The 72089-nt window shown below is 36.7% G+C and overlaps 1 long non-coding RNA gene and 2 pseudogenes across 3 annotated transcripts; all 3 read right to left on the bottom strand.

Moving 5' to 3' along the window:
• Positions 1-41409: 41409 nt before the first annotated feature.
• Positions 41410-43111, bottom strand: LOC149199472 (uncharacterized). Of its 3 annotated transcripts, none has more exons than XR_016253280.1 (3): positions 42734-43111; positions 42197-42622; positions 41410-41864 (listed from the first exon to the last, which is right to left on the bottom strand). It is a non-coding gene; the product is annotated as an uncharacterized LOC149199472 (long non-coding RNA). The 3 variants fall into 3 exon arrangements; XR_016253281.1 differs by having other exon boundaries at positions 41410-41830; positions 42242-42622; XR_016253282.1 differs by having other exon boundaries at positions 41410-41801; positions 42242-42622.
• A 986-nt stretch (positions 43112-44097) lies between these two features.
• Positions 44098-56628, bottom strand: LOC149199471 (serine/threonine-protein phosphatase 5-like; annotated as a pseudogene).
• Positions 56629-56781: 153 nt separating this feature from the next.
• On the bottom strand, positions 56782-57405 carry LOC149199470 (protein FLX-like 2 pseudogene; annotated as a pseudogene).
• Between the last annotated feature and the right edge of the window lie 14684 nt (positions 57406-72089).

The raw sequence follows: 72089 nt of genomic DNA, 5'->3' as shown, positions 1-72089 counted from the left end.
ACCAAGGTGTAGAGAGAACGTCTTGCCAAGCAAGGATCACTAACCAATGCAACGCCTCCACTTACCACTGCAACTACATAGCTATTGACCGTCAACCATATCAACCCAAAGGAGCTCTGAGAACTAGAGGACGAGGTAAAACCCATGCCCTCAAACCCCTGATGCTACCTCCAACAAACATCTCTCCTTAGGAAGCAAATTTTAGAACAATTAATAGCACATATCTACACTCTTCACATTAACTACACATATCCACCGCTTCATGGAAATCAACCAAGTCGTACACCAACAGTCATCCCGAAGAGAGAGACGCACCCACTTGTACACCCCCATCACACTTGTACACCCCTATCAGGGAAGGTATAATAACACATTAAAATAATAACCAAATTTCTTTTAAAATGATATTAATATAAAAATCCATATTAAAAATATAATCTTTTTAATTATTAAATTAAAATCCTTATGAAGATATAATTTCTCCATTGTTTAAATAAAATATAATTCTTCAATTTTAATTATTATTTCTCTTTAAAATAAGAATAATAATAATAATTTTTTAATTTCAAATTTTATCTCTAATTCAACACATAATTAATTAACTACATACAATCATGCTAGTGAAGGTGTTGACTATTATATTAAAAAAACGCATCACAATAAATAAACATCATATATAAGGATATTTAGTGTCAATTGAATCCAAACCATGAATGTCATTAACTTCATTATATTTTATTCATAAACAAAAACACACAAACTTATTATAATTCTAATAAAAACTTCTTATAAAAAAAAAAGGTATGAATGCCAAATATAAAATAAATACCTTATGAAGTTAATCATTTCTCATGCATTTAAATATATAATTACACTAATTTAATTACATCCTCAATATATTAGGAGGTTATTGGTTTTCCAGGGTATACTCTAATAAACAATAAAGTGGTTAACCATTCCTAGTGCATTTATGTATCTTCTCATAATTTAATTACATCTTATAAGTATTGATTTTTGCAAGAATAAAGTGGTTAGTTACTTTTCATTTTTAGTAAGTAGTTTGGTTTCATATTGAGGAAGTAAACATTCTTAGCAATGATGAGACGTTTACGAAAATTTGACAAAGGTTTGGAGGGGAAATTATATTTGTTATTGCTAGTGGTTAGCATTAATGACTTACCATTGGGAAATTTCGTAATAATCTATTTTGAGCATATTGATTTTCAGCAGAAAAGCAATCTGGTTGAAGATTGTATATGGAGGGGGGAGTTACATACTTTCAAGTAGGAATTTTAACTTTTATTTTTTGATTCAACTAATAATCTTAAATGTTGTATTGACCTTGTAGCGAAGAGGAAATTTTGACTTATATCTACCAAGTTTAAGCTGGAGTACATGCATGCATCCTGCAATTTTATGCTTGATTTTTATTTTTGGTTTTTAATTTATTTGAGTATGCATGCCCTCCATGTCGATGATCATTGGACATAAAATATTGTATGTTGTTTGTTGTGCTTGTAAATCTGTTTGCCTCGTCGTCTTAGCTGCCTACTGAATTACAAAAGTTGGTGCAAAAAAATCCTGTCAATTGAATGCAAATTGTCATAAAGAGTTTTGCTTTTGCTCAAAGGAATTTACAATTTACAGGGATTGTAGAAGAATTCCCCAACCATGTTGAATTATTCGTGTGGGAATTTCTGCAGAGTAAAAAATCCCAAATTAATAGCACTGTTACATATAAAAATAACAGGTTAAAACTCACTTTAATACTATTGAAGTTGAAATATATTTCTTAGAAGTCTAAACAATATTGAAGTTGAAATATATTTCTTAGAAACTTAATGAATGTGAGATTAAAATGAATATAGATTAATTCATTTGTTTTATATATAAATTCACTACTCTATTATTATTAAGGATAACTTCGTAATTGATCAAAGATGATAATTTTTTATTTTTTAAAATTATATCAATTAAAATCATTCAATTCAATTCATAATGAATAAATAAGTAAAAATATATTTTAAAATGAAAGAGTTAACAATTTCATTGGGCTAACTTAGCTTTCTATTCATCCATTTTTATAGCTGTCCATTGATTCAATTAAGTAATTAAGTTAAGTTTTTTTTTGGGAGGAAATTACACTATATTCTCATTTTGATTGTGCTATTTTCATATTGACACTGCCAAGTTAATCAATTAATCCGTTGGGATTGCACTTTTCATTTTTTTATTAAATAGTGTTGTATTCTCCCTTGAAAGGCTGATAATATTGGGAGGATGCTAAATTCAAATGTACATGTGTCTTTAAAATGGTCACAATTTAACAATCTTATCGGCCTCTCTTTTCACCTTTTGGGGCAATCACTAGTTTCAAAATCCAGCTTCTAACTATTCCTCAAATATTGTTACTATTAAATTATAACTTTTTATGCACTTTCCAAATCCTCCAAGTAACAAAAGGAACAAAAAAATTCGATGACAAAAAAAGAACAATTATATCAAAGGTGATGACCCCGATTAGGGTGCATGCTGGTGGTTGGAAATTCCTGCAGGAATTAATGAGGTGTACATATGAATTACGTACCATTGCCCCTAACACGCTCAAAATAATGGGTGTGGTGGCCCTTAGCATGAGTGCATGCAAGGGTGGTGGGAAAGGTGGTAGAGACGACAATGGAGAGACAGGGTTTATAAAAGCAAATGGTAGACAGGTGGGTAAGGATGGTGAGTTTGCTTGTAGAGTAAGGAGCTAGAGCAGGAAAATGGGAAGGCGTCGATACCAACAACATCAAACTTGGAGATGGTCTACAAGCGGCAACGTGTATGTTTCTTGGCTTTTCACCTCCTTTGCAATGAGGACCTAGTTTGGTTTTTGCTGGGGGGAGAGGGGGATAATTGGGAAGGGTAATTGGGGAAATGGAGGAGGTGACTGGATGTAATGGTTTGGCTATGCGTCTTTGTAATGAGCTTGCCGGGTATCGACCCTGCCTCTGGCTGTTTTGACCTTGCATTGTTTGGTAATGGGAACTTGGGTACAACACACTAAGGGCTGAGTGGGGCTGGTCGATGGGGTCTGGTAGGCAGAGGATTTGTGTCTGAGGCTGAAGGCAATGAGGGTTAGTCAATATTTCATGTAAAAGCTTGGCCCTACTGCCAAAACCACTGCAACTGCTGGGGCAATGAGAGAAATTCTCACATTAAGAGAACTTCTAGGGTCCTTGAGGGTGATGTTGGGTATGAAAATGACTGGGGTACTACTCTAGATTTCTAGGTAGAGGGGAAAGGGGTTATAATTCATGGAAGGAAACCTGTCCATCTGAGGCTATGCTCACTTGCATGGCCTTGGCTTGGGATTGCCAACCTCATGGCGTATGAGAGGCATTGGGGGTGGAGGGGTGAGATGATAGAAGGGTTATGGAGTCTAGCCCTTTCTAAGGACTGGCTCTCCGCCCATCTCGCCTCCGACATTGATAGTAAATGGAAAATGGAAATGAATGGGGAGGATGACGACATCGACAATTCAATTCAGGGAAGCAACCAGTGGTATAGTATGTCAATTTTTTTTGGTTAACAAATCTTTGTTGTGAACAAGTTTCGGGAAAATTTGACATGGCTCGGCCTGCGAGAGGTCATGGATGTGGAAGACGGGGTCGGGAGCCCAGAAAGGATAAGGACTGAGCACGTCGGAGCCCTGCAGAGGGAGGAAATCGATAGAGAATCTTATGAGTGAAGCTGCTGCAGAATATCGTGAAGGCACGGATGAAGGCATCCAGAATCTATTAGAAGAATAGGAAGAGGAAATTAAGCAGGGTAGTGAGATGGAGTAGGATATGGAAAATTGGAGGACACTCATCTCGGATCCTAGGAACACTAGAGGAAGGATAACGCAATTTAAGCAAACATTGTACCTCTACTGGCTAATGAAAATCCTGTTGGGTAAGGCCATGGAACAAATCTCGGTAGGTATGGCAGTTTCTGTCAAAGGGATGCCGAGCTACAAACAAGATTTGCAAAAAATTCAGTTCCAACTCCACAAGCATGATATTAGGTTGGACATAATCGAAAGACAAATTCCATGCATCTAGGAACTGTCAGGGATGCCTGGAGCAATTGTTAAGGATCCCGCGCCAATGGAATCGGCCTTGGAGGAGCAGAAGGGCTAGTCAGTTTACCATGTTTACTTTTGTTATATATGCAGTTAGCATTTAATTTTCACCATGCAAGTATATGTATAGATAGAAATATAGAGTCTGGTAATGAAACAGAGACATATATAGCTTGGCTAGAAATATTGAAACTTTATTGTTTTTGGATGGCTTACAATAAGGATAGGTGGCCAACAGACTTGGTTTCCCATTGGGCAAGTTGAGGCCACCTAGCCAAACTATGTGGTGTAAATTTGTTGATTATGAATAGAAAATGAAAGGTCCTTCCAAGCTTAACAAACAAAAAAATAATAACAAAGGTGATAAATCCATATCCCAAAACCCGATTGTCAACCTCCACAACTAAAGAAAAGGAAAATTCACCAAGGTGTAGAGAGAATGGCTTGCCAAGTAAGGATCACTAACTAATGTAGTGCCTCCACTTCCTAATGCAACTACATAGCTATCAACCATCCACCATGCCAACCCAGAGGAGCTCTGAGAACTAGAGGACAAGGTAAAACCCGAGCCCTCAAACCCCCGATGCCACCTACAACAAACATCTCTCCTTTGGAAGCAAAATTTCAAATAATTAATAGCACACACAGCTACAACCTTCGCATTAACTACATGTATCCACAACTTCACGGAAATCAACAAGGTGATACACCAACACTCATTCCGAAGAGAGAGACGCACCCACTTCTACACTGTTGAAGAGCTAGGGTTTTTAGGCATTTGCAGGTGTAAGAACTCCATGGAAGGGCGCAAAGGAGGGAGCTCCACTCCCTCCTATAGGTAGGCAGTGGCTAGCCGAGGTAAGAAACCAATAGAGAGTGTCAGAGGTCCTTTAGGTGAATGGATAAGGAACACGGAAGAGGAGCTAGAATTAAACAAGTCAAGGGAGAATAACAACAATATAGAAAATGAGGAAGAAGACAAGGAACAGGGAGCGAAAAACAAAGCACAAAAGGGGCCATGTAAACCCAAAGTTGAGGTCACACCCAGAGTAGTTTTAAATGATCCTGCTCTACAGGTGCACAGGGACCACATGCGGACATATGCTATCATTTGTAAATTCATGGGATTATGGCCCACTAAAAAGGCTTTACAGACATGGATTAAATACAACTGGAAACCAAAAGGAAGCATTGACCTACATCTTGGGTCAAAGGGTTTCTTCACTGTGGTCTTCACAAATATTGAGGATAAAGATAGGGTGTTTGAAGGAGGGCCCTACTTTTATGCAGCAGCAAGCCTCTACATGCGACCATGGATGATGAATTTTGTCCCTGAGTGAGAAACTTTCACTTCGGTCCTGATCTGGGTAAGACTCTACTCTATATCTCTTGATTACTGGCAAACGGAATTGTTATCTGCCATAGGAAACAAATTAGGGCATTTTGTCAAAGCTTCTTAGGCCACCAAAAGGGGAAAGTACACTTCCTTCGCACAAATATGTGTGGAGATGGATCTCTCTGGAGCTCTACCAGATGAGGTCATCTTGGAAGTTTTTGATGAAGAATGGGTGCAAACAGTAGACTATGAACATATTCCTTTCAGATGTCGGAGGTGCCATGAGCATGGGCACCTATTTAGAGACTGCCCTCATATTAAAATAGAGAACAGAAGTAAAGCGACCACAATGAAAGATATTGAGGCCTTTCACAAAGTGGCACATAGAGGAAAAGGGGGAAAGAGGGAGCCAAAGCAACATCAAACAGAAGGGAAACAAGCTAATCTGAATAGGTTCCAAGTACTCGAAGAAGAAGAAGAGATAACAAAAGAAGATCAGGTTATGGAAGGAAGCCCAGTGGAGAAGGAGAAAGAAGAAGACAAAGTACAAACACATGATATTAACAAACAGAAAGAGAGTATGCTGAGTAGTGCAGAACTGGAGTTGGACCAAGAAATGACCCAGAGTGAGATGGAAATGGAGGATCATGAACTGCAGGAGATTCTTGACAGGGAACACCTAGATCTGGAATCGTTCTTGAAATAGGGGAGGGGACCATGAGTGGGGTAGACTAATTACCTCAAGAGGAGTTCAATAGAGTACAGCAGTTGTTCCTATGGAAAACTCAGGCTAAGGGGCTGGACAGGCAAAGAAAAAATGAAAGGCAGTGCAACAAAGGTATGAAAACTATGAAAATCACACCTGGATTAGCACCCAAAACCCAGGAAAGAAAAGAGGCAGGAAAAAGCAGAATGAGTTATTGATGGAATGTGGAAAGCTAATGATAGATTCAGGTAAGATGAAAGATCTAACCAGCTACTCCTTTACGAATCTTTAATAATAAAGTTTACATCTTGGAATATCAGAGGTCTAGGTAGTAAAAGAATACAAAGAATTCTTAGTAATAGAATGAAACAAGAAGCTCCAAATATGATCTTTATCTAGGAAACTAAATGTTCCAGTCAAAAAATAAAATAAATTCACAACAAATGGCTCAATAGATTTGAGTTTCTAGAAGTCAAAGTAGATAACACAATAGGGGGCATACTTACTCTTTGGAACCCACAAAAGATTGGCATAATAGATGCTGAGGCATCTAGAAATTATTTATCAGTGGTTATATAGTCGGTGGGAGATAGGGAGACCTATCTGGTCACGAATGTTTATGGCCCTCAAAGAATGGATGATAAACTTAGGTTTCTAAATTCTCTTATGGAGCTTAGAGATAGACATGTAGATGTACCATGGATCTTGTGTGGGGACTTAAACATGATCAAATCACTTTCAGAGAAAAAAGGGGGAACCAAAACTTTAAGCAAAGACTCTTCAACATTTCAAACTTTTATAGATAATACGAAGCTTGTTGATACTGACATGACTAACGGTCTCTTTACTTGGAACAATAAAAGAGGAGGAGAGTCTCAAGTAGCCTCAAAATTAGACAGATTCATAATCTCAGAGGACCTTATGCTCACCAACAAGGAAATGATAGCGAGAATTCTCCCGTTTGGAGGCTCAGACCGTTGGCCTGTTCAACTTGAGGTTCAGGGCATTAGTACCCCCAAGAACAGACCTTTCAGATTTGAGAATATATGGCTCACCCACCCAAAATTCGTTAGCAACATCACAAAATGGTGGACATAAGATCTGCATATTCAGGGAACAAGAATGTTCCAGCTACACAAAAGACTAAAGCACATTAAGCTCAGACTTAAAGATTGGAACAAGAATGAATTTGGAAATATTTTTGCAGCGAAAAAAGCTGTTGAAGATAAAATGTGGGAACTCAATCAAACCCTTATCATGGATGGCTTTGATAAAGATAGAAATGACCAAGTCACCAAACACCATCAAGACTAGGAGAATTTATGTAAACAAGAGGAAATATTTTGGAGACAAAAATCCAGAGTTCAATGGCTGAAAGAAGGGGAGCGTAACACTAGATTTTTCCACAAATCTACCATAGCAAACAGATCTCATAATAGGATCTCTTCGATCAAGGATGAGGGTGGTCATCTTCTTAATTCCCATGAAGATATAGAAGATGTGTTAGTTCAACACTTTCATGGAATAACACAGGAAACCATTCCAGACAGAGAGAATTTTATCAGGGATCTAACAGGACATATTCCTAGACTGGTTACTAGAGAGGATAATTTCAATCTCAATAGGCCAGTGACAAAAGAGGAGGTTAGTGAGCTCATCAAAGAAATGAAGAATGGTAAAGCGCTAGGCCCTGATGGTTTCAATGTGGATTTCTTTAAAGCTTGATGGAATATTGTTAAACAGGATATTTTGAACGTAGTGGAAGATTCTAGGTTGAATAGAACTATTTTGAAGGTGCTCAATGCTTCCTTCATCTCTCTGATCCCCAAACAGGACAATGCTTCGACTCCAGACAGGTTTAGACCCATAGCCTTGTGCAATGTGGTATATAAGATGATATCCAAGGTTGTTGCTAACAGAATCAAACCACTTCTTCCTACTCTAGTTTCTATGGAGCAATCTGGTTATGTGGAGGGCAGATAGATTCTCAATAACATCATTCAAGCGCATGAGGTGGTGCACTCATTGACAATCAATAGGAAGGCTGGTATGATTATGCAATTGAACCTAGCCAAAGCTTATGATAAGTTGAATTGGACCTATATAAGGAGGGTCCTTATTGCATTTGGGTTTGATCATAACTGGGTAAGATGGGTCATGGCCCTGGTAACTTCTTCCAGATTTTCAATTTTGGTTAATGGTTCTCCTTCCAAGACTTTTACTCCTTCCAAAGGCCTCAGGTAGGGTGATCTGCTCTCTCCCTTTCTCTTCATCCTCATGATGGAAGGATTGGGTTAGTCTATCAAGCATGCGAAAGAAGTTGGTAATATCAAAGGCCTCCAACTTTCAGAGACTGGTCAGGCTTTGACCCATCAACAATTTGTTGATGATACTATGTTGCAGGGAATCCCCACGGTCAAAGAAGCTCTAGCGTACAAACATATCCTGTCTGACTTTTCCATGGCTACAGATATGGAAGCTAATCTCTCCAAATCTAAGATTTTTTTCTTTAATACCAATATTGCTATTCAGAAAAATATCTCTAGGATTCTAGGCTTTCAAAGGGATGTCCTTCCCTCCAAATATTTGGGAGTTCCTCTTACTAATAAACCTTTGCACAAGGGCATTTGGGAGCCGGTGATTAATAAGATGCAGGATAAAATTAGGAAATGGACCTTTAGATCTTTAAACTTGGCTGGTCGGTTAGTGCTTACAAAAGCTGTTCTCCAATCAATCCCCATCTTCATGCTATCAGCCCTTCCAGCTCCAAAAGGAGTTTTGCAACATTTTAGAACCATCCAAAGAGACTTTATTTGGGGGAAGGGGGAGGAAAGAAAGAAATGGGCCTTGGTAGCCTGGGAGAAGATTTTCAAACCTAAAAAATATGGGGGTCTTGGACTGGATGATCCGGAAGCACTAAGTAAAGTTTTAGGGGTGAAATTATGGTGGCGCTGGGTAAAAGACCCAAAGGCGCAGTGGGCTAGTATCTGGAAAGAAAAATATGCCATCACTTGGCAAGATAATGATCTCATAAGGATGTTTGGCATCATAAAGGGCTCACACATCTGGAATAAGGCCTGGGGGAATAGAGGATTAGTACAAAAAAACAGCTTCTGGGAGATCAGAGATGGTGATCTTGCTTTGTTTTGGGAGGATAAATGGCAACAAGAACCTACACTGTTAAGAGAGGACCTTCTGGATCTCAAGAAAGAAACTGATACCAAAAGGTTATTTAAGGTAAAAGATTTTTGGGATCAAACCAATAGTGAAGGAAAATGGAGAACCTGGAAGAATATGGATCACAGGGAAGATAGCCCACTGAAAGCCAAAGCAGAGGCACTTCTGACAATATTGGAACAAAGGAAAATTTTAGTGACAGGGGGGCATGATCAACTTAGATGGGGCAACAATAATGCAGACACCTTCAATCTTAAGGAGGCAAAACACATACTCCTTGAGCTGGATTCCACTGAACCAGACAGGGTTTGGCAGAACATATGGAGACATCAAGGATGGATGAAGATTAAACTCTTCATGTGGTTGGTTCATCATAGGAAAATTCTGACTTGGGATAACATTCAGAAGAGGGGTGTTCTAGGCCCTTCCAAATGCCAGCTCTGTGAAGCCCAAGAGGAAACAATGGAGCACCTTCTCAATAATTGCATTTTCACCTCTTGGTTGTGGGATACTTTTGCCACCATTTTCTAGCAGATAGACAGGGACAAAGGAAGCATTATCAATACCCTAATCAATTGGAGACACAACTTCTCTAATTTTGATCTTCTAGGCTCAGCCTGGGCTTTAATGCCAAGCTTCATAATATGGACTGTCTAGAAAGAAAGGAAAAACATAATCTTTAAGAATGCAAAAATTCCCCCCCAACGCCTTTTTGAGAAAATATTAAGACAACTTAAGGAGACGGTAAGTACGATAGTGTGAAATTTCCCTAAGAATCCACCTTCAGAAGTTGAAACACAGATACTTCTTAAGTTGGGTATGCAGGGGCTTATTCCATAGGGCCTGGACAGGAAGGTTTTGAAACTGGATACTAAGCAGGATTATTGGCATCCTCCCCCTCAGGGTTTTTTGAAATACAACATTGATGGGGCTTCCAAAGATAACCCGGGTATTGCTGGCTCTGGAGGGGTGTTAAGGGATGAAAAAGGTAGTCTCCTTTTTATTTTCCATTGCCATTTGGGAGGAGCCACTAACAATATGGTAGAATTAATGGATCTTGAACAATGTTTATAATTCCTGAAGTAGGATAATCTCCATAATGTTATTGTCGAAGCTGATTCAGAGTTAATCATAAACTCGGTCAAAAGAATCAGTTGTGGCATGAAGCCAGAAAAAATCTCAAAACAATGGAGGCTACTCTAGGTCTTTCAAAGGATTCAGCTTCATCTTCGAGGCTTACGTACCATGAGTTTTAACCATGTGCGAAGGACAACAAATAAATTGGTGGACATCTTGGCCAATCAAGGAGTGCTCTGTACCAAAAGCAGGGTTGCGCTGAGTTGGCCTGAAATGCCTCTGAATAGATTAAAGGTGCAATGTCATGACCAAGCAGATGAGGACATAATGGTGTTTCGAAACAAAGACACAGAGGTGGGGTTTAGTTGATTTGGACTCTTTATGCAGTGTCTTTTCCGAAGTAAGAACATTCTGGGGATGCAGGTCACTGTCGGCCTCCCCTACCCTCGACAGTACGAACACAGGAATTTCAAATGGAAGTTGCTGAGCAGACACAGTTCTGTGGATGGTCGGCTGAATAGATGGATTTTCATTTTGCACTGGTTCATGCACCCACGGAGATGGGTTGATACGTGGGGCCAGAATTCCGGCTTTCCCAGTAGCCTTAAAACTCCTGTTTTCCTTTCTGTGGCGGCAATACCGCTCGCGAGGTGGTTTTTCATCCATCGCATGCCCTTCACGCGAGAAGCAGTTTTGCGGAGTTGGGAGCGATTCCACTCACCAAGCAACACATGGCATTGTATGGGGAAGGAATACCACCCTCATCGCGCGGTAACTATCGGTGGGTTAGGCTCGTGCGATATGCTCCTCGGCCATCAGATCATGCAAGACAGATCTACGGTCAGGAACAAGCGAGCATGTTGGTGGGTCCAGGATGGCTATTGCGTGGTTAATCACCGCGCTACTAGGTATTGCGATATTATCCTCCGCCTTTGGATCTAGAGTGGAGGATCGACGGTCAAGGAAAATGGTGCTGATCCGGGGAAGAATATCTTCCGGGAAGGTTTCGCGTCACGGTGGGAATTGGTGGCTTTCGCGCGCTCTACATGCTCAAGGGTTATCCCCCCATTCGGACCCAAAATCCTTTTAGTTGGGTCCCTAATTCCTCATTGGGTCCGATTCGAAATTTTAATTGTTTGCTTGTTTCCGGCCCGATTTGAGCCTCGTCCGTTCGATCTCCCCTCAGAGATCGAATGGTCTCGACTTTGTCTGTATTTTGTGGATATTGTAGTTTCTTTTTGGGTAGCAGATGGTTTTTCTTTGGCCCACAGTTCCTTTGGGACTGTTACATTTTATGTAAGTTGTTTTGCGATTTAATGAAATAGAAGGTACGACTCTTGCTTCAGCAAAAAAAGATATTAATATAAAAATCCATATTAAAAATATAATTCTTTTAATTATTTAATTATTAAATTAAAAATATAATCCTTTTAAAGTGGTTAACAACTCCTAATGCATTTAAGTATCTTCTCATAATTTAATTACATGTTGTAAGTATTGGTTTTCCCAAGAATAAAGTGGTTCGTAGTTTTTTTTAATATGTAGTGTGATTACATATCGAGGAAGTAAACATTCTTAGCAATGATGAGATGTTTTGGAAAAATTTGGTTTTCCCAAGAATAAAGTGGTTCGTAGTTTTTTTTTTTAATAAGTACTGTGATTTCATATCGAGGAAGTAAACATTCTTAGCAATGATGAGATGTTTTGGAAAAATTGACAAAGGTTTGAAGGGGAATTGATATTTATTATTTCCAGTGGTTAACATTAGACTTGCCATTGAGAAATTTCTTAATAATTTGTTTTGAGCATGACTTGCCATTGGGAAATTTCTTAATAATATGTTTTGAGCATATTGATTGTCAGCAGAAAATCAATGTGATTGAAGCTTGTATATGGAGGGGGCAGTTACATGTTTGCAAGTAGGAATTTTAAATTTTATCTTTTGAGTTGGCTAATCATCTTAAATGGTGTATTGACCTTCTAGCTAAGAGAACATTTTGACCTATATCTACCAAGTTTAAGCCGGAGTACACGCATGCCTCCTGCCATCTATGCTAGTTTTTTTATTTTTTGAGTGTTTTTGGGGAGGGGTTTTAATTTTTATTTTATTTTATTTTTTATTTTTTTTTCCAGCATGCATGCCACCATTTGACATAAAAGATTGTATGTTGTTTCTTGTGCTTGGTAATTTGTTTGTCTTGTAAATTTGTCTGAATTACAAAAGTTAGTGCTAAAAAATCCTTTCAATTGAATGCAAATTGCCATAAAGAGTTTTGATTTAGCTCAAAGGCACTTACAATTTAGAGGGATTGTAGAAGAATTCCCCCGTCATGTTGAATTATTCATGCGAGATTTCCTGCATTGTAAAAAATGTCAAATTAATAGCACTTTGACATATAAAAATAATAGGTTAAAACTCACTTAAAATACTATTGAAGTTGAGATATAATTCATAGAAGTTTAAATAATATTGAAATTGAAATATATTTCTTAGAAACTTAATGAATGTGAGATTAAAATGAATATAGATTAATTCTTTTGTTTTATAAATAAATTCAATATTATATTATTATTATGGATAATTTCATAATTAATGAAAGATGACAATTTTTTTATATAAATTAAAATCATTCAATTAAATTCATAATGAATAAATAAGTAAAAATATATTTCAAAATGAAATAGTGAACAATTTTATTGGGTAACTTAGCTTTCTATTAAGCTTTTATTTATTTGAAGAAATTGCCCTCTATTCTCAATTTGATTGTGCTATTTTCATATTGACATGCAAAGTTAATGAATTAATAACTTGAGATTGTAGTTTTCATTTTGTTATTAAATAATGTTATATTCTCTCTTGAAAAACTAATAATATTAAAATGTTAAATTCAAATGTACATGTATCTTTGAAATGATCACAATTTAACACTCTTTACACATTTTAGAACCATAATTCATTTCAAAATCCCTATTCTAATTATTCCTCAAATATTGTTACTATTCAATTACAATTTTTCATTTTCTGAGGTGAATAATAGTTAATAATACAAATTAGAGTTATGGATGAGGTTTCCAACCTTACCCTGCTTAATGTGAAAGGTGTGTATTTCCCATTAATTTTTTCTAACTATCATGTTCCGCATGCAACACTTTTAGTTGGAAAATCTATACAACTATCAATTTGATTGACATATGTGAGGGCTCGTCCAATTGAATAGATGTGTGTCAAGCTGTAGTGCATAAGATTCACATTAGAGAATATTCTTTCGAGGTCAACCATTTTGTCGGGTTTTGCTTTTGCCACGTAGTGTGCTTTCTGGGATGATGTCGATGTCTCCTTCACGCATTGTTCATGACATGTGGAAGGTGCAGGTGAGCCCTTCATGTCCACTTAAAATAATTAACACAAATTTAAAAGTAAATAAATCATAATTTATTATCAACATTTTGGCTTTTTTCATAGTGAACTTGATTATTTGTCATTGTCTACCTATGGTATGTTTTGGAGTTTTCCAGTGGATTTTTCTTAGGATCCTAAAAGGATTGGTTTGTCACAAGTTTGAGCTATAAACTCTCCACAATATGAGTGTTCCAAGAGTTTTTCAAGATGTTGAATCTATATATGTAGTCAAAAACTCATTTTAAATAACAAAATATCATGATTTAATCAAAAACATTTTGTGGGATTCCATCCCAAAACTTCAAAAAGTATAATAGCTAGAGAATGCCTTATTATTTACTATTTATGTCCAAAACAATATTTTTGGACCACCTTTCCCGAACAAATATTATTTTAATATTTCTTTCATTCCCACTTCCAACCTATATAATATTTTAATATTCACCTTATATTGGTGCAAATATATTTTTCACAACACTTTTCACTTCCATTACTTACACTTAGACAATTTTCCAATGATAACCAATTTGCACCAACATTTTTTTTCATTGTGCAAATTACATAGTCCATACTTAGTCTATTTTCTAGCTATGCAAGTTGAGGGTGTAGGTTTTGAAGAACTTTCCCACAAAGATGTACTCCCTCATGGATCATCCAACAAAGACTTACTTTTACATGGATCATTCTACAAAGACATGCTTAGTATAATTTCTTAGGCAGAGAAGAATTATCATAGTGTTAAAACAATAATATGAATATATTTATGTTAATGAAGTAAGTAATTCTTATTACCATGAAAGGATAAAGGAAGAGCTTATCTCATAAGCATAAATTCCACAGAAACTCTTACATGATAAAACAATAAATTTATATCTAAACATGCAATGGATAACTCTTGCCCACCAAAAATATAGGAGAAAGAATAAAATTTCTATCAAATGAGGGAGAATGTCTCAAAAAATACCAATTAGAATATTTCTATGTGAAATACGTCAAATTTGATCAACCCTTCCAATTAGATAATTGATGAGAAATTAAGATTAATACTTTATTTTACATTTTATATTCATATAAGTAACTTTACTCATATCTAGGTGAACGAGAATACAAATTACACCACCAAGAATTCTAGAGACATTTAAGCATCATGTTACATCTAGTGCCTGCATACATGATAATTTTGAGGTTGAAGAATCCAAAAAAGGCTCTTACACTTTGTGACAACAAAAAACTCTTTAAGTTTTCCAACTTAAACATGTATTATGTTCCATGGTTGTACCAAAAACTACATACTATACATTAATTTTATAATAGATTTATAGGGTTCATGATTTCATTGATTATTTCTTTAATTAGTTATTCGCTTGTTTTATGAAGAATTTTCTAATCGAATCTTCAATATAATACATTGATATTTATAGGATTTCTCTTGTTTTAGGAATAAATTACATATTTATATTCAATTTCCTTCCAAATTCAACACTCAACTATTCACCTAAGATCAAATTCCAACTCAACGCTAGTTATAAAACACTAAATAACAATATCATTTCATTACAAGACAAAAGTTTATACACTTATTTGAACAAAAGTAGTATGTTGGAAACTGAAGAAGCTAGAGCCACTCTCTACACAACTGTAGGCACAACTAGACTACAAATGTCTTTCCACTAGCCACCATTGAGCTAGATTTGATGGCTTAGGAGGAAGCTTCTCTCAGAGTTCTATAGATGGAAATTAGGTTAAAGGACATGAAGGATACTCTCCTTCATACACAAAGATTCCTATGTTGTCTTTCAACCACAGAGCCAGGCCTTGTTATCTCTCATCATGTGACCACTTTGGGTCTACAGAGCATAAGGGAGCCATTTTTAGTGTTTTTTGTGCATATATTCAACAATATTTCTTAACATTTTCATTTGGAATTCTAGCTTAGGCTGAGAAATCCATCATTGACTTCCATCACTAATCCGATAGTCCATAATTTCACATATAGACGATTCTTTGTCACCCCAAGAAAAGTCACATTTTCAACCCACGTGGTTTTGGTTTTTATTCGAAAGTTCTAATGGTTCACTCGCATACACCTCTCTCTCTCTCTCTCTCTCTTGCACACATTTCGCTTACACTACTCACCACTCTCCTCTACCCTGCTCCACCCCACACATGCTCCCAACATGAAAATTTGGGGTTCCTCCTCGAGCTACGTGGTCCCTTAGAAGTCTAGTAGCTCAGTAAGACTTCCATAATTCCTTCCCACAATTGCTAGTAGTTGGGTGGTTAAAATATCAAACTAGAATTTTAGTACATTGAATTTAGGTAAAGTAGTCCGCTTCCCAGAGCCCCCTTACAACTGATCCCTCAAGCATTGAGAGTCATGCTAGGTGGTCTCTTCTTTAGTTTTAGCAATATATTTAATAAAAAATAATATATACATCAAATGAATTTTGTTAAAATACCCACACTGACCATTCTAGCATTATTTATCTTAATTGCATATCACAAAACATGGGTTTTAAAAAGGGGTGTTATTTATGTGCTCATCCTTAACTGCATCTTTTTCAACTATGAGTTTTATTTCCATTTTTATAAGTTCTAGATTTATTATATGTCTAGACTATATTATCATATCTTATCTTAAGACAAACCTAGTGTCCTACAAGGCAAAGTCTTAGTCACTTTTTCCTACAAGGCAGATTCATCTAGTTGCTTTGTTGAACTTGATTTGTTACTCTATGTCTTAAATGCTTTGTATGTCCTAGTTTCCCAACTAACAAGTAATATTACTATTTTTCTAAGCTTTTTAATTAAGGAGGTGTTTTGAACTCATCTCTCAACACTCATTGGTCTGGTTTTCTCAACGAGGTAAATTAACCATGTAGCCTCTATAGTTTTATTCTAATTGTGTATTTTATGTTTCAAAATAAAATAGAAATGAAGCCCTTAAAGAAAAAAAAATAAAATAATTCATTTAAGTGCAGTTTGTGTGCTCTTACTATGAAGGCATATAGTTACTGCCCTAGTATTTTTTGTTAATTTTGCATCATAATAATTTATGTTAAACTTAAATCTATTAGAGTTATGATAATTGGTATTATGAATTACTATTAACTTTAGAAGAATATGAAAAGTCTCAACTAAATATGAATAGTCATCTAGATTTTAAGAGACCTCTTAAAAGATAAATTTAAATGCCATAATTCATGTACTTACATGTGTATTTATATGAATTATTTTAGGGTGGTTGAGTTTAAATTCTCTTGAGGCATTTATTTGTGATTGTTAGCTTAGAAATTGAAAAATTTTAGGGATGAAAAATTATCTTAAATGTAAAAGCCTTGACAAAATTTACTAATTTTTAATATACAAACTTTAAAATACTTAAAATTATTTTAATAAAAATATTTAATAATTTTAATAATTTTAATAATTTTTATAAAAAGAATTACTATTTTAAAATTAAAATAATTTCAAAATCTCTATTCTAACTATTTCTCAAATATGGTTACTATTAAATTATAACTTTTGATATTTTGTTCTCACATGAATAATAATTTAATAATACAAAATAACATAACCCTAATGGGTTAGGATTTCAATATTTCACGAGGTGTATTTCCCACTAATTTCTTCGATACTTAATGTGAAAGTTTCCGATTAATTTTTTCTAAGCAACCTATTCAATGCAACACTTTTTAATTGGAAAATTTGTAATGATATTAATTTGGTTGTCCATAAGATTCATAGCGGAGAACATGCTTTCGAGGTCACCGGTTGGAAAATCGTCCGGCTCCGGCTGCCGGCAATCCCTCCGCCCTCCGCCACCTTCCCCTCGCTCCGCTACCCTCCTTCGCCGCCCAGCCTTCCCTCGCGATTTGACAGAGCCTGACAATGGAAATTGAGTATCTGTAAATCCTGACATCCCCTGACAGAGGATGTGACGAGCTCGAATGTCGGGCACAGAGAGGAATGGCTCCAATTCGAATTGAGGAGGTCCCACGGTTGCTCCCTCACGCAATTTCCTTGCCGCCGCTCTGTAATTGCCCTGACCTTCGCAAGTCCGCAAGTCCGCTCTGCAATTCCCCGGAGCTCTGCAACTCCTTTCTTTTCCGCGTATTAATGTATAATGTGTTGACCAGCAATGTCTGGAAGAAATTTCAAAGCTTGGAGGTTGGAGGGGCAGCGTTGTTGCTGATCCGAACTCAACTGTCTTAGGGTTTCGAACTCTTCAACGACATGGATACCAGGTGTTTCAGGTATAGAACCACATCTTATTAACAAGTCACTACCTGTAGATATTGATTGTTAATATTTAATATCAGAGGTGTTGGAATACTTCAAAAACCAGAAGGTGCAGTTTCCCCGATTTTCCATTCAAAGAGTTGGGGAGAGTCCCCAATTTAGTTCGAACGTCCTTCGTTCAAGTGAGGAAGTTATGGAAGAGGCTGAAATCCTCTCCACCATATATTTAAAAGAAGCCGTCCAAAAGATTCCGCCTCCAATTTTGTAGCGCAGGTGAGGCAGAGGGCTTGATATGAAGCACTTAAAACAGATCTTTAAATAAAATCCGTCCAAGTTCAGGTACGCTCTGTTATTTTACATCTGTTTACATCTACATCTGAAGTTTTTAAAGATTGCTTTAAAGAACCCTCAAACATTGAAAATTTTCACTAAAGGGTTTTGGATTTACAGAAATGGCCGTGACCCCTAGAGCCTTCTGCCTCGCCTTGTTATCTTTTGAACAGCAGCAACCAGATTGCCGTGTGTAGCAAAGGTTTTCGGATATAAGGTATTAACGAGCCAGAACTTTAGCCAGATGCTGTGCTCAGGTTTGGCAGGGTTGTTCTGTGGGAGATCCGAAAGTTTCCAGATTGTGATGGAGACGATTGCCAATTGTCTGATAAAATGCCTAATCAGCAGTTGACAATGACAATGAAGGCAGCTCGGAAGTCCGCCCCGGCAAAGGATGGATGAAGAACCCCATAGGCTCAGATCTGACATGATTGTTCTGCGCGAGGTCCGAAAGCTTTCATATTGTGATGGAAATGATTGCCAAGACAAAAGGGCTGCAGCGTAAGAATTTGATGAATTATCTGACTGCTAAGTCTTTGATGGCTGGTAATTGTTTGTAATATTGCATTTGAAGTGTTTCAAGAAATTCTTGTTCAGCAATTATTTGAGCAGATCCTGATGCCAAGTAAGGATTTCAGTCTATAAGATAAAGATGATATACGGAAATCCTTCTGCATAGGATTTCAGGCTATGATAATGATGATATACGGACATCCTTATGCATGCGGGGGAATTTAACATGATGTGGTTGATTTATGAATTTTTTTTTAAAGTTATTTTATTAATTTATAATAGAATTGGTGTATCATTTTAGGATATATTTTGATTGTAAATGGAATGGGCCTCATTAACAGTCTTCACCTCCTTGGATGGCTAAGTTTAATCATGTTTTTTCGGAGCTCAATGAACCAGATATCTTTTCAGCATATCCCCTGTTCCAGGAATGTCCAGGCTGATCTCCTCTCTAAGGATGGTCTTGGCATGCAGCCAGGTCTATGCTCTTTATCAGTGATGCATGATGGAATCTCCTTTCTTATTCAGGATTTCAGTATCAACAGAATGCGACTCCTCTCCATAGTAAGGCAAGCGAGTTCTCTGAGCTTCAGTTCTATACGAATGTGACTTATCAAGTTTTCCTTAGTGTCTTTTTACTTCTTCTGCTGAATGTACTGAATCTAATCTGTTAAGAAGATATGGGTAATGTTTTTGCTTCAGGGTTCTGTGAATTGGATAAATCTGTTCCACTATATAGTATCTGGTTTTGGGCATCTCATAGCCCCAAAAAAATGTAATGTATTGCAGACCTTTATATTTCCTTAATATAAATCCATGATGTTTTTTTTTTCTCTGAAAAAATATGGAATTTGGTGATATAATTTTGGGTAAGAATGTGATTCTTTTATTTAAAATGTGTTTTTAGTGAATAATTTCTTTATCTAATGTGTTTCTGAATGTATAATAAGTGTTTCTATAAGGTTAAATGATGGAAGGATATATTTTGGTTCTATGATTATTATATAGGCATAATCTGGAATTTGGTGATAAAGTTTGGGCAAGAATGTGATTTCTTTATTTAAAATGTGTTTTTGAATGAATAATTTTTATTATTTAAAATGTGAGCTTGAATGCATAATGGATTCAATGCCATGAAAAGTCCATAGAGCATAAGGATTTTGCAAACAACTCAACATTATGGTTTTAAGAAATCCTTGCCAAAATATAGACTACACTTTATCATATAGGTAAAAATCCAACTCTTATATTGGCATCCTAATGTGGTGGGCATTGCAGTACCTTTTAGGATGCAATGGCTCATGCTTTGAAGCTTTCACTTATTTCTAGTGTCTATATGGTAAAACAAAATGAAGAGGTGCTAATGATGGAGATCACAGCATTATAGGTTACTTATCCACATTCTTTATATAACAAGATGTTACACTAAAAAATGTCACCATGGCTATTTACAGTCGGTATGGCTCAATCAACAGTCATACTACCCTTTTGAGCAAGTCTTATGCCTCTACTATTCATATCAAACTCCAAGAAAGAGAGAAAGTCTTTATAAAACATGTTTATCTCTAGGTACGCAGGTTCTCTCAAGCCTTGCCTGCGGGTACGCACCTTTTGTTCATAAGGTTTGCGTCCAAGGACGCTCTGTATCTAAAGGGGCAGGTGCGTCCCTCTGAAAAGGTTAAAATGCGCAAGTTTTATCTTCAAAAACTTACTTGTGGTCATTTCTAGAGCATTCTAGAAGATTCTTGGATGAGTATTGAGCGCCTCCAGATGGTTCATGCACTCTTATCAAAGAGGAACTTATCCCATCAATAAGGGAGTGATCCCATCCCAAGAGGGGACTATCCCATTGATGGTGGACCTGATTAACTTCCTCTTGAGCACTATAAAAAGAGGCATTGAGCCAGAAGGAAGAAGGTTGAAAGCTATAGATTTCTAAGGGTAAATGCTGCAGGAATTAGGACTCCCATTTAGAAGCTTGTGAGGAGAGATTGTCATCTTTACTTGTTCTATTTGGAAGTGGGTGAGCTTTGTCAAAGTAGAGGAAGACTCTTGTGGACCCTGGAAGGAGCTTGCACAACACCAAGGCTCAGGTTGTAATGGTTCCTTTTGATTACCTTTAATGCAAATTGGTCCATTCTTCTCAATAGCTTGTTGTTAATGGGTTATTTCATGTACTCCTTGGTCTATGTGTTGAATATGCTTTGTTTTATGTTATAATCAGGTGCTATTTAATTGTTTGACTGTTGGTGATTGCAGGTTTTGGAGAAAGGGAGGAGCTCATCCGGATCAACAAAGCTTGGACTTCTACAACAACGTTTGGACAAAGGTAAGAATGAAACACTTGATTTCTCATATCATAATGTATGTTTAGAGAAGGATAGCTCCAGTTTGTTTTGTTTGTCATTAGAATGTCTTAGACTTCTAGGAAGGTCAGCTGTGTCCGCACCCTTGACTGATTCCGTGTGACAAATTGGCTTTAGAGAAGAATCTTTTCTTTTGTTTGAACTTTGCTTTGAGAAAATTGATTTATTTTTCTGGTTTTGGCTCTGTGATCTTGTCTCTGGGTGGGTTAGCTTAGGATTAGTTTTATTTTTGGTTTTCTTGAGTTTTTCAGTAGGACGCACCCTCTGAGTGCTACACAGTGCGTCCCTGGACGCACTTTTGCTGTGTGCACAGAGCGGGCCCGCACCTGTGCTAACGGGTTGCCTGCGTCCCCTGCCAAAATTTGAGAAAATTCCACTTTTTGCCTTTTTTGCTCTTAGATTTTTTTTTTCCTTAGTTTTTTCTGCCCAGATTCATCAGTTCCTCGTCCAGAATCTTCACCTGAACTGGTTTCATTAGCATTAAGTGTTTTAGTGGATTTCGTCGAAGTGTAAGCCCTAGGGTTTGATTTTGAGTAGGTCTTGTAGTGACTTTAGCGGTAGGAATTGTCAAAGCCTTAGATCTCTCTGGTTTTGTCAACTTTCTAAGAAGTCAGACCTGTTCTAAAAGTCTACCTGTAGAAGTAACTTACCATCAAGTTGTCTTTTGGGCTATTTTTGAAATACTTGTTGTTTAAAGTCTTGAATTCCATTTTACGAAAAGAACAAAAAGATTCGAGTTTTCTTTTGGCTAGTCTTTTGATTCTGCATTAGCTAGTCCTTGGTTTGATTTTGATCAAGTAAAACATCCTAGAATCGTCTTTGAGAGCTTTCGCCTTGTTAGGTTTACTTAGAGTAATCTCTCTTTTGATTTGCTTATGAGTCAAGTTTTCATAGTTTTGTAGCTTTTGAGATTGTTTTTTGTTAAAGGTAGGTTTACATGCTTTATTGAAAAAGAAAATACAAAAATATCTCCTTTGAAAAGTTTTGTTTCAAGTAGCTTTAAAAGTTTTTGAAAGAAAAAGAGTTTTTCGTGCAAGTAAAGAGTGGTTATGTTTGTGTGCTCGAAAAGAAAAAGAGAATTGTTTCTTTGATTGTCTTTTCTAAAGAAGTTGTTTTCTCTAAAAAATTGCATTCTCTCAACTCTTTTAGTTAAAGATTTTCATTGAAAAAGCAAAAGTAGTATAGATCATCTTAGGTGCATCTTTATAGTGGTTGGAGTCGAGTCTATACACCATTGGTTTCACTTCCATCACCTTGTGACTTTAAAGAACAACCTTAAAAGTAACGCTTAAAGTAAAATTGAACTAGTAACTTTTATTTTCTAGGGCTCTAAAGCACCAACATAGCTTAGGCTAGTGTCTTGGAATAGGTGAGTACTTAACTCTCCAAGGCAGTAAAACAAACAAGTAGTCGATCTTGTGATAGAATCAAATCCAATTGTTACATTTACACTCTGGGAAAGCTCCTCTTAAAGGAGAAGCACGAGCTTGTGTCCGAACCAGTGAGGGGATCATTCCCCCCTCGTTGGGAACGACGCCAGACAGTACGTATTACAAATGGTAAACCTCGGATTAACCATTGTCGAGGAGCCAGGGGTCACTTATCGGTAAACCTTGGATTACTGTCAAGGAGCCGGTAAGGGGATTGAGCTTGTTACTCTGCCCTTGCGTGCTGTCGGAGTTTAGACTGTTCCCCCAGGTGTACTTGTGGTCGTTGGTAACCTTAGTGACCATAATCTCTAGGATTCTACCCAAGGTGACGGTGGAGGGAAGGTCCCACTGTACCTGGAGCAGACGTCGGCTATACTCACTTGGATTTTCTGGGGGTTCACTTCACTCGAGACGGTTAAAGTGGAGGAACTTGGTCCAGTCTATTCATTAAGCAGGTTGTCGGCGTAACTGTTCCACCCGCCATTTCTGTACTGAATCCTGCGAGGTTGGACCTAATCACCAACTAGCGCTTTTGGTCCGGAAGATACTGTTTGTGTTTGGTTTGGTGCCCTAGATTCTTTAGGCGTGTGATTCAATTTGTTTGGTTCTTTAGAGGCTTTAGGTGGTTTGATTTGAAATTTTATTTTGTTTTCGTTTGTAGTAGTTAAAAGTTTTTAGCTGTGGCGGAATTACCGAGACAGTCCTGTAGAATTCGGGGCCAGTCTCCTGAAGTTGTTTCTGTGGCCGAATTGTTGAGACAATCCCGTAGACTTAGGGGTGAACCTCCTCGAGACGACCCCAGTAATTTAGAAGGTTTAAAGGTCCTTGTAACTCCTCCTAGTGGCAGTAGAGTAGGTTCACCTGAAGAAGGAGAATCTTCCTTGGTAGTCCATCCAGATTACCAAAGTTTAGAGACAGGTTATAATCCCGAAGCTGTTACAGTTTCTGAGCTTGTTGGTAGTTTTTCGTCTGCTAGCGATACAGGCGAAGAACCAGAAATATCCGAACCTGTTACTCCAACTCCTAGTGTTCCTGATTCACCGAGAATAGAAAGAATTATTACCGAAAATCTTCCTGTTGGTTTGATTGCTATAGAAGAACTTGTTCCAGAGGAAGAAATAGGCGTCTCTGATCCTGAAGATCAAATTACCCTTGATCTAAGGGAGCGTGAATCCATCTTTTACAGTCCTCCTAGAAGTACTACTTGGTACCTTTCGTTAACCAATTATTTAGACAACTTTGGTTTTTCCACACCTCGAACTCCTTTTCCACCTAGAGGAATTCATACTCCTGTAAATATGTCTGGTCAGTCATCTGTGTTTACACAAAGTCCTGAATCTTTTTTACATGGCGGTCCTTCTGTTCCTACTGGGTATCAATCTCTTTCTGGTACCTTTGCGGGAGCATCTCCTCAACCCATTGATCATGGGTTATTAGTTGGAAACAGTGGTAATGTACCATTGAGTGTAGGAGACATTTACATGATGTCAGGTTCAGTTCCCGTTACCCAACCTCAAGGTGGCCAATTACCGCCTAGGGGGCAGCCTTCGTTAATGCCTGGGGGGCAACCTCAAGGTACTTCATTCGTGTCTGGGGGGCAACCTCAAGGTCAGTACGCTCCTATGGGGCAATACATACCTCAAGGTCAACCCCAGCCTCAATATGTACCCCAAAGTCAACCTCAGTATCAATATCAACCTCAAGGATGGCAACCTCAAGGATGGCAACCCCAAGCGTATCAACCCCAAGGGTATCAACCTCAAGGATACCAACCTCAAGGTCAAGGTCAACCCCAATACCCGTATTTACCTCAAGGTTATCAACCTCAGGGTCAATACTTAGGTCAAAGTTATCAACCACCTCAAGGGCAATCATATGGGACTGCACCTTACAATTATCAATCCTATCCTCAATCCGGCTATGGATCTCAGTACCCTCAACCTGTTATGGGTCAATACCCTGGAATGTTAGTGTGGGATCCGTCACAGGGTCAACAGATGTTGCAGCCAAGTATACAATCGGTACCTCAAGCAGGACAACCTGTAGTTCCTGGTCCACCCCAGCAACCGCAACCTGTCCAGTCAAGTGTTCAGACCCCTGTAACTTCGGTAGTTACTCAGCCGCCAATTGCACCTAAAGAAGAAGGCTAAAGCAGACAAGGCTCCAAAGGAGAAAACTGAAAAGTCGGAAACCAATGACGAAAAGCGCAAACCTCGATATCCTTGTCTTATTTGTGAAGAGGATAATTTTACGAGAGATTGCCCTCATCGGGCCGAGGTAGTGAAAATAGTCAAAGGTTCTCCCACTCCTGCTGTGTTAAAAAATCCATTTCCGGAGCAGGAGAATAAGATGATAGGTTCTTCCTCGAATGCCAGTGAAGAACCCATTTTGATGATGTCTCATGTGAGGATTGTGACTCGATCGCAAGATTATGGTAGTAAGAATCCTATTGATGGCAAAGAAGCAGAATCTTCTCACTCTAACCCATCAACCTCAGCTCCTGGTTCCGATCCACTACAGATCGAGAAACCTAACCCAGACTTAGTAATTAAACCGTCCGCCAAGGGTGTACTTCGAAGGTCTGCTTTCAATCCACATACGAGAGCGGCCCAGAATTACAACATTGTTGAGGACTTAGCTGTTTCACCCTCCGCAATGTCGGCGTTAGAAGTGCTGCAATCATGTCCAGCACAACGAAAATTGCTTTTGTCGGCTATAGGAGCTGTTGACGTTCAGGATCCGAATCTAATGATCTTCGATCTCGAAAATAGTACACCACGACTCCCCCATCAAATGGCTTTCCAAATTCCAGTGATAGTAAAAAACAGGCCTATTCATCGAACTATGATTGATGAGGGAGATTCTACGTGTATTATGTCCATTCAATGTTGGAGATCCCTTGGTTCTCCTTCGTTGAACCAATCCCCCACCATCCTTAAGGCCTTTGATGGCCGTGGGTTCCGTCCGTTTGGTATTCTACAGGAATTGCCTATAAGGGTAGAAGGTAAAACCGTTAGTCTGGATGTGGAAGTGGTTGATGCCCCTCTAGACTACAACCTTCTTTTGGGTCGAAGTTGGTCATATGCTATGACAGCGGTCGTTTCATCGGTCTTCAGAGTAATTAAGTTTCCACACAACGGTAAGATCATGACTATTGATCAGTTGACATACTTTTCATCCGACCCAGCCTCTTCAAAGAGTATCCAGCATGTCGGTAAGATGACAATCCCTTATAAGGACGTTGGTGTAGGTTTAGTTAAGGATTCCGGTTTACTGGGAACTTTTCCTCTCCCTCCACTCAGCGTAGAACCTTCGTTTGCAACGATTCATATGATTACGTCAGAAAACATTATTTATGATGATCCTTGGTATGTTCCATCTGACTCTGAGATAGACTCATTCGGTAATGCTATGCCTTTGAGTCCATATGAAATTGCTTATGAAGCTCTTATGTCTTTTACCGACTTTCATTCAACCGAAGTCGACCAAATGAATGTGGTCAGTGAAGAATCACTTTTCACCTCAACCTTAGAACGGATAGCGTTTCCCAAAGTCGTGTCATCTGATGAACAACTTCGCGAAATCCTAAGTGTAGACGATCTACCATGGGAAGATCTCCATCACAGATCTTCGTTTTTACCTAAGGATGATGCATTTGAAAATGATTTTTCATCTATCTTTACCACTGAATATGTCAAAGACGCTCAGGATCCAACGAAACATTCTGATTCAGAGTTGAATTTAGGGAATATTTCTCGTACTATTCCCATTGATATTTCAGTGAAGCCCAGAATTGAGGAGAACATTCATATAGGTGCCTCATGTACAGAAGAAGAAATCCAAACTTACAAGGCCCTATTCCAAGAATTCCGCGATGTGTTTGCATGGTCTTACGAGGAGATGCCGGGAATCGATCCTGCCATTGTTGTTCATGAAATCAAAACCTACCCGGATGCTAAACCCATTCGGCAACGGTTGCGTCAGATTCACCCTCGAAAAGCGGCTGCGATTAAAGCCGAAGTCGAAAAGCTGTTGAAAGCAGGTTTCATTTATCCAATCCCGTTAACGGATTGGGTATCGAATATTGTTCCAGTCAACAAGAAACAAGGAACAATAAGAATCTGTATCGACTATAGGGATATCAATCGAGCTTGTCCAAAAGACAACTATCCTACGCCTTATATCGATCAAATTATTGATGATTGTGCCGGAAGTGAAATGTTTTCCTTCATGGATGGTTTTTCGGGCTATAATCAAATCAATATTCTACCTGCCGACCAACCAAAAACGGCATTCATTTGTCCATGGGGAACATTTGCTTATTGCAAATTACCTTTTGGGCTTAAGAATGCCGGAGCCACTTTTCAACGGGCAATGTCTTACGCATTTCACGACATCAAGCACATTGTGCAACCGTATCTCGATGATTTGCCTGCTCATTCTTTACGACGAGCTGATCACCTTGACCACCTACGAGCAATCTTTATGAGGTGTAGGCATTATCGAATTCGTTTGAATCCCCACAAGTGTGTTTTCTGTATAGAAACAGGTCGATTGCTGGGATTTGTTGTTTCAAAAGCCGGCATTCGCGTCGATCCCTCGAAAGTCGAAGCGATCATCAAATTGCCTCCTCCTTCGAGTTTGCGCCAACTCCAAAGTTTGCAAGGGAAAGCGAACTTTTTACGTCGATTCATCCCAAACTATGCCGAGGTCACTAAAGGTTTTACACGGTTGTTGAAACAGAACGTTCAATTCTTTTGGGACGAGATTGCCCAACAATCTTTTGATGCACTTAAACACGCGTTGACCCATGCACCGTTGTTGCATCCTCCCAACTACAACCAGGACTACTTCTTATACCTTGCAGCTTCATATTCCACTATTGGAATGGTGTTAGTTCAAGAAGATGAATTCGGAGCAGAACATGTGATATATTATCTTAGTTGAACCTTAAATCCCACTGAGTTAAAATATTCGCATGTGGAGAAATTGGCCCTGGCAGCCGTTCAAGCTGTCCAACGTTTTCGTCACTACATTCTTCTCCGTAAAACTACAGTTATTTCGGATTGCAACCCTATGATTTACATTTTGACAAAACAATTGCTAGGGGGCAAGTACTCTAAATGGATCGTTATCCTGCAAGAGTTCGACTTGGAGTTCGAGAAGTCCAAGTCTAAGAAATCCTTAGTCTTTGCGGAATTGATGTGTGATTTCCCGCGTACTGACACAGAAACTGTGGCGAAAGAGTCCATTGCGGACGAATCTTTGTTTCTTATCAGTACTTTAGATCCGTGGTTCGGGGATATAATCATCTATCTCCAAACCCAAACCTTTCGGCCTGAAGCTTCCAAAGAGGAACGACGAAAAATTAGGTTTCAATCCCAGCAATATAAAATTATTGGAGATACACTTTATCGCCGAGGGGCAGACTTAGTTTTTCGACGTTGTCTAACTCACGAAGAGGCTGAGAGAGTTTTGAATGATTGTCACTCTGGAGCATGTGGCGGTCATATGTCTGGGTATGCCACAGCTCAGAAGGTGTTGCGCGCTGGTTACTTCTGGCCATCTATGTTTAAAGATTGTATCATTGCAGTCCGGAAGTGCCACAACTGCCAAGTGTTTGATCGAAAGATGCGCGCACCACCTGCTCCTCTCCACCCTATAATTGCCGTTGGTCCATTCGCCAAATGGGGTATCGACTTTATTACTTGTAACCCTCACTCGGCCGGGGGGCATGCGTATATCATCCTCGCGGTTGATTATTTCACTAAATGGGCCGAGGCGATGCCTACATTCGACGCAAGCAGCAAAACAGCTGCAGTTTTCATATTCAATCATATAATAACTAGGTTTGGTGTCCCACAAGCAATTATTACTGACCATGGAAGCCATTTTCGAAACACCATGATGACTGAATTTACAAGCCAGCTTGGTTTGCGCCATGACAGCTCTACTCCTTATTATCCGCAAGCCAACGGTTTGGTTGAGTCTATCAACAAAGTTCTGGTTATCATGATCCGACGAACCATTGGTATTCATCGGTCGAATTGGCACAACATGTTATTTTCGGCGCTATGGGCATATCGAACCTCAGTGAAAACCTCAACAGGGTTCACTCCTTTCCAGCTAGTTTATGGCTTAGAAGCAGTGTTACCCATTGAATGTGAAATCCCATCACTTCAAATGGCTGTCGAATTACTTCCAGCTACTTCCGAAGAGGAGAAACGTTTATTGTACTTAGCTAAATTAGATGAGACTCGACGTGACGCTACATTGGCAATCGAGACTCACGCGAAGCGAATGAAAGCTCAGTATGATAGAAATGTGACCCCTCGAAATTTTTCGGAGGGAGACCTAGTGCTCTTATATGATCAAGCTAACGATAAACTAGGTGCTGGAAAATTCGTTCCTATGTGGCATGGACCCTATATTGTAAAGCGAAAGCTAGCAAAAGGGGCTTATGAGCTAGTAGATTTTGATGGGGACTCTTTGGATAAACCCAGAAATGGGCTTTACCTAAAGAGGTATTATGCTTAAATGGTGGGTATGGAGATTTTTTAGTTAGGTTAGGTTTTCTTTCTAGCTAGTTTGATTGTTAGTTAGTCAGTGTGCTTAGCTTAGTGAGTGTGTTTTTCGTCGTTATTCTGGCTTATCTTGGTTTTGCTCTTAATATTGTAGATGTCGACGCCCCTCCAAACATACATTGGATTTGCTGATGGTGCTTGTCGTAATACACGGAATATCTCTTCCGCAGCCTGGGTTATCTATTCACCCTCTGACGAGTTAGTTTCTATGCATGGGGTAAGCCTCGGTCAAACAACGAATAACATTGCAGAATACAGTGCAGTGGTTGAATTATTATCCGAATCTATTTCATTTGGAATTCGACGTTTGATAGTGAGGTTAGATTCTGAACTTGTTGTATTACAGCTTAATAGAGTTTATGCCATTAGAAATCCTGTGTTATTAAGGTTGTTTTTGAGAGTGCGTCTCTTGGAATGTGAATTTGATTACATTGAATATCAGCATATTCCAAGGTCCTTAAATACATTAGCAGATGCAATTGCTTCTCGAGTGTTGGACAGACATTTACGATAATCATGCAAGTAAATTTAAAAAACATTTCATCATACATGTTAAACAAGATAAGCCGGTAATAGTGATATATATATAGATAGGAGTGTGTCAAAAAATATACATCGTCTTCGATCATAGGTTGAAAAACACCTTATGATCGGCAAAATGATAAGTACAAAAAGACAAAAATGTCACATGTGTCTACAAAGTGACTAGCCAATCACTGGTGGTGCTCCCTGTACGACACCACTGCACGAGCTACTTTGCGCAAAAATCTCCTCAACGGTCCAGGGACCGCGACTACGTAGCGCTGAAGTCTGATAGGAATATCATCCATAGATGTCTCCGGTATATCCGCCGTCAGACGCTGTAGATCATGCTCCAACTCAGTCAGTACCTTCGCAGCCGCCGCGTCCTGTGGGGCCGGTAGCGGTGCAACTGGATGTCGCCTCTCGAAAAGCCGGAGGTTGGCTGGACGCTGTGGAACAACATCTGCATTTTGAAAATTTTACTGTCAGTTTGAGACGATATATATAAAAAACAAAAAAATACATAATTTGAAAACTTGTGAAAAATAAAGTACCTCTGTCATCCCATTGTTCTCCCTGTGGAAGAACCATGTCCGGATCACCTCGAAAATCTATTCCGGCATACGGAAAATCCTGGATCGCGAATACCTGGTCCTCTAACCAGTGAAAATAACTGTCAGTGAATCGAACAACTGTCGCACCCTCGTCCGGATGCCGGGCCATCACAGCAACCCATCGTACCAGCTTTGGCTCCTGAGGACTCGAAATATCAACAGTGAGATGCTGAGGGATCAGCATTGGTATCCTCTCTAAGGCAAAGCTCACGACTATAGGCCCATATCCAAAGGTCTTTAGTCTGCCGGTCTTTGCCTTGGTCAGTTGGACTTTCAAGTTAGCCAACAGTGCATCACACCAGTTGAAAATGGTGCCTTGGAGACAATCAATTGCCATCCGAAATTGAGACCCAGTAGCAATATGTAAAGTGGCTGAGCCACAAATTCTGGTCACAGTGAAAGCCAAGACCATGAGTTCACGTTGAGAGACATATTTGATCTCTATGCCTTTCTTGTGCTCTCGATCAGGTAGGCACCAATCTGCTCGAAGACTATCAAGGGATTGGCCACCCGGCCTAGTCCCAGCCAGATTGAGTTGCTCACCTCTGTTCGGCAAGCCAGTAAGAAAGTAAATGTCAGCAGGCTCTATCCCGAGTTTTTGCCCGCCGATATAAAAGCATTGTTCCTGAACGTTCCATCTCTCGACCAGCCACTCCAAGAACCTTACCTGAGCTCTCATACCGGGAATGGACCAGTATTTGTATAAACCACATCCTCTTAGGGCATCGAGGGAGGGTTGATGATTGATTGCAGCTTCATCAACCTCCTCATGCTCTCTTTCTCTCCAATCCAGCATGATAAGTGCCCTACACATGAATAAACAGGCATTAAAATTAGTTTTGAGGAATTTCAATGGTTGGTTTGGGAGTTTGGGGTTTCAAAACCCGCGTTTTGCGGAGGACGCACCCCGCGTTTGGCACACAGTGCGCCAGGACGCCGGTGGCCTGAAGGCAACCTGCGTCCCCCGACCTTTTTCCTGTGTAGGAAAAAGTCGGGGGACGCAGGCCAGCCTTTAGGAGAGCTGCGTCCCCCGCAGGGTGGTTTCCAAAACCCAAAACCCCCTAAAAATAAAAAATGAAACTTAAAACAAAATTCTAAACGGATGAAATTGACAAGGAGGATGTTGTGAAATACCTGGAAGAGACGGCGTTTGATTCTAACGGTCGGATTTTCCGCAGCGACCACGGGAAGTTTCTTGTCAAAAGCTCCTTTTTCAACCTCAACAGTCAAACGGTAAAAATGACATGGTAAAAAGTCTTTTTATAGGTTTTTTGGATGAATTTGTTCATTTTTCACCATGAAAAGATGTTTTTCGATGAATTTTTGCCTATCTTAAACAGGTATGAGTAATGTGTCGCTTTTGTGTAGGACAAAGGGACTTAGAGGGAAAAATGTCATTTTTCACAAACAAAATATCAGAGTCATCTTTTAAGCCCTTTTCTGACTCCTAAAACATGAAAAGATTGCCGAGCGTTTCTTTTACACTCGTTAAAACGGAATTAAAAGACGGTCCCCTTATAGCTCTTTTCTGACCGTAAAATCAGGAAAAGATTGCCGTGTTTTTGTCGTTTCAAACTCGATACGGAAATAAAACGACGTGTCCTTGATCACTTTTTACTTTTCAGGTCAATGACACTAACTATGAAAGTACTCCTTGGTCGCAAGATCAAGCGGTTCCCCCAGGTATTATTTTATACTTTTTCGGGCTTGAGGGACACAAATTTACGAAAAAGTTCAACTTGGAGTTTCCTTAAGTTTTTCAGACTCTCTAAAAATTGAAAAACGCCGAGTTTCTCCTATACTGAACTCGTTAAACATTTCACAGTAAAGGACCTGTTCAATTACAAACAGGAACGAACCACTCCTTCCTAGGGTTCGAATCAAAACTGGGTTGGACTCGTCCGAAGGATGAGCTTATAATCAAGCATATGTTATCCTCCTCAAGCTTGTTAAAAATAAAGAGGTACTTGCCAGAAATGGTGGGGGAAAAGAGAGAAGAATGAGCCTATTTGTTACCTTTTGTCTAAAAGAAACTTTATTACCACTCTTGGACACGACACTTTTCATTCACCTGGGTTGGGAAATCTTTTACCTCACAGTCAATCAAACCACTTTTGAAAGTCTTTAACCGGGTTCCGGGGATTAACTTTGAGTTATTTAGCACCAAGCCATCTGTCGTGTCGTTATGTGTTCAAGAGGTCTGCAAACAAAACTTTCATCTGCAAAATACTTGTCATCCATTTGAACATCCCTGAGTCAGTCCTTACAGCAATATTTCTTCAACTTGAACAATGATTTCGTGTTGTGGGCTTGCCTGCAACGAGTCTCTTTCTATCGACATCAGCACATTATCTAGAGAGATGACTTAGAAATCGTCAGTGCCTTGAAGTCTGCATGCATCAATGGCAGGTTTCTCGCCTTTGACGTCAGTTTACATCATTGACTTTCGATCGAAGGATTCCGTGAAATGTTCGACACCAACTCATTCATTCACATCTCATGGATTGTACTGGGTACTTTGAGAACCATTGACATTACTGGTGGTCTCTCTCACGCTTGTTAACAGTTCACATCATCGACTGGTAATCAAGTGGTTTCTACCATGTTCGACATCGACTCATTTATTCGCATGGCTAGAATCGTACCAATTCGAGAAGTAGGAATGAATACCCTGAATCAAATCTTTACCGTCTAGGTTGCGAGGAGTTTTGTATTCATTATCTAAGTAGACTAATGATAAACAGATGGCTGCGCCCATACTGTGTCTACAAAAGTCTATGATTATGATGTACTACAAGATCATTTCTGTATCAGAGTAGTTTAGTCTGTTAGTTAAAGTTTTTATCTGAGTATGGGAATGCCTACCTCAGTGATGATATAATCTTATCCATGTATTTTGTGTTGAAAATTGTAGGTTCCAACCGGGTTCTCCACGAGATAATCCTCGAAATGATAAAGCGCTTCACCCTTCCTAGATAATACAAAACCCTAATCTATTCCAGGCTTCGCACTTTAGGGGGAAATATGTTACACTAAAAAATGTCACCATGGCTATTTACAGTCGGTATGGCTCAATCAACAGTCATACTACCCTTTTGAGCAAGTCTTATGCCTCTACTATTCATATCAAACTCCAAGAAAGAGAGAAAGTCTTTATAAAACATGTTTATCTCTGGGTACGCAGGTTCTCTCAAGCCTTGCCTACGGGTACGCACCTTTTGTTCATAAGGTTTGCGTCCAAGGACGCTCTGTATCTAAAGGGGCAGGTGCGCCCCTCTGAAAAGGTTAAAATGCGCAAGTTTTATCTTCAAAAACTTACTTGTGGTCATTTCTAGAGCATTCTAGAAGATTCTTGGATGAGTATTGAGCGCCTCCAGATGGTTCATGCACTCCTATCAAAGAGGAACTTATCCCATCAATAAGGGAGTGATCCCATCCCAAGAGGGGACTATCCCATTGATGGTGGACCTGATTAACTTCCTCTTGAGCACTATAAAAAGAGGCATTGAGCCAGAAGGAAGAAGGTTGAAAGCTATAGATTTCTAAGGGTAAATGCTGCAGGAATTAGGACTCCCATTTAGAAGCTTGTGAGGAGAGATTGTCATCTTTACTTGTTCTATTTGGAAGTGGGTGAGCTTTGTCAAAGTAGAGGATGACTCTTGTGGACCCTGGAAGGAGCTTGCACAACACCAAGGCTCAGGTTGTAATGGTTCCTTTTGATTACCTTTAATGCAAATTGGTCCATTCTTCTCAATAGCTTGTTGTTAATGGGTTATTTCATGTACTCCTTGGTCTATGTGTTGAATATGCTTTGTTTTATGTTATAATCAGGTGCTATTTAATTGTTTGACTGTTGGTGATTGCAGGTTTTGGAGAAAGGGAGGAGCTCATCCGGATCAACAAAGCTTGGACTTCTACAATAGCGTTTGGACAAAGGTAAGAACGAAACACTTGATTTCTCATATCATAATGTATGTTTAGAGAAGGATAGCTCCAGTTTGTTTTGTTTGTCATTAGAATGTCTTAGAATTCTAGGAAGGTCGGCTGTGTCCGCACCCTTGACTGATTCCGTGTGACACAAGATTGCTGCTATTTAATGGGTTTTGGCTTTTCAATATTATGTTATATAAGTGGATTCATTCATCTTGGACAAAGATTTATGAAATTTTTCTTTATTCAATTTTATTTTTTTATTTTTTTTTATTTTTTATCATGTTGATTATTAGAGTTTTTGAGAATGGTCCTTGGTTTTGGGGAAACACTAGGCTTTTTATATCTCAGTTTCCAGATTTAGATCCTCTATGTTTGTTACTACAATCCTAGTTTAGGTTCATCTTTCTACTTTACCATCACATTTATGACATTTATCCATGTTTAAGGATATTGTGAACTCGTTAGGCACTTAAAATCAAATCATATCTTGAGAGAACTTTGATGCAACTATGTACATATGTTTATGTTTATATTTGTGTGAAGATAAACCTTGAAAAGGCCTTTTATATAGAATGCTTATGAAATTATGATTATGAGAACACAACATTGCATTATTGAATATGTCATTTCTTAGGCCTTCTACAAGCTACATGTCCCTAAGCTCAAGTTCATCATCTTGGAAAAGAATGACAAAAAATGAAATGGATGGAATTTTCTAAAAATTGAAGAAATCACAGGGATCAATTAAGGGATTCAGATGAAAAAAAATGAAATAGATAGATTTTTCTAATAAATGAAGGTGATTAGGATAAAGATCAAAAACCCAAAATGTCAATTGGGGAATCCATTGCATTGGTAAGGCCAATATTGAAGACATTGATACTAATCTTTCTTCCTCAAAGGAATTAAGTGTTCTTAAAACATTTTTTAGTGGAATAAAGAAATTTCATGATATTGATCTCTTCCATTCTAACAAAGAATCAAATATCATTTATAAATCTTGATATACCACTTAACTTATAGTTAGTTTATATAGACTTTTTTAATGGGAATGCCAAATGATAAAACAAAAAAGGAAAAATTTATATTTTTTTTAAGAATATAATTGATATACAATGAAAATTTCATTTGTATCTACTACACAAATCATTAATAAATATATAATAATAAAAATAATATGTATTATTTAATTATTAATTATTAATAATAAGAAATAATAATAACTATTATTACTATTAATTACTAATTATTATGTTTATAATAATATTAATTAATAATAATAATAATAATTATTATTATATTTATATGAACCCCAAGAGTTAGTTCAACCAGTCAAATCAGTGCCAAGCCAATTCGGAGGTCACAGGGTCAATTCCTGAAAGCTCTTGGGGTTAGGTCTAGATATAGGCCGAGGGGTGTCATCCATTCTTACTGTGGATGTAGCGGCTACCTAGTGACCATGGGTATCCATGAACCACACGTGACCAAAAAAAAATAAAAATAAAAAATAAATAAATATATATATATATATATATATATATATATATATATATATATATATATATATATATATATATAGATATATGTATTAATTATTATTATTATTATTATTATTATTATTATTATATTTAATAATTATTAATCCTTGATCTTAAATTTTGTGATCCATATTGATTATGAGACTGTCTTTTGGATTAATCACATCATTAAGTTATGGTCTACGTTTCGAACCATCTAATGTGGTTTATCCTAAGGACAATGGATGAACCACATTAAATGGTTTGAAACGTGGACCATAACTTAAAGATATGATTAATCCAAAAAACAATCTCATAATTATTACTAATAAGTATTAATTAATTACTAATTAAATCAAATAATCTAAAATTATTAAATAATTAAATAATATTGAATAATTAAATAATAATACTAACAATAATATTGTTACTAAAAATATTAATAATAAATAATGAATATTATAAACCTTATAATAAGCATGATTGACCACAGTTGATTTTCATACTGAGAAAATCTTTCTCACAATGCGACGTCGGACCATTGTTGAGCATGGATGACCATTGTTGTCACAATGTGACATTGGACCAAGGGATTGACAATATAAACCCAAGGTATATAAACCCTAAGATAAATATTATAAACCCAAAGGAATAATAAACTCAAGAGATTAATATTAAAAACCCAAGGGATAAATATTATAAACCCAAGGTTTATAAACCCTAAGACACAATATTTGTCACAATGCGACATTGGACAATGGTTCGCCATGGTTGACCATGGTTGATTTTCATATTAGGACAATCTTTGTCACAATGCGATGTTAGACCATGGTTGAGCCTTGACCATGGTTGCCACAATGTGATGTTGGACCAAGAGATAATATTTTTCACAATGTGACCATGGTTGACTAACTATGATTGATTGTAATATTGAGACAACCTTTGTCACAATGCGATGTTGGACCATGGTTAATTTTCATATTGAGACAACCTTTGTCACAATGCGACATTAGACCATGATTGACCATGGTCGAACATGATTGATTTTAATATTGAGAAAAACCTATTATAAACCCAAGGTATATAAACCCTAAGATAAATATCATAAACCACAAAATAAACATGGTTGACCACGAATGATTTTCATATTGACAAAATCTGTCACAATACGACGTTGGACTATCGCTGACCATACTTGACTTTCATATTGAGACAACCTTTGACACAATGCGGCATTGGACAATGGCTAGTCATGGTTGACCATGGTTGATTTTTATATTGAGACAATTTTTGTCACAATACGACATTGGACTATGATTGACCATGACTGACCATGGTTGTCACAATGCAACGTTGGACCATGAGACAATGTTTTTCACAATGTGACCATAAACCCTATAATAAACATGGTTGACCATGGTTGATTTTCATATTGAGACAATCTTTTTCACAATGCGATGTTGGACCATGGTTGACCATGGTTGTCATAATGTGATGTTACACAAAGGGATTGATAAACCCAAGGGATTAATTATAAAACCCCTACAGGTATTATAAACCCAAGGGATTAATATTAATAACCCAAGGGAATAATATTAAACCTAAGGTATATAAACTCTAAGATAAATATTATAAAGGTATTGGACCATGGTTGATCATGGTTAATTTTCATATTGAGACAATCTTTGTCACAATGCGATATTGGACCATGGTTGTCCTTGATTAACCATGATGGGAAACCGAAGTACTATGATCAAAATATATTTTCCTGGCATCTGTAACTTGCACCAACCACAAATTACAAAAAATATATTACAACAATTGCGTTGAAACAATATATGTACAATGATTTTAGAAATTGTAATGGGACCAAAGAACTTACCGCTTCTTTGAGCATAATTGAAACACGAAACAGTGGTTCTAGTTCAACATGACAGAGATTCAATACAATTTGTACATGTTGTGTTGTATAACAAACAAATTATTTTCTAGTCACAACAAAAGAAATCCAGAAAACTAAAGGGATGAATAGCCTCCAAAAATAACATGCGAAAACATACTAAGACATCTAAGGGCATAACTAATTCAGAGCTAACACTACTAACTGGGAAGGCTTTCATTGGAGAAATGCAGAGTTCCTCATGGACAACTTTTTCTGGTGACTTTGTATCAGATTTTGAAACATCATCCGACACCCAAAATTTTATTTGATTCCCCTTCTCCATCTGTGAATTGATCGTTAACATCACAATAAATTCCCTGCAAAACTAAATCACAAAATGTCACCTACTCCTTGAAAATGAAAGAATAAATGAGAGAAAACAAACTTGGGTTGCATCATCCATCACTAAATCGGGCCAACTGATTTGTCTGTGCTAATATTTACACAAAAATTAATGAAGAGACACACTAATTTTAGAGCCCTACCCCTCAGAAGCCCCACACAGTCATTGTCCTGGCCTCGCTTGTTCAAAGAATTGTAACCACAGTGCCCCACACAATCATGATCACTCATTTAGAGAATTATCACCACAATAATCAGTGATCAAGGTGTTCATAATTTGCGAAAAATAGAGACCTCACATGGCAGAGTGAGAGGACCCATGAAGTTGAAACAATTCCTTTTCCACCTCCTCTAACCAAAATTCTATAATCGTTAGGCGCAAACGATAATCAAAATTTTTCACACAATCACCATGATGCACGAGAATGGAAATGCTTCACCTCTCGTGTTTCCATTAATTTTTATACCTTTAAAATATTTTTATGTCATCACTCCATGCTCCCTCACGGTAAATTCATAGATATAGGACTAAGATGAAGGATATACTAGGCATGTTCGCCTCAGAGTTAATCTTAGCCATCCAATTATCTTTAAAAAAAAATTCAACTACCTTACCTCCACCGAAATTTTAAATAGAAAGCCTTCTACTAAATATAAAAACTAACATGAAGAAAAGTGTAATGTTATACTATATATGTTATAGTCGTGATTGAAGTGATATTTATATCATATATGTTATACACTTAATGTATATGTGAGGTGTTATGGTAAATGGAAATGTAAAAAATTAATATATCATTTAACCTTTCTCTGTAATACAAGAAATATATTAATTAAATATTTAATTATGTCAAATTTTATAAATGTGTTATATTTTTTTTTGTAAGCTTGGGAGGACTACATCTTCATCATGTTCAATATCTCACTCTGATTGGAGCGAGGAATTGAACCAGTGACTTCACATCAAAAGTGCCTTAACAAAGCACCCAATCACCATCTATCCAAGACCCCGTGGACAAATATATTATATTTATTATTTAAATTTTGAATTGAAGATTTTTTATAAATATATTATATTTATTATTTAAATTTTAATTTGAAATGAATTAAAATAGAATATACTATATTTATTATTTGAATTTTGAATTGATATGAATATTTAAAAGTAACATATTTTTTAGTATATTTTTTAATTATTATTATAGTTAATTATGGGTTTTTACCTACTACTTATAATATGATAAATAAATATTTTTAAATTAATCAATATTAATTTATTATATATTTAATTCTTGTAAAGTTGATTTTGATAATAATTTTTTTTTGAGACTTATTTTAAATTTCAAAATTCACCTCACGCAAAATTTATGAATTAATATTACATAAAATAAATTAGAAAATGGTGAATTTAAAAGGTAAATGTGTATGATACACCATTAATAATACAAAAATGGAAATATGACATTGTATTAATGTGTGTTCATTTAATGATAATCCACCTTAAAAAAAATCATATAACTTAATAAATAAAGAAATATATTAAAATAAAATTATTACTAAAAAAAATCTACTCTAAGTCTAGGGGCAGCGTAATTAGTTGAATCGAAGTTTGTGAAATTGTGGAAACTAACGATATCAATAAATAAGGCCAAATTTAAATATGTAAAAATACACTTACAATGGTAACAAAAAAACATAGCTAGTGCATAAATATTTTCTTATTCTTAAAAAAAATATAAATTTTTCCTTTTTTGTTTTATCATTTGGCATTCCCATTAAAAAAGTCTATATAAACTAACTATAAGTTAAGTGGTATATCAAGATTTATAAATGATATTTGATTCTTTGTTAGAATGGAAGAGATCAATATCATGAAATTTCTTTATTCCACTAAAAAATGTTTTAAGAACACTTAATTCCTTTGAGGAAGAAAGATTAGTATCAATGTCTTCAATATTGGCCTTACCAATGCAATGGATTCCCCAATTGACATTTGGGGTTTTTGATCTTTACCCTAATCACCTTCATTTATTAGAAAATTCTATCTATTTCATTTTTTTTCATCTGAATCCCTTAATTGATACCTGTGATTTCTTCAATTTTTAGAAAATTCCATCCATTTCATTTTTTGTCATTCTTTTCCAAGATGATGAACTTGAGCTTAGGGACATGTAGCTTGTAGAAGGCCTAAGAAATGACATATTCAATAATGCAATGTTGTGTTCTCATAATCATAATTTCATAAGCATTCTATATAAAAGGCCTTTTCAAGGTTTATCTTCACACAAATATAAACATAAACATATGTACATAGTTGCATCAAAGTTCTCTCAAGATATGATTTGATTTTAAGTGCCTAAGGAGTTCACAATATCCTTAAACATGGATAAATGTCATAAATGTGATGGTAAAGTAGAAAGATGAACCTAAACTAGGATTGTAGTAACAAACATAGAGGATCTAAATCTGGAAACTGAGATATAAAAAGCCTAGTGTTTCCCCAAAACCAAGGACCATTCTCAAAAACTCTAATAATCAACATGATAAAAAATAAAAAAAAATAAAAAAAAAAATTGAAGAAAGAAAAATTTCATAAATCTTTGTCCAAGATGAATGAATCCACTTATATAACATAATATTGAAAAGCCAAAACCCATTAAATAGCAGCAATCTTGTTATATAAAGAATGTGGATAAGTAACCTATAATGCTGTGATCTCCATCATTAGCACCTCTTCATTTTGTTTTACCATATAGACACTAGAAATAAGTGAAAGCTTCAAAGCATGAGCCATTGCATCCTAAAAGGTACTGCAATGCCCACCACATTAGGATGCCAATATAAGAGTTGGATTTTTACCTATATGATAAAGTGTAGTCTATATTTTGGCAAGGATTTCTTAAAATCATAATGTTGAGTTGTTTGCAAAATCCTTATGCTCTATGGACTTTTCATGGCATTGAATCCATTATGCATTCAAACTCACATTTTAAATAAAAAAAATTATTCATTCAAAAACACATTTTAAATAAAGAAATCACATTCTTGCCCAAACTTTATCACCAAATTCCAGATTATGCCTATATAATAATCATAGAACCAAAATATATCCTTCCATCATTTAACCTTATAGAAAACACTTATTATACATTCAGAAACACATTTTAAATAAAGAAATTATTCACTAAAAACACATTTTAAATAAAAGAATCACATTCTTACCCAAAATTATATCACCAAATTCCAGATTTTTTCAGAGAAAAAAAAACATCATGGATTTATATTAAGGAAATATAAAGATCTGCAATACATTACATTTTTTTGGGGCTATGAGATGCCCAAAACCAGATACTATATAGTGGAACAGATTTATCCAATTCACAGAACCCTGAAGCAAAAACCTTACCCATATCTTCTTAACAGATTAGATTCAGTACATTCAGCAGCAGAAGTAAAAAGACACTAAGGAAAACTTGATAAGTCACATTCGTATAGAACTGAAGCTCAGAGAACTCGCTTGCCTTACTATGGAGAGGAGTCGCATTCTGTTGATACTGAAATCCTGAATAAGAAAGGAGATTCCATCATGCATCACTGATAAAGAGCATAGACCTGGCTGCATGCCAAGACCATCCTTAGAGAGGAGATCAGCCTGGACATTCCTGGAACAGGGGATATGCTGAAAAGATATCTGGTTCATTGAGCTCCGAAAAAACATGATTCAGCTTAGCCATCCAAGGAGGTGAAGACTGTTAATGAGGCCCATTCCATTTACAATCAAAATATATCCTAAAATGATACACCAATTCTATTATAAATTAATAAAATAACTTTAAAAGAAAATTCATAAATCAACCACATCATGTTAAATTCCCCCGCATGCATAAGGATGTCCGTATATCATCATTATCATAGCCTGAAATCCTATGAAGAAGGATTTCCGTATATCCTCTTTATCTTATAGACTGAAATCCTTACTTGGCATCAAGATCTGCTCAAATAATTGCTGAACAAGAATTTTTTGAAACACTTCAAATGCAATATTACAAACAATTACCAGCCATCAAAGACTTAGCAGTCAGATAATTCATCAAATTCTTACGCTGCAGCCCTTTTGTCTTGGCAATCATTTCCATCACAATATGAAAGCTTTCGGACCTCGCGCAGAACAATCATGTCAGATCTGAGCCTATGGGGTTCTTCATCCATCCTTTGCCGGGGCGGACTTCCGAGCTGCCTTCATTGTCATTGTCAACTGCTGATTAGGCATTTTATCAGACACTTGGCAATCGTCTCCATCACAATCTGGAAACTTTCGGATCTCCCACAGAACAACCCTGCCAAACCTGAGCACAGCATCTGGCTAAAGTTCTGGCTCGTTAATACCTTATATCCGACAACCTTTGCTACACACGGCAATCTGGTTGCTGCTGTTCAAAAGATAACAAGGCGAGGCAGAAGGCTCTAGGGGTCACGGCCATTTCTGTAAATCCAAAACCCTTTAGTGAAAATTTTCAATGTTTGAGGGTTCTTTAAAGCAATCTTTAAAAACTTCAGATGTAGATGTAAACATATGTAAAATAACAGAGCGTACCTGAACTTGGACGGATTTTATTTAAAGATCTGTTTTAAGTGCTTCATATCAAGCCCTCTGCCTCACCTGCGCTACAAAATTGGAGGCGGAATCTTTTGGACGGCTTCTTTTAAATATATGGTGGAGAGGATTTCAGCCTCTTCCATAACTTCCTCACTTGAACGAAGGACGTCCGAACTAAATTGGGGACTCTCCCCAACTCTTTGAATGGAAAATCGGGGAAACTGCACCTTCTGGTTTTTGAAGTATTCCAACACCTCTGATATTAAATATTAACAATCAATATCTACAGGTAGTGACTTGTTAATAAGATGTGGTTCTATACCTGAAACACCTGGTATCCATGTCGTTGAAGAGTTCGAAACTCTAAGACAGTTGAGTTCGGATCAGCAACAACGCTACCCCTCCAACCTCCAAGCTTTGAAATTTCTTCCAGACATTGCTGGTCAACACATTATACATTAATACTCGGAAAAGAAAGGAGTTGTAGAGCTCCGGGAATTGCCGAGCAGACTTGCGAAGGTCAGGGCAATTACAGAGCGCCGGCAAGGAAATTGCGTGAGGGAGCAACCGCGGGACCTCCTCAATTCGAATTGGAGCCATTCCTCTCTGTTCCCGACATTCGAGCTCGTTACATCCTCTGTCAGGGGATGTCAGGATTTACAGATACGCAATTTCCATTGTTAGGCTCTGTCAAATCGCGAGGGAAGGCTGGGCGGCGAAGGAGGGTGGCGGAGCGAGGGGAAGGTGGCAGAGGGGGGAGGGATTGCCGACAGACGGAGCAGGACGATTTTCGGCCGGTGCCAGAAAACGGGCCATTCTTCGGCCCAGCTAGACTACTCCATTTTCTGGGATGATGCACAAGTCTGGTATATGTATGCTGCTCAAGTTACACTGCAAGATGGAAAAGTAAAATGAAATGTGGAGGAATTGCCCAGACAGTAAAAAGTGGCTGGAATCTGGATCAAAAATTTTTAAAAACATCTTGTAGATACAATGTTTGAATCGTGTTTTTGATGATAGAAATAAATCCAACGCCATCATAAAAAAATAGTCTATAATACGATTTTTTGGAGATTCCAGTCATCCAAAAAATGCATTATTTCGACCATGCCCCTCTCCGCTACTCCGTCACCTTCGTCTCTGTCATGGCGCAAGAACACTCTTCTGTTACCTCCGTCTCCATCGCCAGACGCCAGCTCACAGCATTAACTAGAGCCGGTCACCGCACCAACTCCCAACGTTAACTTCACACTATCACGGTGTCAACTCCACTAATACATCAACCGCGCCAACTCCATTTGAATTTTTCTCTGCGGCGCTGCATCCCCTTCGACTCTGGCCGCAATTGCTTCATTTCCATCTTATCTATTATAACCACTTGGAACCAAGAATGATCCCTTGAATTCCTTCCTCATTAGAAATAGACTTTTCTTTGTTGCAACAGATTCAATTGAATTTACCAGCCTGGGTTCTGCATAGTGGGCATACAGGATGTTGTATTTATTCAACGCCCCGTCCATGTATAGCCCAAGTCCCTCAGGATCTGAATCGCTGGATTCTGAAAAATTTGTAAATGGTGAGGGTCGTATTCCCACTCGCTCTGCTCCAATTTCATCTACCACTGCTTCAACAACCTCCAAAGGAAACCTGCGGAAAATGTGTTAATGAAAATGTGTTTACGCTGAGAAGATCCCAGTAACAATCCATAGCCACACAGTCACCCATCTAAACAAGCAGAAAATTGCTTGGCTTTCTTGGCTAAATGTCATGCTCTCTCGAAGCCAAGAAAACCCATTTTTGGTTCTTCAATTTTATATAAGATATCTAAGAAAATTGTAGCTTTTTTCTATTTAGAAAGATAGACAAGCTAACAAATCTCACTGTAAGCATTCAGCTGGGCTCTGTAAATTCCAATCTGTAGATTTAATATCGTTTATGTATTAAAATTTTCCAAAAACAGAAAAAAAATATCCAGTAATTATCAATAATACAAGCCAATAGCCAAAAAGTACTTAAAATAGCTACAACGTTAAACTTGAATATATAGGATAATGAAAACGATTAGAATAAAAGGAAAGCAATTTATAGTTATTTAAAAGATCCAGTGTTTAGAAGGATTGATGTACCAGTTTTTTAATCATTTTTTTACAGTGTTGGACGTTTAAAAATCTGCATAAACTCTTTCTCATTTTAGTTTAAATTGTTTTTTAATCAATTTCTTTTACTATTTGGATGTTTAAAAAGATGGATAAACTCTTCCTTACTTTATTTGAAAGTGTCAACCATAGAAACTCTTGCTAACTTTAGTTTAAAGCGTCACCCACAGAAGAAAATCTTCATCACTTTAGTTTAAAGTGTCACCCACAGAAGTAACAAGACGATTCCATATCTTTCACCTTGCATCTCTGGTTATAATAAAAACTATGCTAACAGAACTTATACTTTCTTGCTCGTCTCCTTTTATGATAAATGTATTCCAAAAGAGGTGATACTTGGTGCAGTGAAATTACACCAAAAAAATTGTCCCAAATTAAATGACATTGCTTCACTGAAATAAAATTTACCCAAATAAGGTGACCTTGCTTCTCTAGGTGCAATAAATTTCATTCCAAATAGGTGAATTTGAGATCACATCCATGAAAAATTGTTAGTGTTTAGCTTACATTTTCATCACGTTCATATACAATGTGAAAGGAAGCCATTTTAGTTGAAGGCAGCCAAATCTTATCTTGTCCTTGCGGCTTTGAGAAGAAGTAAAATAAGGTGAACAAAATCAGAGGAATGGCTTAGCTTATTAATTGCTTCACCAATAACAAATAAATGAAAAATCAGAGGAATAGCTTAACTTATTAATTGCTTTACTAATAACAAATAAATGGAAAATCAGAGGAATGGCTTAACTTATTAATTGCTTCACCAATAACAAATAAATGGTTGGTTGATTCATTGCACAAATTCAATTAAATTACTTTTTCATGAAACAATTGAACTAGAGACTTCGCATTTCCAATTTCTTTAAACTTAACAGTTCAGGTATATAACTTTTGGGTTGCAACAAGATGATATCTGACAGCAGAAAATAAGGTGAAAAAAATCAGGAGAATGGTTTAAATTATTAATTGCTTTACCAACAATAAATAAATGGCTGATTCATTCATTGCATGAATCAAGCTCATTTTTTTTCCATGAAACAGTTGAACTAGAGACTTTTCATTTCCAGTTTCTTTAAACTTAACAATTCAGGTATATAACTTGTGAGTTGCAATGAGAAAATATCTGACACCCAAAATTGGATCTTAACTTTATAGCCAGTTACTCCCACCAGGAGTCTCCTATAAAATCACCTTAACAAGTGACAAACTCCTTTTGTTAGTTGAATTCAAATAACTATAAATTGCTTTCCTTTTATTCTAATCGTTTTCATTATCCTATAGATTGAAGTTTAACATTGTAGCTATTTTAAGTACTTTTTGGCTTTTGGCTTGTATTATTGATAATTACTGGATTTTTTTTTTTCTGTTTTTGGAAAATTTTAATACATAAACGATATTAAATCTATAGATTGAAATTTACAGAGCCAACCTGAATGCTTACAGTGAGATTTGTTAGCTTGTCTATCTTTCTAGATAGAAAAAAGCTACAATTTTTTTTAGATATCTTATATAAAATTGAAGAACCAAAAATGGGTTTTCTAGGCTTCGAGAGAGCATGACGTTTAGCCAAGAAAGCCAAACAATTTTCTACTTGTTTAGATGGGTGACTGTGTGGCTATGGATTGTTAGTGGGATCTTCTCAGCGTAAACACATTTTCATTAACACATTTTGTGCAGGTTTCCTTTGGAGGTTGTTGAAGCAGTGGTAGATGAAATTGGAGCAGAGCCAGTGGGAATACGACTCTCACCATTTACAAATTTTTCAGAATCCAGCGATTCAGATCCTGAGGGACTTGGGCTAGGGACTTGGGCTATACATGGACGAGGCGTTGAATAAATACAACATCCTGAATGCGCACTATGTAGAACCCAGGCTGGTAAATTCAATTGAATCTGTTGCAACAAAGAAGAGTCTGTTTCTAATGAGGAAGGAATTCAATGGATCATTCTTGGTTCCAAGCGGTTATAATAGATAAGATGGAAATGAAGCAATTGCGTAGAGTCGAAGGGGATGCAGCGCTGCAGAGAAAAATTCAAATGGAGTTGGCGCGGTTGATGTATTAGTGGAGTTGACACCGTGACAGGGTGAAGTTACTGTTGGGAGTTGGTGCGATGATGAGTGAAGTTAATGTTCGGAGCTGGCGTCTGGGGACTCAGACGGACGTAACGGAGGAGTGTTCTTGCGTCATGACGGAGACGGAGGTGATGGAGTAACTGAGGGTGGATGGCCAGAATAATGTACTTTTTGGATGATGGGAATCTCCAAAAAGTCACATTATAGATTACTCCCATCACAAATGTCTAGGTCACAAATGTCTAGATCACTTAAAATTTTGAAGTTTAACAACCGTAAATTGGATTTACAAAAATCTTTGCCAGATTTTCTCTAAATATAATCGGAATTTCCATAACTTTTCAGTCAATTCCTCTGATTAATTAGACCAATACAAAATGAAAAAGCCCAGAGCATTATAAGTCCTACACTATAAGTACTCCAACCTGTCTATGATTAGCAATGTGGACTCCACACGCACATTGACGCGGTTCACGGCTTTGCAAATCAAATATTTTCCTTTATGTAAGCTCTGAACTCTCAAGGGACATTTATGTAATCTCTGAACTCTCCACTTTCTTGCCGTTGCAATTTATCCCCACATCTGCACCTCCTAAAGTCGTCATTTCCCTCTGCATTGACCATCCAGAGCTTTGCAGCACCCAATTTATTATTCTCTTTCCGTTCGTATAATCGTCGAACAATTGCCAATGGCATACCCAACACCTGCATCCTCGAAGAAATTGAAATGGAAAATCAGAGATCTTCGGATGCGTTTATCAACCATCGTGGGGAAGTGAAGAAGAACTTTGCCAGCCATCTCTACTGTGCTCTTCATTTACGTGGATTGAGACCCTTTTTAGATCAACAGGATTTGCAGGAAGGACTACCTTTTCCTTCTCAATTAAAACTGTAATTAGAAACGCCTCCATCCATGTTGCCGTCTTTTCACCAAAATATGCAGAATCCCATTGATGTTTACATGAACTCCTCCTCATGCGAGAGTCTGGGGCTCCGATTATCCCTGTTTTTTTACCATGTCAATCCGGCTGATCTTAGGTGAACAGGTTATGGTCTCAGCTTGCGCCAGGTCGAAACGAAGACAACGTTCGACTCTCGAACACAAGAAGAGTATAATAATTTACTTGAATGTAAATTATCACAAAGAGTTTTGGTTTTGCTCAAAGACACTTATAATTTAGAAGGAGTGTAGAAGAATTCCCCAGTCATTTTGAACTATTCTTGCCGGAATAAATTAATAGCACTGTGACATATAAAAATAATGGTTAAAATTTATTTTAAATACAATTGAAGTTGAAATATATTTCTTAGATGTTTAAATAATATTAAAGTTGAAATATATTTTTTAGAAACTTAATGAATGTGAAATTAAAATGAATATAAATTAATTCATTTGTTTTATAAATAAATTCACTATTCTATTATTATTATGGATAATTTCATAATTGATTAAAGATAACATTTTTTTAATTTTTTAAATTATATCAATTAAAATCATTCAATTCAATTCATAATGAATAAATAAGTAAAAATATATTTTAAAACGAAACAGTTAACAATTTCATTGGGCTAACTTAGGTTTCCATTCATCCATTTTTATAGTTATTCATTGATTCAATTAAGTAATTAAGATAAGTTTTTTTTTTTTTTTTTTTATTTGAGGAAATTACGCTATATTCTCACTTTGATTGTGTTATTTTCATATTGACACTCCTAAGTTAATCAATTAATAGGTTGAGATTGCACTTTTCATTTTTTTTATTAAATGGTGTTGTATTCTCTCTTGAAAGGCTGATAACATTTGGATATTAAATTCAAATGTACATGTGCCTTTGAAATTATCACAATTTAACAATCATATAGGCCTAGCTTTTCACCTTTTGGGGCAATCACTAGTTTCAAAATCCTTATTCTAACTATTTCTCAAGTATTGTTACTATTAAATTGTAACTTTTCATCCACTTTCCAAATCCTCCAAGTAACAAAAGGAACAAAAAAACTCAACAAAAGAAAAGGAACAATTATAACCAAGGTGATAAAGCCATATCCCAAAACCCCACTATCAACCTCCACAACCAAAGTAAAAGATAATTCACCAAGGTGTAGAGAGAACGGCTTGCCAAGTAAGGATCACTAACCAATGCAACGCCTCCACTTACCAGTGCAACTACATAGCTATCGACCATTAACCATGACAGCCCAAAGGAGCCCTGAGAACTAGAGGATGAGATAAAACCCACGCCCTCAAATCCCCAATACCACCTCCAACAAAAATCTCTCCTCTGAAAGAAAATTTTAAAACAATTAATAACACACATAGCGACAACCTTTGCATTAACTACATGTATCCATTGCTCTTTCCGAAAGGAGAGACTCACCGAATTCTACACCCCATCATGAAGGATATAGTAACACATTAAAATAATAACCAAGTTTCTTTTAAAATGATATTAATATAAAAATCCAAATTAATAATATAATTATTTTAATTAATAAATTAAAAACATAATCATTTTAAATTGGTTAACCATTCCTAATGCATTTAAGTATCTTCACATAATTTAATTACATCCTATAAGTATTGGTTTTCCCATGAATAATATGGTTGCATTTTTTTTTAATAAGTAGTCTAATTTCATATTGAGAAAGTAAACATTCTTAGCAATGATGAGATGTTTCGGAAAATTGACAAAAGTTTGAAGGGGAATTGATATTTGTTATTTTCAGTAGTTAGCATTAATGACTTTTTTTCCAAGGAAAAAAAACGGTAACCTTTTATTAAAAAATTAATGAAAAGTTACACTAGCAGATGCAATGAAGCATTCAGTAATTGCCACATGGGCTCAAGTGCTTTCGCACCCCACGCAACGTTAGAAGACTAACGTGCACAAAGAATAAGAAAGGAAAAGAGAAAAGAGAAAGAAAAAGGGTTAAAAAACCTGAATTCCGGCTGTGAGTAAAACTCACGCTTCAAGTTTTTCTCCCCTTTTTCTTTTCGACCTTGCGCCACTCTCCTTGAGTGGGCTCGATCGAAGCAATGACTAACTGTGTTGTTGCATTCAGAGGCCCTGTTTCGTTTTCTGAGTCTGAAGTATCTGAGTGATGATGCTGTTTGATGCCTCCCATGCTTTGATCCACGCTTGTCATCTCTGCCTGATTTTGCTGTGTTTCTGCCTGATTTGAGTGGGACTGTGAGGCCTTGTTGTCTGCTATATTTTCCTTCTGGTTTTCTATTTCAACTTCCTCAATGGTGGTATCATCCTCTTCTGCTTCTGTTTCTTCATCTTCTGTTACCGAAGGGGCTTTCTTTTCCGCGGCTCTCTTCTTTACAACATCATCTATGTTCTGCCATCCTTTGGGCTTCCTTTGTTGTGGCTTGCTCTTGTTGAGGCTTTTGCATGCATTGAACAGATGACCTGTTTGTTGACATCCCCTGCATCTGAATGTTGTATTCTCATAGTACAAAGGTTGTTTCCACTGAGAATTGTTGAAATTCAGAATGATGCTTTCAGGTAATCCTTGGCTAAGGTCTACCTCGACACATATCCTAGCAAAAGTGAAGATTCCTTTTATGTGTCTCTCTGAATCAATCTTTAACATTCTTCCAAGGGTATTCCCTATGGCTGATAAGGTCTTGTAGTGCCAAAAATGTATCGGAAAATTATGCAACCTTACCCATACTGGCATCCTTGATACCACCATAGTATTTGCATCAAACTCCGGGAACCATGGGGTAATAAACAATCCCGCACTGCCCCAGAACCATGGTCCTTCATTGAGAATTTTTTCCCTTTCTCCTTCTACGAGGAAGATTACTATGAAGAAACCCTTCGAGCATAGGTGGATCTGGCAATTTTTTGTCCAGACCGTGTGGATCCATTGGTACAAAGCATCCGTTCTAGGCCAGAAACCGTTAAATCTTCAAATAACTGCATTTTTTTGTAGATCTGAGAATATGCACTTTACCTCTGGAGTATCCAGCAAGATGGAGGGACTCTCTGGCACTTGATCCACGATATACTGCCCTGGAGGTATATAAATAGCTGTGGATTCTTTCCCCTTTGGAGGTTCTTTCCCCTTGGCTGCATCGCGATAGTTGCCTGTAGGTTTTGAGGTAGATCCCTTAGATCCACCTCGCAATCAGTGATTGAGGATAATAGTTGAGTCCTTTGCAACCTTGTAATGCTGGAGTGTGTGTTGATCCTGCAAACATATCCCAGAAAATATTAGGATTTGAAGTGCAACTGGAATTCCCAGTTTGTCCTGGATCTCTTTTTTAAGCTCCAAAACACTCATCCGTTCCCAGATCTGCACACAAACATGTCTGCCTTCTGTTGATCTGATGAAAATTTGTTTCAGATCCGCTGTGTCTGCCTTGATCAGATCCCGTTTTTCGGATTTGTATTCTGGATCTGGCGAAATTTCATTTTGCTTCTGCCTAGATCTGGCCTGATCTAGTAGATCCACCCCGAATCTACAATGTTTGGCACTAACTAATGATCCGTCTCCCAGATCGGGCCTCCTGTTAAGTCTATCTCTCATCTGGAGATCCCCAAACCCTACCTGCGCAGGGAAGATCTCACGCTTCAGGGCTAAGATCCCATGTCTAAATCTCAGCTCCTTGCCACGGATCAGGAAAAAAAAAGCCCGATATGGGCAGATAGACGCGTTTTCAACAAGATCTGCGACAAATAAAACCGGATTCGGATCCTGATGTGCAAAATTTTTGAGTTTTCGTTTCCTTTCCTCTGGGGTCTTGTCGCCATGGGTTTCTTTTCCCCGGATCTGTATCAGCGTACCGCTGCATGTCAAAATAATGTGATTAATGAAGCCCCTAGATACCAGATCCATTCGAAAACTCGCATTGCCCCGGAAACCCTCTTCCACCTGCGGAGCGATATGCAAAACCAAATTCCTGTGCTTGACCGACGCCGATCCCGCAACCTCAGACTCGGATCTCGCCCATTTTTTCCCTGCATTCGCCATCACCGAAAACCCTCCAACCTTTCTTCTACTTACCCTTTGCTTAAGTTAGCATTAATGACTTGCCATTGGGAAATTTCTTAATAATCTGTTTTGAGCATGACTTGCCATTGGGGAATTTCTTAATAATATGTTTTTAGGATATTGATTCTCAGTAGAAAATCAATGTGATTGAAGCTTGTATATGGAGGGGGGAGTTACATGCTTGCAAGTAGGAATTTTAAGTTTTATCTTTTGAGTCTGCCAATCATCTTAAATGGTGTATTGACCTTATAGATAAGAGAACATTTTGACCTATATCTACCAAGTTTAAGCTCGAGTACATGAATGCCTCCTACAATTTTATGTTTTTGTTTTTTGAGTGTTTTTTCTTTTTTTGGGGCGGGGACGTTTCATGCCGATGATCATTTGACATAAAATATGTATGTTGTTTGTTGTGCTTGGTAATTTGTCTGCCTTGTAAATTTGTTTACCCACTGAATTACAAAAGTTAGTGCTAAAAAATTCATTGAATGCAAATAGTCATAAAGAGTTTTGATTTAGCTCAAAGGCACTTACAATTTAGAAGGATTGTAGAAGAATTCCCCAGTCATGTTGAATTATTCTTGGGAGAATTTCTGCATAGTAAAAAATGTCAAATTAATAGCACTTTGACATATAACAATAATAGGTTAAAACTCACTTTAAATACTATTGAAGTTGAAATATATTTCATAGAAGTTTAAATAATATTGAAGTTGAAATATATTTCTTAGAAACTTAATGAATGTGAGATTAAAATGAACATAGATTAATTCATTTGTTTAATAAATAAATTCAATATTATATTATTATTATGGATAATTTCATAATTAATGAAAGATAACAATTTTTTTATATAAATTAAAATCATTCAATTCAATTCATAATGAATAAATAAGTAAAAATATATTTCAAAATGAAACAGTGAACAATTTTATTGGATAACTTAGCTTTCTATTTAAGTAATTAAGTTAAGCTTTTATTTATTTGAAGAAATTGCCCTCTATTCTCAATTTGATTGTGCTATTTTCATATTGACATGCAAAGTTAATGAATTAATGACTTGAGATTGTAGTTTTCATTTTTTTTATTAAATAGTGTTATATTCTCTCTTGAAAAACTAATAATATTAAAATATTAAATTCAAATGTACATATGTCTTTGAAATTATCACAATTTAACAATCTTATCTGCGTCTCTTTACACATTTTAGAACCATAATTAATTTCAAAATCCTTATTCTAATTATTCCTCAAATATTGTTACTATTCAATTATAACTTTTCATTTTCTCAGGTGAATAATAGTTAATAATACAAATTAGAGTTATGGATGAGGTTTCCAACCTTACCCTGCTTAATGTGAAAGGTGTGTATTTCCCATTAATTTTTTCTAACTATCCTGTTCCGTATGCAACACTTTTAGTTGGAAAATTTGTACAGACATCAATTTGACTGACATGTGTGAGGGCTCGTCCAATTGAATAGATGCGTGTCAAGTTGTAGTCCATAAGATTCACATTAGACAATATGCTTTCGAGGTCAACCATTTTGTTGGGTTCTGCTTTTTCCATGTAGTGTGCTTTTTGGGATGATGCTGACGTCTCCTTCACGCATTGTTCACGACATGTGGAAGGTGTAGGTGAGCCCTCTGAGCTACACAAGAAGATGGAAAAGCAAGCATTGTGGGTTCCACATGCAAACTGATCAAGATTTGATCTGGTAGACCATCAACAATGTCGACCCCTCACGCAAAGGTTCATGACCTGAAGGAGAAAACATTTTTGCTTTAATTTATTAACCGGTGCCTCTACGGATGGTTTATGTAATCGCTGCACTCCCCATTGCCCACTTTAAATTTTTTCTTTCTCGTAATCACTTCAGACCTCATTTCTTAGGTCTCCATTGTTTGTGTTTATCAAGAGTTTTCTTAGTGATATGCAATTTGTATCATTTTAAGAATGAGACATTAAGATATGCTTTTTAGAAGATTTTTACACTATTGCTATATCAATATGTTTATATATATGAAAAATAGTAGATGATTTGGAAACCAATGCCACATTGATGCCAAGCTTATGGCTTGGTACCTTAGGATCGAAACAGGTGTATCTGATACTCATTCGCTGCTACAGTTGTCACTTCTAATTCGGTCTTGTATCTAATTTCAACCCTGCATACATATCAGCTCCTCATCAAATAAACCCTCAGCCCTACTACAATCAATGTTTCATTGATCTCACACCCTAGTGATACAGTATCGGCCTTTGCAAATACGCCTAGGTTTCCTCTCAGCTTGGCAGAGTTTGGACAAGCATGCTTGGCCTAGAGGTTGGCCAAGAAACCCCAAATGCGAGCCTGAGTACCTCGGTTTCAAAAATTGCTCTCAGCATGACCTCAAACATCCTATCAATTTGTGCCCTGATCTAATAATTCAAGTCCTTTTCCAGATTGCAACAATCACTTTGATTCCTCAGATGGATTCAGAGGTCCATGGAATTCCTCTGTCTCGCTTTGCGGAAAGCGCTCCATCCAACTATGTACCCCCAAATGAGGGCCACCATAGTGACCAACAATACAATATCGGCCACTCTCTAGTCTATTTTCAGGTTTTCCAATAGCCCCGCTTTACAGGAATTGCAACTCTAGCACAACTGTGTCTGGTCATTATTCCAGAGAAAGCAATCAAATATGCGCCTTGGTTTGTGGGGCTTATCCAATATGTTGGATTCACAAATGTATATCCACATTCTGTTGGCGGTTTACAGCATCCAGACTTCAACCACAACATAATATCGAAACACACTAATACGTTGGAAATTAATTTATGTGCATATATATAAATCGATACATAATTACAAAATGAGACTCGTTGTGTCTACTCGACCTGATATTCTAATTTAATGGCCTTTGATCCATCATATTCCCTAGGCTTACAAAACAATAACTAAAATCTAATCTCTCCCCCCCTCTATGACATTCTTCAAATATATCTTCTATACCCAAGATTCTGAACCAGTTATGATTCAGTTCCACCTTTTCCTCAACTAGATCTTGATATCCCCAATGACCCACAAACCTATAACTAACACCTAAATTAGGATTTCTTATCCCTACAAAATCTCACGAGACTAGATCTAATCAGGTTTTCAAACAATTGAGAACACTTACAATTCAAACCTATTAATAAATTATAAAAAATACATTTAATCGACCCTAGGAAACCAACTTCCTAGTAATACCAACAACCCCCTAAGCTAACATAGATATAATTTGGTACTTGAGCCAATGCTCCTGCATCAGACTCCCACACTTGAAAACATTCATGATCTCCTGATCATGTGCTTTCAAAAAGAAAAATTTTCCTCCTAGATCCCAGACTTTGTTCTGGAGTTGTCCATATGCTCTGCTCCTCCATTTTTGTTGCATGTCAGCTACTTCCTGCTTCATCTTCCTTCTCTGGTCACAATAGTTTGGAGCTGAGAAAACCGTAATAAGTTTTCCATCATGTTCAATTTCATAACCTTCCTCTTTAACTTCATGAGACCTGACCACCAGCTCAAGATTGTTTTCTTGGAGAAACCTTTTGGTCACATCTTCTCCAAAAGACAAACCAACATCTCGTTTGCTGGGCCCACACCCTTTACGAGGCTGTGGATCACTCCAAAGTATTGCACACATTAGACCCTCTTCAGGTGGCTCTCAGAATCGATCAATTTCTTTGATATCATCCAGCTTTATACCATCAACATTAAAAAGCCCACCATGGACAACAAAAATCTTGTCATTGAGGACATGAGCCAAAAGCAAGCAGAAAAACACTTCAACGAAAAGCTCAACCATGATTTCACTGTACTTGGACTTGACTTCACCCTCAAAACCATAAATCTTGTTCATACTCCTGCTTTCATGATTTCCTCTTGCAAGATAGAGTCCAGTTGGACACATACACTTGAATGTGAATAGCACAAGTATGACTTCAACTGAAAATGATCCTCGATCAAAAAAATCACCATTAAAAAGATAAGGATTGTCCTCCGAAGGAAGCCCATTAATCTCAAAGATGTTCAAAAGGTCATAATTCTGACCATGGATGTCACCATAAACAGTGAATTGCTTTCCATTTGGAATATTGATGTCAACCAGCAATGGCATCGCCTCCAACAAATCCTTTACTTGCAATAATATTTGAAATGCATACCTTCTGTGTATATTTTTCTGATTCTTGAAGTCATCCATCATTTTCTTTATAAATTCCAATGTTACATTTTCTCCTTCTATTCTAGCACCAGCATACTGGGGCTCTACCTATATTGAACGAAAATCAATGGGATCCAAAACAAAATGATTATCAAGATCATTCAATGAGATGGCCTCAATAAGTATAAGTTTTTGGACTATTGTCTCGATCTCTTTAAGCTTCTTGGTGGAATCAGGATCATTTGGACAAATTCTCTTAACCTGCTAAAAATATTTTAGTACTTCACTGATCACCTTTTCTGATGTTGCCAACCTTTGCCTTCTGGTCTACTTCAACATCAGCTTCCTTATGTTCTCAATCTCTGTTTCCAGTAGATCTTCTTGCTGGTATTCTTAATTAATTCTTCCTTCTTGCTTTAGTTGGTTGCTGCTGTCCAGCTGCATCTTCCTTTGTTTCACACATTCAGACTGTGTGTCTCCTTTCAACAGTATTTCAACTTGTTGTTCTGGACTTTCTTCTTTCATCAACACTTCAGTGTGTTGATTTAACTCCTTCAAAGAGTTTTCAAGCTTTTCCTCCACATCATCTATTCTAATAATGCTTCCTTGCCCTGGTTCACAGTTGTGAACTTCTTCCTCTGCTTCTGCTTCCTTTACTGCTTGCAGCCTTTTCATACTCGAATGTAGCCCTTCCACATTGAAGCTCCTGCCTTAAGCTCTCTACTTTTGTATGCATAGCAGGAATCTATTGAACTTCTGCATGGGCTCGCTGCAATTCTTGATTTAGCTGTTGCACTTGCTCATTTAAATCTTGTCTAGCTGATTGAAGACTCTGTGCACTAGAACGAGCTTGTTGCAACTCTGCCTTGATAGATTCACTAGCCCGGAGATCTGCCTCCATATTTGCAATTTTGTCCAAAAAACTTCTAATTTGCTGATCCTTATCATTCTGCATAGCTGCAATATGCGAATGCAATCGCTCCAGTTCATGTTGAGACATAACAAGATCTTGTCTCAAAGCTCCATGTGTTGCAGCTAACCTTTGATTTTCTATTGCAAGCCTTTGCATCTCCACTCTTTGTGTTGTAAGCTTATGTTCCAACACTTCTGGCGGTGGTAACATATCCAAAGGATGATGACCTGCAGGAGGTCCCATGGTTGGACCATATATCTCAAGCCCCATGCATGGGCCTTGAAGGTGTCTAGCAAAAGGGGGTGGCATGTGACCTCTACTAGCCATCTCTTTGTCTCTACAAATTCCTCTCCCAGTCGATTGTGACAAGGACTGAGGAAGAAATGTGGAAGATATCTTGCACTCTTCATCGGGTACTGGTGCTTATAGCCATTTCTCTAGTAACTCTAGCTCCTTCTCCCATACATTAGCTTCTTGATGAGAGCTTCTTTCTTCTTCTCCTTGATCCTGTTGTTGAATTCTTGTCATTGTCAGCTCTTCTTCCTTTTTTTCGCCTTTTGCTAGGTGAATTTCTGCTTCATGTCTTCTTCCTTGAGGTATCTTTTTCAGGTTGATCAACTCAACATCTCCCATGGTTGACTCAATCATGCCTATCATCATGACAACATGATGATCTTTTACTATGTTTTCAGATAACATAGTCTCTTCTTCATGAACTTCTTTGACAATCTTCATTGGTTGTCCTTTTTCACCTGCATAATTGACATTAACACTTGAATTAGTATTACAAATATGAGACTTCAGTGTCTCAGACAACATTTCAGTATGTTGTGTTGAGTGTTCCTTCAATTCTTCTGTCACCGGTTCAACCTGTTTCTCTGAATTTCCTTCTAGTCTTCCCGTCACCATTTCAGAATATCTCCTTGAGCTTTCCTCAAGGTTTCCTGTTAACATTTCAGTATGTTGATCCAAGTTCTCTTCTAAACTTTCGAGACCCTCATACAATCTCACCTCTTCCTCATCATCATCCAGAGATATTCCTTCCTCTGGCTTGCAAATAACTTCATCTGCTTCTCCTGCTTCTTCAAGCATTTTCCTCTGAACAATTTTGCCTGTGACATCTTCAATTCTTATCCTTGACTCAAAGAATTTGAGTTCCTTTGTCCATAAGGCAATCTCCTTTTTCTTCCACCTCATCTGTAATGAGTGCCAAATCACCTTCTTTCCTTTTGGTGGAAAGGTCCATCCTCTTTTCTGGTCTTCTGGTTCTTGTAGTAGCTCTGTCAATATCTCCAATATTGATTTCATGTCAGCAAGTTACATGTCAAGCTCCTCTTGACTCATCCTCTTCATGCCTTTTGTCTTGGCATCCTTTCCTCTATAGTGGCTTTCTTCAGAACCTCTGCAATGATCTTCCATCATCTTTGTCTTCATCTTCTCTTCATGAGCTCCTCACTCCACTGCAACAAGCCTCCGCAACAGCAAGTCCTCCTTACTGCAATCTTACCTCACTAAGCTCTCCTCACTCAGTCATTTGGTAAGCATGGTCCTCTATCTGGAACCTTCTCTTGAGCAACATCTTTGCTCCTTCTAGGCTTTCGCAAGCTCTCACTCTCCCTTGAGAACACTTTAGTTGTCCTCTCTGTCCAATCTCTTGTTGGATTCTTCAGGTTCACTGCCACTTCAGAGTGCTTTCTTTGCTCTACTTTTCCCTTTGCCTGCTACTGAAAACCTTCAATCACAGTTTATCAACTCAGTTAAAACAAAATATCATCATATATATATTTTTTATGATCCCTGCAGGATCATGTCCATCTGCATTTTGCATGGACTATCTCAAATTATTTTCTTTCTGCAAATTCTTTCTTTGAGAGTAAAACTCTTCTCCTCTCTGTTCTGCTATGTGTTCGGATTTAAAATCTCCCTTGAGAATGAAATTCTCAGCTCTCTCTGCTATCTTTCATCTCTGTTATCTTTGATCTCTATTGTCCTTGGCCATTTTCCCTCTGCAACTTTTCCTTGGGAGTATTAATCACATCCCATCTTTGCTATCTTACCTCCTTGCTACTGTCAGCTTCTGCCTTTTTCCAAGACCTGCTTTCTCCCTGTGCAACCTTTGAACCCTTGCACACAAAACACGCTTTTTTGTCTTTTTGTCCGCCAGTATTTCTGATCACCAACTCTGTCACCTTGGCTGGTCACACTCTTCTTTCTTCCCACGCAAAAATTCCTTTCTGCAGGAAATATTTTCCCGCTTTGATACCAAAAATGATGCCAAGCCTATGGCTTGGTACTTTAGGATCGAAACAGGTGTATCTGATACTCATTTGCTGTTATAGCCGTCACTTCGAATTCAGTCTTGTATCTAATTTCAACCCTACATACATATCAGCTCCTCATCAAATAAACCCTCGGCCCTACTACAATCAATGTTTCACTAATCCCACACACTAGTGATACAGTATCGGCCTTTGCGAATACGCCCAGGTTTCCTCTCAGCTTGGCAGAGTTTGGACAAGCATTCTTGGCCTAGAGGTTGGTCAAGAAACCCCAAATGCGAGCCTGAGTACCTCGGTTTCAAAATTTTCTCTTAGCACGACCTCAAACAACCTACCAATTTGTGCCCTGGTCTAATAATTCGACTCCTTTTCCAGACTGCGACAACTGCTTTGATTCCTCAGATGGATTCAAAGGTCCATGGCATTCCTCTGTCTCGCTTTGCGGAAGGCACTGCATCCAACTATGTACCCCCAAATGAGGGCCACCATAGTGACCAACAATATAATATCGGCCACTCTCTAGTCTATTTTCAGGTTTTCCAACAGCCCCACTTTACAGGAATTGCAACTATAGCACAACTATGTCTGGTCGTTATTCCAGAGCAAGCAATCAAAATCTGCACCTTGGTTTATGGGGCTTATCCAATATGTTGGATTCACAAATGTATATCCACATTCTGTTGGCGGTTTACAGCATCCAGACTACAACCACAAGACAATATCAAAACACACTAATACGTTGGAAATTAATTTCTGTGCATATATATAAATTGATACATAATTACAAAATGAGACTCGCTGTGTCTACTCAACCTGATCTTCTAATTTAATGGCCTCTGATCCATCATATGCCCTAGGATTACAAAACAATAACTAAAATCTAATCTCTCCCCCCTTCTGTTACATTCTTCGAATATATCTTCTATACCCAGAATTCTGAACCGGTTATGATTCAGTTCCACCTTTTCCTCAACTAGATCTTGATATCCCCAATGACCCACAAACCTATAACTAACACCTAAATTAGGATTTCTTATCCCTACAAAATCTCACCAGACTAGATCTAATCAAGTTCTCAAACATTCGAGAACACTTACAATTCAAATCTATTAATAACTTATAAAAAATACATTTAATCGACCCTAGGAAACCAACTTCCTAGTAATACCAGCGACCACCTTAGCTAACATAGATATAATTTGGTACTTGAGCCAATGCTCCTGCATCACACATGTCATTTCAAGCGCGTGACCTGTTATCACTAGAGTCTTTTGGCCATGTCCTTCTTTACTTTTTTTCATGAATTACTTTATTTTTTTATATTTAGGATTGTTTACATTTCTCTCTTAACATTATTATTTTATTACTTCATGTCCATTTAAAATAATCAACATAAATTTCAAAGTAAATAAATGATAATTTATTATCAATTTCTTGGATTTCTTCATCGTGAACTTGATTATTTGTCATTGTCTACCCATATTGTGTTTTGGAGTTTTCTAGTGGATTTTTCTTAGAATCCTACAAGGATTGTTTTGAATCACAAGTTTGAGTTGTAAACTCTCCACAATATGAGTGTTCAAAGAGTTTTTCAAGATGTTGAATCCATATATGTAGTAAAAAACTCATGTTAAATAACAAAATATCATGATTTAATCAAAAACATTTTGTGGGATTCCATCCCAAAACTTAAAAAAGTATAATAGTTAGAGCATGTCTTATTATTTACTATTTATTTCCAAAACAATATGTTTGGACCACCTTTCCCGAACAAATATTATTTTAATATTTCTTTCACTCCCACTTCCAAACTATATAATATTTTAATATTCACTTTATGTTGGTGCAAATATCTTTTTCACAACACTTTTCACTGCCATTACTTACACTTCCACAATTTTCCAGTGATAACCAATTTGCACCAACATTTTTTTGCATTGCGCAAATTACATAGTCCATACTTAGTCTATTTTCTAACTATGCAAGTTGAGGGTGTAGGTTTTGAAGAACTTTCCCACAAAGATGTACTCCCTCATGGATCATCCAACAAAGACTTACCTTTACATGGATCATTCTACAAAGACATACTTAGTATAATTTCTAAGGTGGAGGAGACTTATCATAGTATTAAAACAATAATATGGTTATCTTTATGTTAATGAAGTAAGTAATTATTATTGCAATGAAAGGATAAAGTAAGAGCTTATCTCATAAGCATAAATTCCACAGAAACTCTTACATGATAAAACAATACATTTATATCTAAACATAATTCCTTCTTTCAGGCAATGGATAACTCTTGCCCACCAAAAATATACGAGAAACAATAAAATTTCTATCAAATGAGGGAGAATGTCTCAACAAATACCTATTAGAATATTTCTATGCGAAATATGTCAAATTTGATCAACTCTTCCAATTAGATAATTGATGAGAAATTAAGGCTAATACTTTATTTTACATTTTATATTCATCTATGTAACTTTACTCCTATCTAGGTGAAAGAGAATACAAATTACACCACCAAGAATTCTAGAGACATTTAAGCATCATTTTACATCTAGTGCCTGCATACATGATAATTTTGAGGTTGGAGAATCCAAAAAAAGGCTCTTACACTTTGTGACAACTAAAAACTCTTTAAGTTTTCCAACTTAAACATGTATTATGTTCCATGGTTGTACCAACAACTACATACTATACATTAATTTTATAATAGATTTATAGGCTTCATGATTTCATTGATTATTTCTTTAATGAGTTATTCAGATGTTCTATGAAGACTTTTCTAATCGAATCTTCAATATGATACATTGATATTTCTAGGATTTCTCTTGTTTTAAGAATAAATTACATATTTATATTCAATTTCCTTCCAAATTCAATATTCAACTATTCACCTAAGAACAAATTCCAACTGAGCACTAGTTATAAAACACTGAATAGCAATATCATTTCATTAATACACAAAGTTTTATACACTTATTTGAACAAAAGTAGTATGTTGGAAACTGAAGAAGCTAGAGCCACTCTCTACACAAGTGTAGGCACAACTAGACTACAAATTTCTTTCCACTAGCCACCATTGAGCTAGATTTGATGGCTTAGGAGGAAGCTTCTCTCAGAGTTCTACAGATGGAAATTAGGTTAAAGGACATGAAGGATACTCTCCTTCATACACAAAGATTCCTAGATCGTCTTTCAACCACAGAGCCAGGTCTTGTTATCTCTCATCATGTGACCACTTTGGGTCTATAGAGCATAAGGGAGTGATTTTTAGTGTTTTTTATGCATATACTAAACAATATTTCTTAACATTTTCGTTTGGAATTCTAGCTTAGGATGATAAATTCATCATCGAATTCCATCACTAATCAGGTAGTCCATAATTTCACATAGGTTTGTGTGACTTAGATGATTCTTTGTCACCCCCAAGCAAAGTCACATTTTTAACCCACATGTGTTTCTGGTTTTTATTCAAAAGTTCTAATGGTTCACTGGCATACCTGTCTCTCTCTCTCTCTCTCTCTCTCTCGCACACATTTCACTTACACTACTCACCACTATCCTCTACCCTGCTCTGCACCACACATGCTCCCAACATGAGAATTTGGGGTTCCTCCTTGAGCTATGTGGTCCCTTAGAAGTCTCCACATTGGGTATGGAGTTCCTACTCCTAGAGTAGCTCAGTAAGACTTCCATAATTCCTTCCCACAATTGCTAGTAGTTGGGTGGTTCAAATATCAAACCATAATTTTAGTACATTGAATTCAGGTAAGGTAGAAAACTTCCTAGATCCCCCTTACAACTGTTGACTCGAGCATTAAGAGTCATGCTAGGTGGTCTCTTCTTTAGTTTTAGCAATATATTTAACAAAAATTAATATTTACATCAAATAAATTTTGCTAAAATACCCACACTGACCATTCTAGGATTATCTATCTTAATTACATATCACAAAACATGGGTTTTAAAAAGGGGTTTATATGTGCTCACCCTTAACTCCATCTTTTTCAATTATGAGTTTTATTTCCATTTTTATAAGTTTTAGATTTATTATATGTCTACACTATATTATCATATCTTATCTTAAGACAAACCTAGTGTCCTACAAGGCAAAGTCCTAGTTAATTTTTCCTACAAGGCAGATTCATCTAGTTACTTTGTTGAACTTGATTTGTTACTCTATGTCTTAAATGCTTTGTATGTTCTAGTTTGCCAACTAACAGGTAAGATTACTATTTTTCTGAGCTCTTTAATTAAGGGGGTGTTATGAACTCATCTCTCAACACTCATTGGTCTGGTTTTCTCAATGAAGTAAATCAACCATATAGCCTCTATAGTTTTGTTCTAATTATATATTTTATGTTTCAAAATAAAATAGAAATGAAGCTCTTAAAGAAATAATAATAATAATAATTCATTTAAGTGCAGTTTGTGTGCTCATGTTACTATGAAAGCATATAGTTACTACCTAGCATTTTTTTGTGAAATTTACATCATAATAACTTTCATTTATTTATTTATTTATTTTATGTTGGTGTTTTTTGGGTGAATATCTAGTGACGAGGTGCGCATGATAGATAATATCATTAAAACGTATGGCTAAAATGATTGGAAAACCAAGGTTGTATGTGGCCACACATCCCACTGGCTAAAAAGAATGAGTTCGAAGTACAATACATCTTATTTTTTAGCAGATGTTAAAGAAAAGGCATTACATTTGGTGCAAAGGGAGCTTATGAGGGGCCTGACTGAAACAGAAGTGGATATAAATAGCGAATATGAAGGTAGAGGGAAGTTTGAAAAGCATCTCAAATCTGCTCATGTCTTGTTAATTTTAGATGACATAGATCATGATGATCAGCTAGAGGCACTTCTACCGGTTAAAGATGTCTTAAGTCCAGATAGCTTTATTTTAATTACATCTCGGTATAAAGATGTGCTGGAAAGGTCAGGAGTGGAACAGTTGTGCATTTATAAGTTAACAGGCCTTCCTAGACAACACTCGCAACTGCTTTTTTGTTCATACGCCTTTTGTCAAACCAATCCACTCCATGGATTTTGAAAATCTTGTAGATCAGTTTCTTTGGAAAACCTGAATCATATTCACCTGATATAAAGAACAGATTAAAAATCAGTTACGACGTACTCAGCGAAGAGGAACAAGTGCCATCGCCTTTTTTTAGATATCGCCTTTTTTTTCATATGAAAAAGCAAAACAAGTGCCATAACAGTTTGGAACGAATCAGGCTGGAACGGATTGCTGGGGCTTAAAAATTTAGAGGGCAAATGATTAGTTGAAGTGGATGACAAAAATGTGATACATATGCACGATCAACTGCGAGACTTGGGAAGACAGATTGCAGAGGAAGAAACGCCGCGCCGTCTTTGGCGTCCCACCGGGGTTATTGATGAATGGTTGCACAAATACTCCTCTGTACGTCCTCAATCATTCAAACTTTTTAAATAGTTAACCTTTTTCAATTTCTCCATCGTTTTTCACCTTCAAAATAATTAAATTTAACCATACCAAGCTGTATACAGTTTCTTGATTCTCCATCCGAATGAACAGGTTTTAACCGAAGCACGCGAAATTTGGCTGCTCCCTGAGGGGCATAGCACCAAACGAGTGGGGAACCACGTGATATTGAAGCTTTGCAATTGGCTGGAAAATAAATGTTATCGTTTTCTTGGTCGTGATGTCATGAATTTTCAACTTGTTGAGACTGAAGGACATCTGCTAGATCGTATTTTGCAGGTGCATTCGCCAAATCTGTCATGGCTTTCTTGGCGTCAATGTCCCTACCCTTGTCTACCTTCCTGGATTACATTTAAGAATTTAAGGGTTTTGAAAGTGTTGGGGGCTGTATTGAAAACATTATGGCAAGGCATATCGCAGGTAAATCTAAACTTTTTGAGTTCAAGTGTGTTCATTGGCTATCGATATTGCATAAAAGGGCGTCCAATTATTTCTCACGGTTTTCCCATCTTTCTTACACTCGAAATGCCTGATCTTGCAGGCACCTTTGCAGTTGCAGGAATTAGAGATCACAAATGCGAGCTGGCCCCGGAGCATTCCAAAGTCCATAGGGCAGGTGAAGCACTTAGAAAGGATCGTCATTGGTTCTTCCTCTCTTGCCAAATTCCCTGAAGAATTCGGTCATGTGAACTCGTTGAAGTCCTTGGTGTTACGTGCTAAGAGATTTAAATCATTACCAAACTCTTTTGTTAAATTGAGAAACCTCCAACACATGGATTCTGGGTGCTATGAATTTAAAAAATTTAAAAAATATTTAAATTTAAAAAGTATTAAAAAAACAAATATGAAATTAGTGTTATAATAATAATAATAATAATAATAATCATGAGTGTAACAAAAGGTCCTTGAACCTTATAATCTTCCGTTTGAAAGAGGGCCTTGAACCTTATAATCTTCGGTTTGAAAGAGGAGGTAGACCAGGATACTTTAGTCATAGTCGAGACAAAATTACATAACAAATTACAAATTGAAACAATATGTCTCACAGAAGCAACAAGGTTGGGGAAAGTAATTGAGAATAAAGGATCGGTGATCCGAATAAAGGTGAGCTCTACTGACCATAAGTATGACATACTTCGTAAAACATCAAGTCTAAAAAGAACGAGAATATTTATAAATGAAGATTTCATTCCAAAAGATCAAGCAGAATTGAGAAAGGAGGTTCAAAAGGTAAATGAAGCTAGGAAGGAAGGAAAATGGGCAATAATGAGAAATAGAAAAGCCGTTATTCGAGATAGAAACCAAAAAGATAATAATAAATAGCAATTCAACATGCTTCAGAACTGTTGGGGCTTTCCATGGAACAAAGACCCCAAGCTAAGTTGGATCTTGAATGATGTTGATATTATTTTGCTTGTTGAAACTTGGGAGCACGAAGAATCTAGGGTCCCTAACATAGATGACTTTACATTATGGGCTATCTGGAATAAGTGATCCTCCCGTAGAGTCATTAGGGGTATAGCTTGTTACATTAAGAAGAACATCTCTCCCCATGCTAGGATTTATAAAAATGACCCTTACAACCAATATAGTTGGATAGAAATTACTGACATTTATGATAAAAAGACCTACATAGCAATCTATTATTCCCCCCCCCCCCCCCATCAATTCTAACTTTTATAAGAAAAATAATCTAGATAAAAATAGTCCTTACAATGGTTTAGAGAATGATATTTCTAGCCTAAGGAATGAAGGCAATATCCTTTTAATGGGTGACTTTAATGCTCGAACTTCAAGTAACCAAGCTATTCTTCTAAGCAATCATTCCAACCCTAATCCTCTTTGGTTAGACAAAGACCTTCTGCTCGCTAGCCACTACAAAAGGAGCTCTGAAGACCTCAGGGAGAATTTGTTTGGGTCTGAGCTAGTCAAGCTCTGCAGTGCTCAGAATCTCATAATTTGCAATGGTCTAAAGAAGTGGCCCAATTCTAGCCAGATGACCCGCATCCATGGGTTTGGTAGTAGCGTGGTAGATTATGTTATCTCTGATCTCCCTCTATACAATGAAATAACAAATTTTGACATCTTAAACGACCATGAGCCTAACTATGATCATAGGCCTTATAACTTTCAATTTTGTCATGCATAGAGATCCCATATAAGATAATCCTTATAGCCAAAAGAAGTTACTCTTTGATAGAAATAAAAAAGATCTCTTTCTAAATGAATTAAAAACTAATTTGCTTCCTTTATCTAGTATAGACAACATAGAAGATCTCTATCATAATTTTACTACAACCCTCTCATATTCCGTTAACAAGTTCTCAATTGAAGTTTCAAGTAATAAAAGAAATAGAAAAACTAACTCATGGTATGACAAAGATTGTAAAAGTGCGAGGAGAGCAATTAAGGAAGTTGTTGATGAATCTCTTAATTTTGCAAGATAAAAATATACAAAGCCCTAACTAAAAGAAAAAAAAAAAAAGACAATATATTCGTAAAAGACAAGAGAATCTCTTACACCTCTCTAAGGTAGCTCCTAAGAAATTCTGGAGGCAGATTCTTACTAGGAAAACTAAAGATAATAATAAAATTGCTTTACACGACTGAAATTCCTATTTTAAAAAGCTTTATGAATCTCCAAATATCATGGATAACTTTGAAACCCTGCTCACTACGAAAGAATTTTTCTCATTAGAAGACATTAATTTTGGGGTTAATCGCTTGGCTAATGGGAAAGCTAAGGACTTTGAAGGTTATCAGGCGGAAATCTTAAAAATTGGAGGTCCTATCCTCATCCCCCACATTCACAAGCTTTTCAATCAAGCGGTCAAGCAAGGCTTCCCTAAACCATGGACTCAAAGCCTCATTATCTATATTTTTAAAAGTGGGGATACAAATAACCCCTCTAATTATCGGAAAATTATGATCAGCCCTCTCCTAGCCAAGTTATATGGTATTATTTTGGAAAGGAAGTTGAGCATATGGCTTGAAAGTGAAGGTAAGTGGGCTAAAGGCCAAGTGGGTTTTAGAACGCAACACTCAACAACAGACAACCTCGTTATGCTTAGGATCATTATGGAGGAATGTCGCAATGATAAATCCAATCTCTTTTGTTGCTTTGTGGACTTTAGAAAGGCTTTTGATATAGTTCCTAGAAACAACCTTTGGAACAAATTAGAAGAGCTAAAGGTTACTTTTGAGTTGAGAGCTATTGCTATAAGGTTATACGGGAATTTAATTGCCAAGTTAAAGAGCAATGAGGAGTGGTCGAAAGATATTAAGTGTAATATCGAAGTTAAACAAGGTTGCCCCCTGTCCCTTACCCTATTTGGTATTTAAATCGACAAGCTAGAGGGTTGTTTAGAGGAAGCAGGATGTGTTGGCACGATCTTAGCTGGGATAGTCATCATCCTTCTTCTCTACGCTGACGATATTGTTCTTCTCACAAGGTGCCTATCTGATCTTGATAAGCAACTTATACTTCTTAAGGATTTCTGCTCTACCATGGGTATGATTGTTAACACTGACAAAACAAAAGTTATGATTATCAAATCCAAGAAGGACACTTATGCTAATTTTATGTATGACAATAGTAACTTGGAGGAAGTGTCTTCCTACAAGTACCTAGGAATTGATATTCATCATAAGCTCAACTAGAGCTATAGCATTGAGAAAAGGATTAATGGGGGATGGAAAGCTTATTTTGGTCTTGAAAATAATTGTAAAACGACAAACCTCGTAATGTGGGATAGAAAGAAGTTCCTCCTTGAAACTTTTGTCACTCTGGTTATCTTATATGGATGTGAGGTTTGGGGTTGTAGCATCTCCAGAAAATCCTAAAGAAAGATTGAGCAAATCCAAAACCGTTTTATAACGTATAACTTCAAAATTAAAAGCAACACACCCTATCCTATTCTCCTTATAGAAGTGGGTCTTTCCCCTATCGAGAGCTCATCTATGACTAGGCTTCTGTTGTACAAGAACAAACTCAATAACATAGGAGACCATAAACTTCTTAAGCTAGCTTTAAATTCCAGTCAAAACCACCTAAGGCTCAAATGAGGTTGGTATAAAGACATCAGGGCCTGGTTAAACCATTGGGAGATTGACAAGAATGTTGCATTGCAAAACATTAATAACATTAAAAATATTGTTACTTCTAAGTTCAAAGAAAAAATGTGGTGTGAGAAAGATTTAGCAGCTAAAAGAAAGTTAAGATATTATAAGGAGGTCATCAACCCCACCTTAGAATATCAAAAGTATCTCTCTATTTTAACTAGCTCAAAGAAGAAAATTAATATAGCCAAGATTAGAACGAATTCTCATGAGCTCCATAGTGAAACAGGTTGTTGGGCAGTTCCTAAAACACCATGGATGGAAAGGTTCTGTCATCTCTGTGAGAATTCGAACATCGAGGATGAAAATCACTTCCTCTTAGAGTGTCCCACGTACAACCACATTAGATCTCAGTTTCAAAATCTTTGTTGCAATAGTGACCTTCCTAGCCTTTTACGTTGTCAAAATTACGGTGAGCTCGGGAGGTTTCTCTCCAACCTTTTTGAGCATAGGAATAAAATCTTAAGTCAAACTAAATAATTTGTTTCTTTATGTCTCATAGACCAAAGTTTGGTTTCAATGGACGTTAACCACCACCATCATCATCAATAATAATAATTATATATAATTACTAATTATATATAACTATAAATATTTATTTTTAACAAATATTATAATTTAGTTATTTTTCACTTTAAAATTAAATATTTTTTATATTATGTTTCCTAGGAAAAATTAACAATATTAAGAATTTTTTTTATAAAAGTTAAATAGTTTTTAATAAATAAATATAAATATATATTATCTTTTTATTTTAAATGTGCTTTACATTATATTTATTAAAAATTACAAATATTTATGAAAAATATTTATTTGCAACAAAATATATATTATGAATTTGGCTAATTTTATAACTTAATTATACCAATTAATAAATAGTTTTTAGTAAATAAATATAAATAGACATTATAGATAAAATATATTGTAACTGAGATGTTTTTACATTATATTCCCAAAAAATTCTGAATATTTATGAAAACTGTTTTTTTTTAAATAAACATATATTTTAATTAGCATAAACATATATGAAACATATTTTTTAATTAGCATAAACATATATAAACATATATTTTCACTATTTGCAAAAAAAAAAGTATGGTAAGTTTGGATAATTTATTCAAAAGGGGGTTCAAAAACGAGAGGGAGTAGAGTATGTATGCCTTAGTAGACTTAGTAGTCAAATCAATACAAAGGTGGGTCCCTTGTCCCACAAACAAGGGGATCTCATACACCAATTTGGTGTATGACATGGCTGCCACCTTAAAATTGGATATAATAATAATATATGTTCGTTGTTTGCAACAAAAATGCCTTATGAAGTTGGATAATTTATTAATTTAATTATATCAATTGAAGACTATATTAACACAAGTAGGAAAGCCAATTGAGCTATCTCAAAGCTTTATATATAGGTATTGAATTATTTTTATTATTAATATGTTTTTAAATTTTAGATCTAAGACATTTTTGATCCATAATGTTGATATCAGTCTTTCGATTAATCACATCGCTAGGATTTGGTCGACGTTTTGAACCAACTAATGTGGTTCATCCTTAGGACAAGGTGAGAAATCAATAGATCTGAGGGAATGAATAGCAAGGATGCACGACTGCCCAAAGAGTTTGGAAATAGCCATTAGGTAATTTGTTATGTAATAAATAAATATTTAGTTTCGATATTTTAAATTGATAATATTAAATTTAGCTATAAAATAGCTATTGTGTAATAAATAAATATTATATTTTTAAATGTTACATATCAATTCCAGATTAAACATCAAGGACTTACAAATTCTTTAGAAAGCAACTATTAATGAAATACAATTTCTCTCTCTCTCTCTCTCTCTCACAATACACATATTGAAATATTTTATTTATAACCCACCTTAAATTTTTCTCCATATTAAGTAGTGAAAAAATTGCGTATCCCCTTCATGCTAAAAAGTAAATTTTTACTTTCAATTATTTTATCTTTCTATATAAAGTTGATATAAAATTAAGGTGAAAATTGAAGTATTTTATTTATGGCATACATTATTCGTTTTTGTTATTACTATTATTTAATTTGTTAATGTAAGTATTATTTTATTATTTTTAAATGTAACGTTGGGAGGCATCTCCTGTGTACTAGGATATAGAGCGTCTCTCGTCCCAATTAGAGAAGAGAGAGGAAAGGTATATTATAGGGGTTGGTTTGTTCACCGGTTACTATATGTTTTTCTTTTAGCATTGAGCTATCATAAACAATTTTGTGTATGATATCTTGTTATAGAATATTATGTTAGTTAGCATTGCTTTTACCATCTAGTAAACATGTGTAATCTGGTATAGTTGTGTTTCTAAAATCTTAAAAAAGAATGGGTCTTGAAACCACACTTCCATTTTATTTTGAATATGTTTTACAATAATCTAATGCTTTTCCACAACTTTTTGATCCAATTATACCAATGGACCTTTCTTAAACTTGAGGACGTTGGAATAGAATAACTCCTTTGTTGCTAAGATTTCCCTTCAACTTACGATGAATAATTTGAATGCCACTAAGCATCATTCGTCTCAAGGGAGATCGTGAGCCTCTTGTTTTGGCCTCCTTTGCCTATGTAATTTCACTTTGTCATTATGCCTTCATGCAGACATTAGTGTCAAAGGAATTTGACTCGAAAGACCAAGATGGAGCAGGTTATCCCCTCTATTTTGTCTTAGAAGATTAAGTTGGAGTAGGATATCCCTTCTGTTATCCAGAGTAGAAAAATTTCCGCTATCACTTCTCCATAAGAGCCTCAAATCCAAATCCTTACCCAATATCCCCAACTGACAACCATTTGGTGCTCGATTTGGTTAGTTATGAATCACAGATCTCATGTTTAGAGGCTTGAGACCACCAAACACGTAGAGAACTTACATTAGGTTGAGAAAATTACCATGATTCAAAGTATGCTTAAAAAATATGGAATGGTCAATATTATTTTTGTACCCTAGAACCTTTATTGAATCTCATTCATAGGAAAGGATTAATTCCCTTTGCATCTCTCTAGACCACCACCTTTGTTGTTTTTCCACAGTACTGTAATCTAGGTTAGGGTCTTAGAATCACTAACACTACCAATCCAAATACCACAACAAACTACTTT

Source organism: Pinus tabuliformis, chromosome 2_1, assembly GCF_031772625.1.
Source record: "Pinus tabuliformis cultivar Carrire ecotype Pingquan chromosome 2_1, CPIR1, whole genome shotgun sequence".
Taxonomy (NCBI): domain Eukaryota; kingdom Viridiplantae; phylum Streptophyta; class Pinopsida; order Pinales; family Pinaceae; genus Pinus; species Pinus tabuliformis.
Note: the sequence above shows the minus strand (reverse complement) of the source record. Positions and strands in the feature narration are given on the sequence as shown.